Source organism: Hordeum vulgare, chromosome 4H (genome assembly GCF_904849725.1).
Source record: "Hordeum vulgare subsp. vulgare chromosome 4H, MorexV3_pseudomolecules_assembly, whole genome shotgun sequence".
Lineage (NCBI taxonomy): Eukaryota > Viridiplantae > Streptophyta > Magnoliopsida > Poales > Poaceae > Hordeum > Hordeum vulgare.
Window position 1 is genome coordinate 550,525,602 of NC_058521.1, and position 72,089 is coordinate 550,597,690.

General features: G+C 45.7%; 5 protein-coding genes across 5 annotated transcripts; 1 reads left to right on the plus strand and 4 right to left on the minus strand.

The window, feature by feature from the left end:
• Positions 1-1,339: 1,339 nt before the first annotated feature.
• On the minus strand, positions 1,340-2,194 carry LOC123449444 (cytochrome b561 and DOMON domain-containing protein At5g47530-like). Its single transcript, XM_045126676.1, has one exon. It carries the CDS (start codon positions 2,098-2,100, stop codon positions 1,537-1,539), a length of 564 nt encoding a protein of 187 aa, XP_044982611.1. The 5' UTR covers positions 2,101-2,194; the 3' UTR covers positions 1,340-1,536.
• A 14,865-nt stretch (positions 2,195-17,059) lies between these two features.
• On the minus strand, positions 17,060-18,045 carry LOC123449445 (cytochrome b561 and DOMON domain-containing protein At5g47530-like). Its single transcript, XM_045126677.1, has one exon. The coding sequence runs from the start codon at positions 17,847-17,849 to the stop codon at positions 17,274-17,276; it is 576 nt and encodes a 191-aa protein (XP_044982612.1). The 5' UTR covers positions 17,850-18,045; the 3' UTR covers positions 17,060-17,273.
• A 2,414-nt stretch (positions 18,046-20,459) lies between these two features.
• LOC123449447 (chloroplastic import inner membrane translocase subunit TIM22-2) lies at positions 20,460-25,818 on the minus strand. Its single transcript, XM_045126679.1, has 5 exons — positions 25,541-25,818; positions 25,067-25,131; positions 24,900-24,972; positions 24,761-24,814; positions 20,460-20,933 (listed from the first exon to the last, which is right to left on the minus strand). Exons 1-5 carry the CDS (start codon positions 25,707-25,709, stop codon positions 20,695-20,697), a joined length of 600 nt encoding a protein of 199 aa, XP_044982614.1. The 5' UTR covers positions 25,710-25,818; the 3' UTR covers positions 20,460-20,694.
• A 447-nt stretch (positions 25,819-26,265) lies between these two features.
• On the minus strand, positions 26,266-29,758 carry LOC123449446 (N-acetyltransferase 9-like protein). The gene is made up of 6 exons (XM_045126678.1): positions 29,161-29,758; positions 28,947-29,018; positions 27,797-27,884; positions 27,013-27,145; positions 26,882-26,920; positions 26,266-26,787 (listed from the first exon to the last, which is right to left on the minus strand). The coding sequence occupies exons 1-6, from the start codon at positions 29,411-29,413 to the stop codon at positions 26,722-26,724; spliced, it is 651 nt and encodes a 216-aa protein (XP_044982613.1). The 5' UTR covers positions 29,414-29,758; the 3' UTR covers positions 26,266-26,721.
• Positions 29,759-34,409: 4,651 nt separating this feature from the next.
• Positions 34,410-36,237, plus strand: LOC123446937 (cytochrome b561 and DOMON domain-containing protein At2g04850). Its single transcript, XM_045123482.1, has one exon. The coding sequence runs from the start codon at positions 34,669-34,671 to the stop codon at positions 35,887-35,889; it is 1,221 nt and encodes a 406-aa protein (XP_044979417.1). The 5' UTR covers positions 34,410-34,668; the 3' UTR covers positions 35,890-36,237.
• Positions 36,238-72,089: the final 35,852 nt, after the last annotated feature.

Genomic DNA, 72,089 nt, shown 5'->3' on the forward strand with positions numbered 1-72,089 from the left:
AAACAAGATTTATTATTGATAACCCATGTACATAGCATGTAATACATTCATAATATAGTTGATAACCCACGTACAAATACCGTGATTATTTTGATCTGATTTTTTTTAAATATCTTCCAATAATGTTGTGTTAATAAAATGGTCATTAACGCATCGCGGACCTGATAACTTACATACAAACACCCTGATAACTCACGCATCATAAACCTGATAATTTATGTACCTCGGTCCTGATAACTTTGGCTGGCGGCCGGGGGGGGGGGGTGATCAAGTATCCGTCGGTAAATTTTGTGTGAATAGCATGGTAACTCACACATCGAAGACCCGATAACTTATGAACCCCGGTCCTGATACTTTTCGCGAGGGAGGGGTGATGAAATACACCCCTGGTAACTTTTATGTGAATAGCACGATAACTCACACATCGTAGACCTGATAACTAATGTACCCTAGACTTTGTAAATTTGGTGACCGGGGTGGCGTTGGTTGATGAAATATATCCCTGGTAATTTGTTGTGTAAATATCATGATAACTCACACGTCGGAGAGCTGATAACTTATGTACCACAATTCTGGTAACTTTGGCGATGGTGGTGAGGAGTGGGTGTGGGGGGAGTTGTTGGTAAAATATGCCGCGGCAACTATCTGTGTCAATGGCATGATAAATCACACATCGGAAATCTGATAACTTATGTACCACAATCCCGGTAACATTGGCGACGATGGTGATGAGCGGGGAGGGCTGTTGGTGAAATATAACCCCCATCCCCCTGGTAACTTTTGCGAAAAAAAGCATGGTAATTCACACGTCGCAGAACGGATAACTTAGGTACAAAGACCGCTGTAAATTTAGACCCGAATAAAAAGTTGTTGAAACATACCCCGGTGAGTTCTATGCAAATAACACTGTAATATATGCATCACGGACCATCAATTTTCCCCCTCTAGCGCATGCATGCGAAAAAGAATGTTAGAGGAATTATTTTTATGCTTTGATAAATTATGTGTAGTCAACATGATAACTTATCTTAACTTGCATGTCACACACATGGTAAATTTTTGTCTCAAAAAAAGTCGTCAAAACATGCTAAGATGGGATCTGATTTTGAAGATCTCCTCGCGATGAATCTTTTATGTGAAAACAATTGAGCGATGATTTAAGCTACAAAGTATTTTGAAGTTTGAAAATAAAAAGAATATTTTGCCGATATCCTCCTTTTGTCTATTAATGTGCATGCATGTATGACTCGGAATGAACGCCGATATGCTCTTCCTCCATCATAGTCACGATTAATTGAGTGATTAGAATTAGAAAAAATAAAATTAGACGAGTGATTAGTTAGGAAGAAGTGACTAGTCGAGGTGTTCTTCTATTGATATATGAGAAGTGTAATAGCAGGAATCGCGAGAAATATGTCGTGTGATTTATTTATATACATGATGAGGATGACACTAACAAAAAATTACATATAACCCATACGCACCGTGACGGTGCGGCGTGGCGCGGGGACCTCGGCGTCGGCACCGATGGGCGCTCTAGCCGGACAGGAAGTCCAGCCTCATAAGGCTCTGCAAGTTGGGCCCGGACGTCGGGTGCGGCAATATGTCCCCGGCGCCGAGCGGCCCCGCCTGCCACACCGTGTTCTGCTGCGTGGAGTTCCCCGGCAGCGCCACCGTCACGTAGATCGTGTAGGCGCCGGCCGCGTACTCGGCGGCGGGCGGCACCGGCACGTCGAACTGGAGGGTGGTGTTGTCCAGGGCCGGGGCCGTGCTCCTCAGGACGGTGGTGAGCACCGACACGCCGCTGGCGCTCTGGGAGGCGACGAACACGTTGCTGCCCGGCATGCCGGCGCCGCCGGGGTTGATGCCCCAGGCGACCCAGCCGGCGCTGCCCGACGTCGCCCGGAACGCGAGCTCGGCAGTGCCGTTCGCGGCGTGGTACGTCCAGTGCAGGCTGGCGTCGAGCACGGGCAGGGTGTTGCACCGCGCGAACGACCGCCCCGCCGGGAACGTCGCGTTCTCGCAGCCCTGCTGCTGCGCCGTCGCGCCGGCCGCGAGCAGCAGCACGGCGGCGGCCACGATTACGAGGAGTCGCGCCATGGCAGCAGTCTTCGCTCGTGCCGCCTCGTTGCTTGGTTTCGGCTCCGGAGTTGCCAGCGCGACGTGTGGTGGAGGGGTGGAGGCACAGAGAGGATATTTGTAATGTATATACGGGTGGAAAGCTTCAGAGTTGACGGCCAGTTATCCATTTTGCTAAGCATCCCACTTTGACCAGCTCAAAAACATATCACGTCTTGACATTGCGCCAGATGACCACGTAACGAGATCTCGATCCTATGCACGTACGTCGGTTTCGTGGCAGGCTCAGCCGCTCAGGTATGGTCGGCAAATTTCGCAGCCTGCTGTCGCAGTCACCACTAGAAAATCTCTCCAAAGTATGAGCCGCGTGTCCAAAGAATTGGGGGACGAAGATCGGCAGGTACATGCCTCGTTGCGGGGTGAGTGAATTGCAATAAATATTACAATTCAGGCATGTGTTACAGAAAACCACTTAATCATTAATTTGTTGCAAAAATCATCGTACATTCGATTATCCTTTTGCAAAAAACATTGATCACCCTCTTAGATGTGTTTGATCACGTTTCCGACAGATGGGGTCGTTCGTCAGGAGCTGACTTGGCAAAATTTAACACACACACCCCTGCATCCAAAACAAAAATGCAATCAGGCCCATTACCGGGGAGGTGCTCTTCGCGGGCAGCCTCCTCCGCTTCGTAGCCGTCCGCGCTGGGGAGGTCCGCCGCGCCGCATGAGGCCGGGATGGACGGTGTGCGGCGAGCGCAACTGCTACTTACTCTGTTGTGTGGCTAGCGAGGGTCAAAGAAAAGAAGAAAAATCTATCTAGAAGCGCCGCATTCTGAACATTCGGTGCGGCGGGTCATGCATGTATGCATGCAGGATGTCATCGGATTAATTGTAAAAGATCGGAATTCAAAAACTTTTATCTCTTAAACCGTTCATTCGATCGATGATCCGTTTTCGTCGTTGACTTTGTTTCGACGAAATCTTCAAAACTAGATCCCGTGTTGACATGTTTCGACAACTTTTTTTTCCTCGTATTTACCACATTTGTTGCACTTACTTGTCATATTAGTAAGTACTTACTTGTCTGATAAAAGTAACTTAATCACCATTTTCTTGGAAATTACGTATAGATATAACATCTTGACATAATCAAAATGACAAGCACAAACAACTTTTTTTAGGCGATTACGGACAAAAATATGACAACTCAACATATTTTAAACCGGTGATCACAAGAAATCTTTTTTAATCATCGTTTCTAAATATGACAGCTCGGCATAGTTCAACTCACAAGCACACGAAATAGTTTTCTGGTAAAATTGTATGTAAACATGATAAGTTGGCATATTTAAATTGGCAACACACAACCTATGACATCTTTTTATATTATGTATAATAAAAACTGCTACAAAGCTTTGCACAAAACAGCATTAAAAAGTGTTAATCAAGTTAATTTTCTCAGGCAAGTAAGTGGTTAATAATATGGCAAGTCGGTCAAAAAATTGTGGCAAGTATGAATAGAAAATAATAATTGACAGAACATGTCGACATGGGATCTAGTTTCGTAGAACTCGTCGAGAGAAAGTCAATGATGAAAGCGGATCATCGATTGAATTAACGGTTTTGTAGATAAAAACTTTTTGAATTTCAAACATTAATGAAAATCTTTGTTGACTTCATCCCATGCATGCATAGGAGAGAGAGGGGACTAGCCGCATTATGGCAATACTTAGCTTACTTTTTAAGTGATAACAATACTTAGCTTAGTAGTACTAATAGATCATGCCTTTTTTATTTTTCTTTAGCCGCCTTGTGCATGTCAGGGTGGAGTTGCACTGCATGTATACCGCTCCACTACATATGCATGTGATGCGAGCTGGCACATGCATCGACACGGTCCACCAGCGCATGCCATTTTTGCATGAGACAACTAGCTAGTGGCCGCCGCACGGGAGTGCTAATTTACGGCGCCGCTAGGTAGTGCAGTCCAAGAAAAGAAAAATGCTAGTGAGAAAATGGTTGCAAATACTAATCGCCGTACAACTAGAGATGCCCTCGATCTTTTTCCACGTAACCCTAAAACCCTCTGGCGATTAGGGTTTCGCTGGACTCGGACGGCGGCCGCAGTCTCTCGACGACGGTGCACCCTGGGGGTTTCCCTGGGATGGCTTCGGTCCCAAATCCCGGCGGCGCGCAGCATAACTCCGGTCCCTGCTCCCCTCGAGCGGAAAGAGCGAAGCTAGAGGAGGCGCTAGGGAAGATGGCGATTATCGATGAGGAAGCAACACCGCTTGTGATCGACGACACAGAAGATGATAAACCAGCTAAGTGGCTCCTGGCGGGGAGGATTCTGCACAGGAATCTACTACACATCCAAACAATCTCAGGGGCTCTTAAGCCGGCTTGGGGAAACCCTAGAGGTCTGCAGTTTCGATCTATGGGGGAAAGTACCTTTGTGGCTGAGTTTGAGAAACAGAGAGATCGAGATAGAATTTGGGAGGGTTCTCCCTGGCACGTTAGCAGGAACGCTATTGTCTTGGCGGTGTTCGACGACTGCATGCGGCCAGATGAAGTTAAATTTGACAGGCTCAGTTTATGGGCTCGTGTACCAAATCTCCCCTACAACCTACGTAATGATGCATGGGGAAAGCTGATAGCTCAGCAGATTGACAAGGACGCGACTGCTGTCCAATTCGATCATGTGGGGGGCTTCCTGCGAGCAAGGGTCTCAATTGAGGTATGCAAGCCACTCCGGAGGTGTATCTTGATCGATTCAGCAAAAAGGAAGAAGGTAGACATGTATGACATACAATATGAGCATGTTCCCCACTTCTGCTTCTCCTGCGGCCGACTTGGTCATGCAGATATCTACTGCTCTACTACGGGCCCTAGAGACGCCAATGGAGAGCTACCATTTGGGCCCAAGCTTCGGGCTAGTGATGATTGGAAGAAGGTGACTTCGGGTGACAGCTCAAATAAGGAGCACTACTCCGGTGCTAGTAATCAGAGGGAGTCCAAGAACTCTAGCTCGAGCGCGAAAGGTGGTACTGCTGAAGTAAATTCCCCAGTGAAAAACCGCATGAATAATAAGAGGAAGGAGGTACCCAAGCAGGCTTACCGTCGTGTTAATGAATCAAAACTCTTGATCACTGATGGTTCGGAGGCACTGGATGCAACAACAAGTGACCAAGGTATGAAAGGAGATGAGAATGAGGGGGATCCCGAGGCGGCTAAGGAAGGAGAGAGATTTCCAAAGAAGAAAAAGGCAACTCCAACAAACTCGGCAGAGGCTGCGGTGCAGCCCTGCCAGTCCCAATGAGGTGCATAAGCTGGAACTGTCGGGGGCTTGGGAACCTCGAGGCAGTTCAAGAGCTTCGCAGTATTGTGAAGCAGGAAGCTCCCGCCATGCTGTTCTTAATGCAGACCAAAATCAGGGCTAGACGAGTGGAAAACCTACGCTATCAGCTAGGTTTCGCGGTTCTTTTTGCTGTGGATAGTAATGGACTAAGTGGAGGTGTTGGCCTCTTCTGGTCTAAAGACGTCACCGTAGACTTGAGAAGTTTTAGTATCGACCATATTGACGCTATGGTGCGATTAAGTGACCATGACTCAGTTGAATGGAGGTTCACAGGGTTTTACGGAGCACCGAGAGTGGAGAACAAAATTCAGAGCTGGAACCTGCTGCGGTCGTTGTTTGCAATGCCACATACAACATGGTTGAGTATGGGAGACTACAATGAGACTCTCTATGGCGACAAGCACTTTAGCCGGGCACGTCGTCCGGAACGTCAAATGCAGCTCTTCCGAGAGGTTGTTGAGGAGGTCGCATTCCAGGATCTGGGATGGACGGGGGTTCCCTTTACATGGGATAACGGACAGCAGGGCTCTTCCAATGTTAAAGCTCGTTTGGATAGAGCGTTTGCAAACGATTCCTTTCGTCAGCACTACGAGAACATTCAGGTGCGTCATGTTAGTGCCGTGGAGTCTGACCATTGCTTCATTATTACGGATCTTAGTGAGCATGGGAGGAACCGGGGTGCGCGGGGAACTAAACAGTTTCGCTATGAAAAAGTGTGGCAGACTCATATGGAGTATGAGCAACTGGTCAAGGCAACATGGCAAGAGCAACAGCGATCGGATAACCTCCAGGGGATCTGTCACGCCCAAGATGCGACCCTATCCTCAATTTGGCACGAAGGCCTCGTCAGGGATAGAAGCGCATCTCGTCGTGTCGCAAGAATGGATATCGTTACAAGTACATGTACTGAAAAGAATAGATATATAAAGAGTTGGCTTACACTCGCCACAAGCTACATCAGAGTCACATCAGTACATTACATAATCATCAAGAGTAAGAGCAGGGTCCGACTACGGACAAAAACAAACGACAAAAGAAGAACGACGTCCATCCTTGCTATCCTAGGCTGCCGGCCTGGAACCCATCCTAGATCGAAGAAGAAGAAGAAGAAGAAGAAGCAACTCCAAATGAACAAACAACGCGCTCGCGTCACGTAACCTTTACCTGTACCTGCAACTGGTGTTGTAGTAATCTGTGAGCCACAGGGGACTCAGCAATCTCATTTACAAAGGTATCAAGACTAGCAAAGCTTAATGAGTGAGGTATGGTTAAGTGGTGAGGTTGCAGCAGCGGCTAAGCATATATTTGGTGGCTAACTTACGAGTACAAGAAGTAAGAGGGGGAAAATCTACGCATAGCGGACGTGAACTACAGATGATCAAATGAATGATCCTGAACACCTACCTACGTCAGACATAACCCCACCGTGTCCTCGATCGGAGAAGGAACTCACGAAAGAGACAGTCACGGTTACGCACACAGTTGGCATGTTTTAATTAAGTTAACTTCAAGTTATCTAGAACCAGTGTTAAACAAAGCTTCCACGTTGCCACATAACCGCGGGCACGGCTTTCCGAAAGATTTAACCCTGCAGGGGTGCTCCAACTAGTCCATCACAAATTACCACAAGCCGCATAGAAATCCTCAATCACGAAGCTCGCGATCTCGTCGGATTCCCTAGTGGAAAACCTCAACTCTGAGATTACCCAAAGCATCACCGGAATCCCGATGCACAAGATATCTCGTCAAAGGTAAAACTAATCCAGCAAGGCCGCCCGACGTGTCGACGTACCCGATAGGAGCCGCGTATCTCGTTCTCAGGACACGACGGATGGAACTAGCTACAGGTGCCAAACCTCGGGTTTCCCCGTGGTGGCCCCGCAGGCAGACCGTTTGGGACCAACACCATCAGCACTGGCCCCCCCTGTTTATGTAAAATTACTCCTCGGGTAGCGCTAACTCCCTATGCATTTCAATTTAACAGAATTATTATGTTGGACAAATGTAGAACCAAAGTTGGGCCTTGCCAGACCAGCTTTAATCTAAAACGAATTATCAAGGGGGTCCCCATAACAACCCCGATCGTGTTAGGAGCGCTCAATTATGGAACATAACACGGGTAGCCGAAACTAAGGGGGCAAAGGTGGAACAAAACACCAGGCTAGAAAGGCCGAGCCTTCCACCTTTTACCAAGTATATAGGTGCATTAAATTAAATAGCATTTAATATGGTGATATGACAAGGAACACATGCTTTCACATGGAAGCAACTACACCTGCAACTAGCAACGCTATCAACAGGGTTAAGCAAGCAGTAACATAGCCAATCAGTGGTTTGCTAGGTTGAACAGGTTGAAGGTTTCGTGGCATTGTTGAGAGGCTGATATTTAACAGGTGGTAGGCAACGAGACATAAACGATAGAAGCGATAAACTAGCATGACAATGATAGTAATGGTATCTGGGGAAATGATCATCTTGCCTGAGATCCCGCTTGGAAGAAGAATGCCTCCGTGAAGCAGACGAACCGACGTAGTCGAACGGGTCCTCACAATCCGGCACGTTGCGGAACTCTATCAAGACGAAGCAAACCGGAAACACAAATCAACACACGGAATTCACCACACGATGCACAACACATATGATGCATGAGCAGCTGAAAACAAGCAAGACACGGCATGACACTTCACACAATCAAACTCTACACATTAAGTGAAGTCCAATATGCAACGAGTTGCATATTGACGAAACTCCACGTTAATTATTTAGTTCTATCCCGATTAGATACACGGCAATATTAAATGTGATTAAACATGGCAAGAGGTGAAGCGGAAATTAACCTACCTATCTAGACATTTTAAATGAGGTCGGAAATGACATATAGCATCTCCGAGACGACCTCACATGTTAATTTACAATTCTGTCCAGATCTGAACTAATGCATTTAATTAGTTGTTAAACAGCAAAACAAATAGATTCTCGTGATTCTGCGCGTCAATGCAAGCAATCTACACATAGAGAACTTCTCCAACGGAGCTACGGATCAAAAGTTACACGCAACGCAAGATATGATGGCATGAATGCAATATGCGTGCAACGCCGGCTACGAGCACCTCAAATCAAACAAACAGCAAGAGACAAAGAAACTACACGAGATTCTAAGCAAGTTTCATGTACGACACGATCAAATCGGAGCTACGGTTCAACAACTACGAGCAAACCAAGAAATGACTACAATCTGCCAAAATCAGCCATATAGCATATTCTACACCCCACAACTACGGCTACACAACTCCGATATGCCCAAGCAAAGCATGGCACGGAAGAGGGAAAGAAGCACTAGTACAAACAACTAACAACATCTAGCATGGCAGCACAGATCACTAGAGAAAGAAGTCACAAAATGACATCTCACACACTATTTCAGACTTAGTGAAAATTACACCTCATGAAAGTGCAGTTTTCAGCCTGAAGCAATATTCACAGCAGCAAAACCTATAGCTACAGGTCTCCAAATGGCATGAAACTTCACAGCAAGCTAGAGAAACACAAGGGGTACAACTAACTCCATTGGACCAATCTCAAAAGAGCTACAGATCCAAAGATAGAAGCAAGACAAGACAGCAACAAAATATACCAGATTCCAGACTTAGAAATATTTCAGCACGTCTAAAACAGCACTATTTCTAGCAACTTGAGGGCTATCGAAACACACCTAAACATGCATTTCTATTGCAACTAAAAATATCAGGGGCTAAACAAAACATCCAAGATCAACTCCCTAGTTGACAACTAACTCAAACGAGGCACGGAATAAATCCTACGAATTAATCAAAAGGCCAACACGGTAACATATCTCGCGAACTAACTTATCCAAAAGCTAAAACTAACTGCACAGAAAAATCCCATGGATTTTTCTACCCCGGAAACATATAAAATATGTGGGGTTTGCAACACATAATAAAGCCACACATTAATGCGAAATAAACACCTATATACGGGAAAATAAACTACCGGCAAATCCGTACACGCAAAAATACAAATGACTGGTCTAAAATACATGGATAAATAGTCCCTAAAACATATACATTTTATCTAAGGCACTCGAGGAACCCGGTCTTGCACGAAAAATAAATACGAGTCGAAACCTATTAGGACAGCACGCTTATCTAGGCAACCAGCACGCTAAACGACGTCAAATAAATATGCAAGTTTCAAATTCGTATTCTACGCGCGAAACTACCACAAAACCATATATAATACGCGTCGTTCCGACTTACGGATAAAAAGTTACGGGGTTTTTATTAAACGTCTATTTTTCTGAAAACGGATTAAATTCGGATTAAATCCTAAATATCTACTGGGCCGACTCTGTTAACAAGCCTAAACAGAGGGGCATGCGCGTACTAGCTATATGACGCCATGGCGGAGGATAGAGGTAGGGAGTGGGCTCACCAGCGTGGCCGCTTGGGCCGACGGGACTGGCGAGCTGGGCCGGCCGCGGGGCCCACTGGCGGGCGCTGGAGGATGGAGCTGCTGCTCCTGTTGGGCCGAGGGCGAGGCGCGAGCTGGGCCACTGCGGGAGCACCCTGTCCTGGGCCGGCTCGGGCCCAGCAGAGGCAGATCGCGGTCAACGCGGGGTCGAGGAGCGCCCTCCCGTGCCCTCGGAAGCAGCAACGGCGCAGGTCGCCGACGGGAGGCCGAGGGCAACCACGGCGAGCACTGGGACCGGATCCGGGCTCGGGTGGCGGCGCATGGCGGCGGCGGGACCGGCCGGACCTGCAGGACCGAGGCGGCGGCGAGGCAACTCGAGGCAGGGACGAAGGTAGCCAGCACGGGAAGCAGAGGACGGCGCGGCAAGCCCGCAGGGAAGGCGGCGACCAGGGGCTGACGGCGGCGGACGGCGCAGGCGAGGGTGCGGCGGCCGGATCCAGCGAGATCCCGACGGTGGCGGGGCGAGGAACTCCGGTGGGCGAGGCGCAGAGGGCTCCGGCGGCGGCGGGCGGCTGGAGGCGGCTCGGGCTGCTGCTGCGGGCACGGGCGGCGGCGGCCGGATGGGCTCGGCCGGGCCTGATCTGGGCCTGGCGGGGCCGCGAGGCTGGTGGGGAGAGAGGCTGCGGGAGAGAGAGGAGAGGTGGGGCGGCGCGGATCCCAAGGTGGTATTAGGGTTGGTTGCCTAAAATTAAGGAAGGGGCCTATATATAGACAAACGGGGGGCTCGGTTAACCGGAATCGCGCTCCGGATCCAACCACGGGGTCGGATTTGGACAATTTCGAACACGGGTATGGGTACGCGGCCGTGTAGAGGGGATAACCGGAGATGAGAGGGAGAACGGGCGGCGCGGCACGAATTTTAAAACACTGACAGACGTCCGACGGTAGCCCGAATACGGTGCCGCTACGGTCGACCGTTCGGGTACCAGACGGTCTCCGATCGCGACGAAATTCGACAGGCGGCCTAGCTATATCTATTCGCGACCGCGTGCCAAGTTTCACCTCGATCAGAGAAAGTTTTAAATGCACTTTAAAAACAGGGTTTCGACGGTGCCGCGGGCGCGTGCGAGTGCGGTCGGGCTCGGAATGAACAACGACGTTAACCGGCAACTAACAACGGGTGCAAGTTTGAAAACTGGCGGCAACGGAGACACCGATGGCATGCAGATGATGTGCATGATGCGATGGTGATGCAACAAATAAAATAGACACGCGACGAAAACAGAAAGAGAGGGGAATCTTCTGGAACGTCGGCATCGGGTTGTCACAGGATCATGGAGTCGGTGGGAACATTACAGAGAACCCTCGAGCCATGGGGTGCGAAAGAATTTGGTTGTTTGGCCCGGTCTGTCCGTCAGTTACAGCGCAAGCTTGATAAGCTGCGGCGGTCTTCGGTTGGGCGTGGCCCATCTGATGAGGAAAAGGCAACTGCAGCGAAACTCCGGTTGGCTCTGAAGCAGGAAGAAATCTGGATGCGGCAACGATCCAGAGTAAGATGGTTGAAAGAGGGTGACCGCAACACAAAGTATTTCCATGCCCAGGCAAAGCAACGACAACGTATGAATAAGATCTGTGGCCTGGTGCGGGCAGACGGCTCAGTTTGTGCGACCAGTGAGGAGGACCAGACTGAGATACTGTCATTCTACCAAGACCTATATTCCTCTCAAGGTAGGAGTGACATGAGGGAGATCCTTACACACGTTCCTGTAAAGGTTTCACCTCAGATGAATGGACTGCTTGATAAACCCTTCTAAGCACAGGAGATTAGGGATGCGTTGTTCCAGATGACGCCATCGAAAGCCCCGGGTGTAGATGGTTTCACCGCGGGTTTCTTCCAAAACATTGGAATCTGCTGAATGGGTCGGTTACAACGGCGGTGCTTGGCTTCTTGAATGGAGGTGATCTACCTTTGGGCCTCAACGATACATCGATCACCCTTATACCCAAGGTACGACATCCCCAAAAGATCTCCCAGTTCCGTCCTATTTCCCTGTGCTCGGTTCTATATAAGGTGGCCTCCAAGGCGATCACTAACCGGCTTAGGACTTGCATGGATGAGATTGTTAGTGAGGAACAGAGTGCTTTTGTCCCTGGTCGTTTGTTGACTGATAACGTACTTGTGGCCTTCGAGTGTGTCCACGCGATTCGCAGAAGGAAAAAGGGAAATAATCACTCCTGTGCTCTTAAGCTGGATATGATGAAAGCGTACGATCGGGTAGAATGGCATTATTTGGAGGCAATTCTTCTTCGACTGGGATTCAGCTCTTCTTTTGTTCGACTGATAATGAAGTGTGTTACTTCAGTCCGGTTTACTATGAGGATTAATGGGGAGTTACAACCTTTCTTCACCCCAACTCGGGGCTTGCGGCAGGGGGATCCTCTGTCGCCTTTTCTGTTCCTCTTATGTGTTGAAGGATTCTCCTCGCTGCTCAAGAACTACAGCTACATTGACAGAGGAGTCACGGCAAGTTTTCGTGCTCCCTGGGTAAGTCATCTACTATTTGCAGATGATAGTTTGATCTTTATTAATGCTCACTCCCCGAGTGCAGAGAGGCTCACTGCAATACTACGGATATATGGTGAAGCTTCGGGCCAGTGTGTAAATCGTGAGAAAAGTGCAGTATACTTCAGCCCTAATACACCCTCTGAATTGCGCCAGTGCATAAAAGGAGTTCTCGGGGTTTCGGTGAAAGCCTTTAGCGATCGCTATCTCGGCCTCCCAACTGCGGTGGGTCGTATCACTAGTGGATCCTTTGATCACATTGGGGAGCGCTCGAGGAGCAAGATGAGGGGATGGTCTGAGAGGTTGTTTGCTTATGCAGGAAGGGAAACACTTCTGAAATTAGTGATTCAGGCTATTCCCACATTCAGTATGAGTTGTTTCTTGCTCACCAAGAAAGTCTACAAAAGTCTAACTTCCAGCATGGCTAAGTATTGGTGGAGTAGTTCCATTGACAGACGGTCTCTCCACTGGATTTCGTGGAAAGAACTAGCAACGCCAAAATGCAAAGGAGGGATGGGTTTTCGAGACTTCCATGGGTTCAATCTGGCCCTGCTGGGTAAGCATGGTTGGTGCCTGATTACCAACCCTAACTCCTTGTGCGCAAGAGTGTTGAAGGGAAGATACTATCCAGACACCGAGTTCATCCAGGCTTCGGTGCCACACTCGGCATCTGCTACTTGGCGTGCTATTGTGGCGGGAAGAGAGGTGTTGAAACTGGGCCTTATCCATCGTATTAGGGATGGCACTTCTATCAATGTTTGGACGGATAAGTGGATCCCGACTACTGCAACAATGATTCCCACTACTAGACCCCTGGGGCGACCGTTGCCTTTGTTAGCGAGCTCATCGACATTGAAACGGGAACTTGGAGGGTGGATCAGGTGAGGGAAAGTTTTGCTGCGCCGGACGCCGAGGCGATTCTGAATATCCCACTTCGGCGTGGAGGGGGGCTGATTTTATGGCCTGGGCACATGAGAAATCTGGCAACTACACAGTCAAATCAGCATACCGACCTCTAATGACACATAACGAGCATTCTGCTCAAGTGGAAGGGCAGGCTATTGGTAATTCAGTGGATCATCAACGCTTGTGGAAGATGTTATGGTCTCTCAAGGTCGTCCCTAAGGTACGCGTTTTCTGGTGGAGAGTCATGCGTGGGATTCTACCTGACGAAGCTACGTTAAAATATCGCCATATCAGAGAAACAAGTCTATGCAAGCTATGTCACCTTGCTGAGGAAGATTTAGAGCATGCGCTATTGCACTGCTCTAATGCCCGTCGGTATTGGGCCGAGGCGCAAGCGCTGTTGGACGTACAACTCCCAACGCTCCAGTCTGGTTCTTGGCAGAAGGACATTCTCTCTGATCCTTGTCTCTCCCCCAAGGATCGAGCCACGATCATCACTATCATGTGGGCCATTTGGACTTCGCGGAACAAATGGACACACGAGGGCGAGAAGTTTGATTTGGTGCAATCCATAAAGTACATCAGGGAATCACTAGCGGTGTTGGAGATCCCCATTGTGCAAGCGGTGACACTGCCTGGGTATGGCTGGTCGCCACCTGAAGGCAACCAGATCAAGATCAATACCGATGCGGCGGTAGATGTTTTGAACCAACGAAGTGCTGCAGGAGGTGTGGCTCGCTCGAGTTGCTCCTTGTTGGGTGTTTGGGGAAAGCCTCAACTTGGGGTCACCGATCCTCTCATTGCCGAAGTGTTGGCTCTGCAAGAAGGAGTCATCTTCGCAAGTCTTCGGGGCTTTTCCGAAGTTGCTATGGAGACAGATTGCTTGGAGGTTGTTAATCTCTGGCGTGATCGCCGTGATGGTCGTTCTGTCGTGGCCACTATTGTGATAGCCTGGCTTATTAGGGATGATAGACTACTCATATCAATAAGGAATTCCTTCTTTTCTGGGAGCCCATTCGAACAGGACTTCCAGGTTAAGCGTGCTTGGCTTGGAGTAGTTCTAGGATGGGTGACCATCCGGGAAGTTGATCCCGAGTGCGCATGAGTGAGGACAAAGTGCACGGAAAAGACTAGTATTGATATGTGGGGCCAGTCTAGATCCCGCCAGGAGTAACGACCACCGGCGGGTGTGTCCGGGGCGTTACAACTATATTCTCCGAGATCGAAGAGCTTTCTCTTATGTTTTCCTCTTTTGTAATTCAGCATGTATTAAGAGCAGCGAACGGCCCAGCTCACATGTGTGCCAAGCGTGCTTGCGCTAGCGGGGCTACCGAGAGTTGGCTTACTGAAACTCCTAGTTTTCTCGTGACCAGCCTGTTGGCTGATTGCTCAGCGAACACCTTTTCTATACCTAATAATAAAGCGGCTATTGCTTCCGTCGGAAAACCCACCACGATATTTTTATAAAAAAGCCCGTGTAATTTTTGTTATTCAACCCGCGCTCCATCATTTATCTGCAACGCAAAAGAAAAAAACGATTCGCTGCAAAAATTATACCCGTACGCATCGCCTCCTCCCGTCGACCCTGGGCCACCCTGGCCTGTGCCCAGGCCGCCGCCACACCACTCGTCGCCGCGGCCGACCTCAACCGCCACCGCTGCCGATCTCAACCCACCCGCCTCCGCGGCTGTACCTCTCCCCGCGTTGCGGCGCTCGAGCGCATCACGTCGACCCTGGTCCACCTTGGCCTGTGCCCAAGCCGCTGCCACACCACTCGCCGCCGCGGCCGACCTCAACCACCACTGCTGTCGATCTCAACCCACCCGCCTCCGCGGTCATACCTCTGCCTGCTTGCTACCCCCGTTTCGGCGCTCGAGCACAGCTTCTGGATCAAATCAACGTGATAGCTACAACGACTTGGGATGATGCATCCGCTCGATGCAGAACGGCGGTGGCGCGCGGATAAGGCACGACGGAGCGAAGTACTTGGAGGTGGAGGTGGGCCTTCATGGCTCACACGGGGAACTCCGAGGTTATGGCGCGGCAACGGCGACTCCTTATGGCCAGATAGAGGCGCCTAACCCTTGCTCCCCTCAATGTATCCCCTCCTCCGGCAGGAACTCATCATCTGGTGAGATCCCCTCCCCATGCCTCCAACCGTGTGCCAAGCACCGGCACGAAATTTTGTTTTGTGGGAATTTGTTTGCTGATGAATGAATGTATTTAATGTAAGATTGCGTTGTTGTAGAGAGAGAGAATGGAACACCACCTTCAGTTTGTCATCTGATCCCACATTCTCTAGCCCATGAGTGAAATAAGATAACAGTCCATTGATCAATTCAGGTAGCCTCTTTGTTTTGCTTTGATTGTCCCGCTCAATTTCTCATCATGATGGAATTAACAATGGACGGGTTGATTTTCCAACAAAATAGGATAGGACTTACTACATTAGTTAGTTAGCTTATTATTTTAATAAATTAAAATGATTATAAAAATTAAAACCGTGTGATATTTTTTCTTCCGTTGCAACCACGGACCTTTTGCTAGTCTATACCTAATAATAAAGCGGCTATTGCTTCCGTCGGAAAACCCATCATGGCATTTTATAAAAAAACTGTAATTTTTGTTATTCAACCCGCACTCCATCATTTATCTGTAATGCAAAAGGAAAAAACGATTCGCTGCAAAAATTATACCCGTACGCACCGCCTCCTCCCATCGACCCTCGGCCACCCTGGCCTATGCCTAGGCGGCCGCCACACCACTCGCCGTCGCGGCCGACCTCAACCGCCACCGCTGCCGATCTCAACCCACCCGCCTCCGCGGTTGTACCTCTCCCCGCTCACTGCCCCCGTTGCGGCGCTCGAGCGCATCGCGTTGACCCTGGTCCACCCTGGCCTGTGCCCAGGCCGCTGCCACACCACTCGTCGCCGCGGCCGACCTCAACCACCATTGTTGTCGATCTCAACCCAGCCGCCTCCGCGGTCGTACCTCTGCCCGTTTGTTGCCCCTGTTTCGGCGCTCGAGCACAGCTTCTGGATCAAATCAACGCGACAGCTACATCGACTTGGGATGATGCGTCTACTCGATGCAGAACGGCGACGGCGTGCGGATAAGGCGCGGCGGAGCGAAGTACTTGCAGGTGGAGGCGGGCCTCCATGGCTCACACGGGGAACTCCGAGGTTATGGCGCGGCAACGGCGACTCCTTATGGCCAGATAGAGGCGCCTAACCCTTGCTCCCCTCATCGTATCCCCTCCTCCGGCAGGAACTCATCATTTGGTGAGATCCCCTCCCCATGCCTCCAACCGTGTGCCAAGCACCGGCAAGAAATTTTGTTTTGTGAGAATTTTTTTGCTGATGAATGAATGTATTGAATGTAAGATTGCATTGTTGTAGAGAGAGAAAATGGAACACCACCTTCAGTTTGTCATCTGATCCCACATTCTCTACCCCATGGGTGAAATAAGATAACAGTCCATTGATCAATTCACGTAGCCTCTTTGTTTTGCTTTGCTTGTCCCGTTCGATTTCTCATCACGGTGGAATTAACAATGGACGGGTTGATTTCTCAACAAAATAGGATAGGACTGGCTACATTAGTTAGTTAACTTATTATTCTAATAAATCAAAATGATTATAAAAAGATTAAAAGCGTGTGGTATTTTCTTTCTCCCGTTGCAACGCACGGGCCCTTTTGCTAGTATTAATAAAGCTTTGTGAATTCGTCGGAAAAAAAATACTAATCGCCGTAAGCCATGTCCCTAAATCCGGCTGGGAGCGTATAAACAGTGTTTAGCGCACACTTCATTTGATACGACGTCGACGTCTAATAGCAGGAACATGAGGAATAAGCCGTGCGATTTATTTTATACTCCATGATCATGACACTGACAGTATTTGCGTACAAACATATGCCTCGTCGGGCGCTCTAGCCGGACAGGAAGTCCTGCCTCTTAACGCTCTGCAAGTTGGGCCCGGACACCGGGTGCGGCATTATGGCCCCGCCGCTGACCGGCCCCGCCTGCCACACCGTGTTCTGCTGCGTGGAGTTCCCCGGCAGCGCCACCGTCACGTAGATCGTGTAGGCGCCGGCCGCGTACTCGGCGGTGGGCGGCACCGGCACGCCGAACTGGAGGGTGGTGTTGTCCAGGGCCGGGGCCGTGCTCCTCAGGACGGTGGTGAGCACGGAGACGGCGGCGCCGCCGCCGCCGCCCTGCGAGGCGAGGAAGACGTTGCTGCCGGCCATGCCGGCGCCGCCGGGGTTGATGCCCCAGGCGACCCAGCCGGTGGCGCTGGAACGCGCGCGGAACGCGAGCTCGGCGGTGCCGTTCGCGGCGTGGTACGTCCAGTGCAGGCTGGCGTCGAGCACGGGCAGGGTGTTGCACCGCGCGAACGACCGCCCCGCCGGGAACGTCGCGTTCTCGCAGCCCTGCTGCTGCGCCGTCGCGCCGGCCGCGAGCAGCAGCACGGTGGCGGCTACGGTTGCGAGGAGGAGCCGCGCCATGGAGCCTTGCTCGTGCTGCTCAAGACGTTGCTTCGTTTTGGCTCTCCGAGCTGGCCGGAGATGCAACAGCGTGTGGTGGCAGCAAGCGTGAAGGTGGAGGGGGGCTATTTGTAATACGGCCGGCGACGTGAAAGCTGGGATGCTGGAGGTACGTGCCCGGGTGGAAAGCTCCAGAGTTGACGACGGGTTTATCTCTTGCGATCTCGGGCCCCTTTTTTCTTTTCTTTTTCCTGTTCACAAAGTACAATCAAAGTCGCTTACACACACGTGTACACTCATTTCTATAAACGCACTCACGCACATCCTATCTTTATGAGCACTTTCAAGAGACTAAGCCGGCACATCATCTTAAGATTGATGAAGTCGTCACTCGCGCCTTCGTTGTCGACAGGAACGCCTCCTTCCACTGAAAACCCATCGTCAGAAGACCTGAAATAAATTCAGAAAAATGCAAGCATCAACGTCTGTGGTGGACATGAGATACCACAGTCCTCCTAAGAGCATGTCTGGTAGAGCCCTTAAACCCTAAAAAAAACAGATATAACCGTTTTTTACGGGTTGGGCGAAAAAAACGCGTTGACTAGAACCCCTTAACTTTTAAACCCTTAAAAAAATTTAAGGATCGGACCTGCAAACCCTCTTCCAACCTGTAGAAGTGAGGATTGGGGGGCAAAATCTACCTCAACCCTCACTTCGACCCGGCCACGCGCCGGAGGGAAATTTCCCATCCCCAACCTCCTCCCGCACCTCCCCCGAGCCGCCGCCGGCCGCATCTCGGGCCGCCACCGCCGTCCCGCCCCCGCGCCGACCCGGCCGCCTTCGGTCGCATCTCGGGCCGCCGCCGTCGTCCCGCCCCCGAGCTCCTCCACCGCCGCCGACAGCATCTCGGGCCACCGCCGCCGCCCCGCCCCGAGCTCCTCCACCGCCGCCCCCCGAGCTCCTCCACCGCCCTGAGCTCGTCCACACCGTCGGCCTCCTCCATCGTGGGCTCCGGCCGGCCCTGTTTCCTGTATTTTTGTTACAGAACAACACTACATTTTTTGTTTTGTGTTGTGTAGATGGATGTGTTGTCCGATGATTCCGGTTGGTCGTCATCGGACGATTCGGACATTGAGGACTTGCTTCAAGACAATGACATCGAGATGATGGGCCTCCTCGTCGACGTGAAAGAGTTTGAAGACCGCGTGAAGCTGATGGATCAGAGGAGAGGGTCGAAGATGGCGCGAGTCACCATCTACCGGAACCGCTGTCTCGGACATGAACATTTGATGCGAGACTACTTCGCGGAGGTACCGACATACCCACCTCGCCTCTTCCGGAGAAGGTACCGAATGTGTCGTAGTTTGTTTGTAAAAATTGTCACCGATTGTGAGGCTGACTCAGATTACTTCAAGCATCGTAGATACGCCGTCGGTATCATGGGGTTTAGTGCGTACCAGTGGCAGCTCCGGGATGATCAAGTAGAGCACCAGTGGCAGTTGGCTGGACGGCGCCAAGTCCCATGATCTACCTTTGTTTACTTTTCCATGTTCTATTTGATTCAAACAATTATTATAATTTGCTTTAAAACATTGTTGTAATAAATTGAATTAATATTATGTGTTTGAAAATACTATTCGATGTTATTGAGATGATGAAAATTATGATATATCAAATGACAGTTTTAAGGGTTGGGATTGAGGCAAAGACTAGAACCCTCAAATGCAACCCTTATAACAGAATCCCTCAAACCCAACCCTTATAACGGAATCCGTTATAAGGGTTGGGTTTGAGGGTTCTAGCCTTTGCGTTTGTTTTTCAACCCTTAAAAGTGTCAAAAATAACCAATTCTTAACCCTTAAAACTGGTTTTAGATTTAAGGGTTTGAGGACTCTACTAGACATGCTCTAACCATCCAACCACGGGTTGGTTTGCCTATCTCGGGCCCTTGATAGCATCGCAAGCATAACTTCCTCCGCAGTGCCGGTCGTACTTTCCATTTCATCAGATCATAGGGTAAAATTCGGCGACTCTGTATATGAAAACCGACCAAATATCCACTTTGCTAAGCAACCCCGTTCTGACTTTTCGCGGGATGACCGCGATATTTCTACCGTACATTGCATACGTTGGTCCCGTGGCAAATACGAACGGCTGGTGTTTTTTCCGGGAAACACCAACACCAGCCGTGGCCGGTGCGTCTAAAAATCTGGGGAAGTATCCCCTCGTTTCGCCCGACCGTACACGCCGTAGCAACCCATTCGCCCCGCTGTTGCCGCGACCGTCGTTATTTTCCTCGGAATGGATCAATGGAAGCAGCTTCGTGTTCATTGGTCATCGCTGCAACACGCCTTGACGAGAAGGCTTCGTTCATCCACACACAAGATAGGCTGCAGCGTGCCCGTCGTTATCGACGGAAGCAAGCTGAGCGTACACTATCAGTCGCAAATGGCGGTTCAATCAAGCCGCTGCAGGTGCCGGTGCGTACTGTCGCCTAGAAAACAGGCGTTGACCAGTGCATACTCGCTGGGAGCACAAAATAAGTTAAAATACTAACCATCAACTTCACTGAACAACCGCATCGCAGATGTGAAACAGCAAACACACCATGCAACGGTCGCAGAACAGATAAAACCATCAACTCAAATTTCCCACGACATCTTATCTTCCAGGTCAGCAAAATCTATCCTTGACATGTCATCAACAAAGAAAGCCCACGCCACGAAAACGCGGCGCCCAAAAAAAACCCGGCCAAAAAGCAAACAATCTAGGTTTTCGACATTATCCAAAAGCAAAATTTACATTACGCTAGGAGCTAGCTAGGTTTCCTGAGCATATCTCGCCCTCTCCCTCCTAATGATGCTGTCTAGTGCTTCTTAGGATTAACGACCAAGGCCTGGCAGCACGAAGAGAAAGCATCTGACACGTCGAGGATCGGGGGGAGAGTGAAAGGAGGGAGGACGCCGCCCTTGTCGTGCGCAAAGGTTGTCAAGGCATTCCCAGCGAGGGTGTGCGCCATCGCGGTCTGCTGCTTGTTCAACCCCTCCATGATGCACGAGAATGCTGCGAAGGTGGCGCAATTCTGAAGCAGCGCTTGTGGTGTACCTGGATTCAAGCAAACAAGCGTGTAAGAAAATCATGCCACCAAAGCCTCAACAATTTAACAAAATGACAGTGGTTGATATTAATAAACATAGTCGGTTAAAGGTAGCAGCCTGGGGGTAGCAAGTGCAGATATGATCTTGATTAAACAAAATCATGCTTGAAATATCCTTTCAGTGCAAACTTCTTCTTTTGTTAGAACAACTGAAGATTGCTGCCTAGAGCTCCTTAGGCCATGTACAATGCAAGGCGCTTAGGGGAGGTGCTTGTAGAGAAATAAACCAGCGTTTATTTAAGCACCGGTGCTTATTTGTAGAGGGTAGACACTTAATTAGGCGTCTCTCCTATAGAAACAGGCACTGGTGCTTCAGAGAAACCCGGTTTATTTTTCTAAGCACCTACCATTGTACAAGGCCTTGGACACTTGGGGTGTGTTTAGTTGCTGGAACGGACCGGAATGTCACGGGTCCGACCCGTCCCTGGGCCTCGTTCTTGTGTTCAGTTAACAGATGGAACGATCACCACCTCGTTCCCATAAACCGAATATTCGTCCCAGATCCGGAACCGTGTGAGACCTCCAAAACGAGCGGACGACGCGGAACCGGCTCTCTCCTCACACTCCCACTCCTCCTGGCCCGCTGCCTCCCCCTCGCCTCTCTCTCTCTCGCTCGATCTGCGCCGCCCCGCCCCGCCCCGATTCCTTCCCTCGCCGCTGGCGAACTGCTTTTCTTGATCTGCAGCGCTGCTCCACCTCCGGTCCCTGATCTGGCCATCCCGGGCGCATCCCTCGTCTCCCTGTGTAGCACTCCTCGATAGCAACGACGACGCGTTCCTACAGGCAGCGGCTGGATTTTTGGTGGCATTCCTTGGCAGCAGCGTCTTGCGGGGAATCGATTATGCTTGCAACCACGGAGCAACAACCATGGAGTAGCAGCAGCTGAGCCTCGGCAGGAAGTGGCTAGCAGGCAGCGGAGCGAGAGCAGCATCGGCTTGCACAGAGATGAGAGGCAGTATAGGAATTGCTTGGTGCGTATGTTCGATTGCTTCAACATAGAGCTTAATTAGTATATATAGTAGCAGCATCTAATTTCTCATGATTTTTGTTTGATGCGTATGTTGGATTGCTGGGTAATGATTTTTTACCTATATATGTGTCTTGTTAAATACTCCCTCCATTTTTAAATATAAGGTGTATTAGTTTTTCAAAAAGTCAACTGTTGTCTATGTTTGACCAGCATTATAGCAAAATATATAAATATTTACAATACCGAATATATATAATATAAAAATATATTTCAGGGTGAATCTAGTGATAATGATTTCATATTCTAGGTATTGATATTTTTGTCAATAAACTCAAACTTTGACTTTTTTCAAAAATAATACACCTTATAATTAGGAGAGGGGGTAGAAAATAGTGTGAATTTATGTTTGTATATGCTTGAGTGTATTTATAAATTGTTGGCCTTGGAAAAAAAATTCAAATGTTTATCAGTATTTGATTACTCTGTTGCTGAAAATACAAAGAGTAAAATTGTTCATAGTGTTGGTGAAAATCATTCCATTCCCAACTCCCAAACCAAACACACAACAGGACCATTCCATTCCAGCTAAATCTCATAGCCAAACATAGGAATGGAACCGACCTATTCCCGTGGAATGGAAGCATGACATTCCATTCCGCTTCGTTCTTGAACCAAACACACCCTGAATACTACACTTGTTGAAATGGCATGACTGCCATGAGCCAGAAGCACATGCGCCACTGCCAGTAAAGCAACAGAGAGATGCAGTGTGAACAGAGTGGGTATGTGTGATGCATAAGATTGTGTTTAGCACATCACCAACTTAAACTATAATTACCACCACTGATAAACACATGCGCATTGCAGTTTAATTGGAGTGCAAGATGTGAAGTCCTTAACAGTATCTCAAAGAATTCAAGGGCTTGGTCAGTTAAATGGACTCTTTGCATTGTTGCCCAGTGGCTGCAGGACTCCATAACAAGCAAGACAGGCAGTTAGTGTCTTCTACTGTTAAAATTGTAGATGATGCTTCATCTTATCATGCAAACAATAACTCCTGATTTTAGTGAATTACGTACAAGTGATATTGGGCTTATTGTAAATTAATTTACTTGAAATTCTACAATGATAATAAGTAATTCAGTCTTGTATTTCCAGGCCAATTTCAGTGCATGTTTGTACTCAGTTTCTCTAAGTAAGTATGATAACAATATACATCATGAACTGGACACACAGCTAAAATTAAACTTTATCACTCAATGGATAAATTACACAGTTGGATAACAAACTAGAAACCTAATTATAACATGTTCGAAGTGTTGATTACAAGGACCATCCCAGAATCCATGCATAGGAGCTTAGCAATTCATATTTACAGAAATAACATTTTCTGATAATCTAAAGAACAATCTTTTTTATGTATTCCAGCAACAAGAATAACAACAAAGAGTACTTTGTCACCAGAAAGTGAAGACAAAGCCAAAAACTGCTTTCAACTACTACCAAATTTTTTCAGAACATTATGCAATACCACCGAATATCGCATCACAACATCTTCATACTAATACTAAGCAATGGCAATCACAATCTATATCTATATCTATACCTAATAATAAAGCGGCTATTGCTTCCGTCGGAAAACCCACCGCGGCATTTTTATAAAAAAGCCCCTGTAATTTTTGTTATTCAACCTGCGCTCCATCATTTATCTGCAACGTAAAAGGAAAAAACGATTCGCTGCAAAAATTATACCCGTACGCATCGCCTCCTCCCGTCTACCCTGGGCCACCCTGGCCTGTGCCCAGGCCGCCGCCACACCACTCGCCGCCGCGGCCGACCTCAACCGCCACTGCTGCCGATCTCAACCCATCCGCCTCCGCGGCCGTACCTCTCCCCGCTCACTGCCCCTGTTGCTGCGCTCAAGCGCATCGCGTCGACCCTGGTCCACCCTGGCATGTGCCCAGGCCGCTGCCACACCACTCGCCGCCGCGGCCGACCTCAACCACCACTGTTGTCGATCTCAACCCACCCGCCTCCGCGGCCGTACCTCTGCCCGCTTGCTGCACCCTGTTTCGGCGCTCGAGCACAACTTCTGGATCAAATCAACGCGACAGCTACAGTGACTGGGGATGATGCGTCTGCTCGATGCAGAACGGCGGCGGCGCGCGGATAAGGCGCGGCGGAGCGAAGTACTTGCAGGTGGAGGCGGGCCTCCATGGCTCACACGGGGAACTCCGAGGTTATGGCGCGGCAACGGCAACTCCTTATGACCAGATAGAGGCGCCTAACCCTTGCTCCCCTCATCGTATCCCCTCCTCCGGCAGGAACTCATCATCTGGTGAGATCCCCTCCCCATGCCTCCAACCGTGTGCGAAGCACCGGCAAGAAATTTTGTTTTGTGGAGATTTGTTTGCTGATGAATGGATGTATTGAATGTAAGATTGTATTGTTGTAGAGACAGAGAATGGAACACCACCTTCAGTTTGTCATCTGATCCCACATTCTCTACCCCATGAGTGAAATAAGATAACAGTCCATTGATCAATTCACGTAGCCTCATTGTTTTGCTTTGCTTGTCCCGCTCAATTTCTCATCATGGTGGAATTAACAATGGACGGGTTGATTTCTCAACAAAATAGGATAGGACTGACTACATTAGTTAGTTAGCTTATTATTTTAATAAATCAAAATGATTATAAAAAGATTAAAAGTGTGTGGTATTTTTTTCTTCCGTTGCAATGCACGGGCCCTTTTGCTAGTAGTAAGTAAGCGGTGAAAAATGTTGTTAGTTCAATGTGAATGTACCTGGAAAACTCAAAGCAAGACCTGTGCAACAACCAGCAATGCCGGAATTGATAACTGCAAAAGGAACATGTTAGTTCATACTGTGTATCCAACTCCCAAGGTGTTAATAAAAAGGTGACCACTAAAAAGATGCACATACTATCATCTTTCCCACGCAGCTTCCTCAACAAGCACAAAACCAAACTCTGGACACCAGATAGAACCGCAAAACTCTGGTCCAAGAAATTTATACCATCAGCAAGCAGTTTATGAAAATGATAGGGCAATTTCCTAGTTAAGAATATGCACACAAAGGTGGACACAAACTTTGGCAGAAGACCCTGCATTGCCGAGTGAGCCCTTGAAGCCCTTCTTAGTTAGCAAACCTTGTCCTGAAAAAAGAACCCCGAGGTGCAATGTAAGGATTTTATGTGAGGGAATTAAACGGGTGTCACAGGTGTTGTTAGTGACAGCATGTAGAGCACTAGTGCCTCCGTTATGCTAACAGAATAAGTATCTAAATATTTGAAGAGAAAATAAGGATATAAATGAAGATTAAATGAATACAAACAATGGGAGATTATAGTTAACTAAAAGGAATTGTATCAAATGTGCACAATCATATAATCTTAGATTCTAGCAAGAACTGGGTGCAAAACCTAAGGCAACGGAATTTCCTAATAAGAACTGAACACTGATAACAGAAAATTCTCAGACCGCCCGCGACAGAATTAACCAAAGCATCACGGCAGAGGAGAGTAATCCGGAAAAGGATAAGAGGGGGGGTGGGGGGTTGATTACCATATCCAAAGATAGATCCGACGAAGGCGCCGCCGGCGAAGTCCCCGGCGGACCTGAGGACGCATACGGCTGGACCGGCGGCAAGAGGCGGGAGGGATAGGGAGGAGCCCCCCTCGGCGGGGTTGGTCCCCACGTCGCCGTCCGACTCGTTGTCGTTCCTCGCCGCCATGTCCGTCCTCCCTGCAAGTTCCGTTATCGTTTGCCCAGGCCCAGGGTTGGAGACTTGGAGTATAGAGGACGGGACTCCAGCCTCTGGTAGGCGGGTCCCGCTGCCAGTTCCCCCGGGTTGGGTAGCCCGGCCGGCCGGCCGGCTTTACAAGCCCAATCGAACAAACCATATTAAACAAAGCCCAATCAAACAAACCATATTAAATAAGCCCAATCGTAGCGGACGACAGACAAATCGTCCGTTGCAGAGGTGCCCTCTAATCAGTTTTTCCTTTTTTCTCAAAAAAAATATAAATAAGTTTTTCCTTTTGCCTAAAAAATACTATAAATTAGTTTTACTGACTTGTTTCTAGGGGAAATTTTGCGACTCCTTTTAAGTATTTTATTCTTAAACTTTGGAACTTGTTTACCACATTCGCACGCAGAATTTATTTATAGTACATTTAATCATGTACGTTCAAGTTCGTCAAAAAAAAAAGATCATGTACGTTCAACAAAAGAAATTCACCCATGTGGCAATCTGAACTCTGAAGACGCATGAGGCGAGCACTGTGAACTGCCTCAGAACAATGTGTACCGTCTCATTAACGATTCATATACCCGTCTACAGTTCCTGATTACTGTAACTTGTTCCATATGCTGCCATGGTAAATTGTTCTGAACTTGCAACATTTCACCTCAAAACATCAGGCGCCACCTCAACTGCTCAGGAACCCAACACAGGGTTCTTCCTATTATTGCTATATACTCCCTCCGTTCCAAAATAAGTGTCGCTGCTTTACTATAAAATTTGTACTAACTTAATACTAAATTTGCGTCACTTATTTTGGGACAGAGGGAGTATATCTTTATACGCAATTGCCTGAAGCAATTGTAGCCAGATGAAGGCAGTACTCATCAGCATGAGTGTGCCGATACCGCACACAATTAGCCTGTATCAGTTTGGTACTTTGGTGAAGACCAGCCACTGATGCATGTCCACTGCAGCACAACTTGGGACACATAATCAGATGTCACCAGCTTCCTATGGTCAGAGGAGAGCTCAACGGGAGTTCAGCTGCAGGCGCCTCCAATGTCACCTGAGAGATAGGGATAATGAGCTCTAGCAAGGAAAGATGGAGCAGTATGCTAAAAGATGGTATTTGCAGAAGTGGGAGTGTCAAAAATTAGTACCTCCTTAAAAACTGCACTGTGGGAAGCATCCTTGAAGCCCTGAGTTCAGACCACAGAACATACAATTATGATCCAGCAATCAGAAACAAACGAGGAGAAGGGGGGCAAGAACGGCGGGTTCATCTGCTCACCAATTTTCTGAAGAGCTTTAACGATGCAGTATTTGAGTCACTAATTTTTGCTCTGAAAGTGTGAATTCCGTATTTCTCTACTGCAAACGACATCATCATTAAGGTCACTTCTTGACCTAGTCCCTTTCCACGGCTGCAACACGAAGCAATGGAAGTATGGAACCATGAGTAACATAACTGAACACCATCAGTCTATCACAATCTCATTTCAAAACAATCTGCTAAACTCTATATTATGAATGAGTACTGCATCAAGTAATAACAGTAGATGTAAAGCAACTACGAATTACGTTGTGTTTGTTAACAATTTAATCACTTTATAACACTGAGATCATGTCAAGGGCTTTCACAGGAGCATAAGCGTTTGGGGCTTTGGGCAATACAGAGGTTAAAGATTTGCAACACTAAGTTTATATTATCTCTCTGTTGCAGGTACACAAAACGGGCTGCGAGAAAACATAATTCTAGCGGATTATTAAATAGTAGCATATTGGTGAAATTTCCTACGAGTGCAGTTGGTGAAAAAGTATCAGTGTATCACACTACTGATAATTCAAAGGATAATAAGTTGAGTAGTTGCAATTGTAACCAGTTTTTAAGCTAAAACAGATACTCATGACATACACAATTCAATGTGAAGCCCAAATTGGACTATCAAAGCATGTTGGCTGTCAGAATGGACAGAGTATGCATGTAATTTCCCATGAATAAAAAATAATGAAATATAGAACATATATCTAAGTTGATGAGAAGAGGTACTAAACCAACACTTAAAAGATGGTACCTCTTTTGTTCAGCTATCATAATCTCTATCTCCGCAAGTTCCAAATCATCAGGGTCATTCATATAGATGTTGACATCGCCAATCATAGCTGCAACAGATTAGGAAGAGCATTAACACTAGCAGGACCTGGCAAACTGCTAAATATGAAATCAACGCAAATTTAACTAATCACATTCATACATAGATGCTTTCAGTAGGGCACCACTGGATTGTTTGAGGAGACCTTACTTGTGCTAAACCAACCTATTGCTAGGAGATTCTTGTACATTGGTCGGAAGTCTGAAGTTATGAACATATACTAGTAATGAAGGCTGAAGGACAGGCAAGTGAGCTACAGAACCTAGAGGAGGAGAACAGTCCTTGTCTTAACTGTTGTATGCATACAACAATGATCTAGACTTAGATCACTACATCAACATCAGGATCCTCTAAACACTATAGTAGAGATGTGAATTCAAATTTTAACTTGAAGACTTCATTTGCACCCTACAAATACTGGTAGTGAAACGTCTGTAAATTCATTTGAGTAGCTTTCTGTGTCAACTAGAGATATGAAGTTCATATATAACTAACTGACATCAAATAGTACACAGTTTGATGATCATGAAGTCAAATGCGTATTGTTTTCTACCTGAAAAATGTGTATCATCTTTCATCTATATGTTCTAGTAACTCTGGCATATAATTGAAGGACTGAACCGGCATTCCTCCTCCCCTTATCCATTTTCCACCCAGAAGATCTGGGTGCTCTCCACCCCCGCTTGACAGCTGAGGCCTCCTCCTCCCAACACCGTTGCATAAGTCTAACATGCTACTGTTAGCCCATTAGATTGCTCCAATATTTAATTCCCAAACCGTTCCTCCTTTGAGGAACCTCATTGCGTAATGGTCTACACATTCCATCTCATCTGACCACAGAGAAGAATCAAAGGTACAGAAATGGCATGGTTTTGTTTTGGTATTCTAAATATTCGAGTCTCAGTCAATCTACGCTTACACCAGAGCCACAATATCCTCCTCACAACATGTATGCAAAACTGCAACCAGAATCGTACCAGATTCATGTAACCTCTGATTCCCAATTCCTATCATGGACTGAGCTAATCAAGTTAAAACATTACTGAGCAACGTGCAGAAGAGAGTAGCAAACCTTCGGTGTGTGGGTTCCCGACCACGAAGTCTCCCTCGATCAACTCCTTATCCAGCACTATGAAAGTGTGTTCTGCACACACACACACACACACACACACACACACACAAACAAGCATCTCACTGAATCAGTCGCAGCGCGTCAGCTCACCACCAAATCTGGGGCAAACTAGAGGAAGGAGATCGGGGAAGCAGCGAGGGGGAAGGAGCTCAACTGAGAGGGTCGAGGGTCCAGGAGCGATGGACCTCGAACTCCTGGGCGAGGGAGAGCGGCTCCGACGCGGTGGCCTCCAGCAGCGCCGGGTCCTGCATCCACTCGTGGTACCGCGGGACGTGCTCACGCAGGTACGGCACCAGCACCGCGCGCTCCCCCACCGCGTACCAGCTTCCCTTCCGCCCCCTCCCGTCGTCATCTCCGCCCTCGGCCGCAGCCGCCGCGGCCACCGCCGGCTCGGCGGGCGCCTCCATTGCAGCCGCAGGCAGGGTTTCAGCTTCGGCCCACGGTCCACGGAACAGTGGGCCGCCGCGTCAACTTTCTTACACATTAATGACCGATTTATCTGCCTCTAAAAAAATGACCGATTTATCAGCAAGTACGCCACCGTCAAAGGAAAACGTACTAGTACAGTATTTCGTAAGCTCTCTACGATGGTGCTACACTAGAGCAGCGAAACAATTACAAGGCGGAATTCTGAAGCAGTGGAATCTTCACAGCTTCACGCAGACTGCTAAACGAAGGGAACGGTAAACCCCATTGTTAGCTGCTCATGGAGGAAGGGTGATCGGGTGAAAGAAATGATGGAAAGATAGATTGGCCTCGCGAAAACTTGGACTCGGAGGGGTATAAATATAGCCATCACTGCTGGTCTATCTCTAACCTTTTTAGCATATAACGTGAAAGAAGAAGGACGCATACATATAGCTTTTCATCAGCCAAAAAAGACTGTCAATGTGCATTGACATGTCCAGAGCTACTTTACCGCTGCTACAAAATACATTGGGATGCTGGAGGGAACTGATATTCGGAAGCCCCATAGTCCCGCCTTTGGTAATTACGAGGCATCGAGTAAAATGACGATGAGGAAGTAGAAGGTGTCGTTTGACTTTGTTAAGGACGATATGTCTGAGCAGGTAGAGCACTTAGGCTGTTCTACAGAAACATTCTCTTGTTTTTGTTTGTCAGAACTTTATAAGATATTCATTTGTATTAAACATACTCGGATGGTGTCCTATAGAAGAGTGGAGGACATTTCGCAAAGCTTGTGCCGACAACCAATGATGTAGTTTTTGCTGGTTCTTTGTGTTCTCTTGAAAAATAAAATGTGCTTAGTTTATTTATTTTTCATACTTCCTCCACAAATAGGAATTTAGAAGATCCATTTTGTTTCCTACAACTTACTTTAAAACATGCACACAATGGAATTAAGAATCCATTGCTCTCTTCAGATAAGATATCGCTCTATGTATGAAAGCAATGACCGTTATACCAATTACAAACTTAAATGGTGTATGGAAAACAAATAATAATAAAATGTTGTCTTCTTTTCATAAAGGGGTGATCTCTTTATGACTAACAGATGCCTGATTTTCTCTTCTTCAAAAGGTCTTATTTTGTGGCAATTCTGATTCAAATTAAATTACCACATATTTTTACATCGAAGTATGCATTAAATTACCCCATGTATGTGCTAGTAATGCTAGTTAGTAAAGCCATTTTTGTGTTGGATTGGAATCATAGTAATCAGCGAAACCCCATGTCACCTAGAAAAATCACCATCAAAACATTCAAATGCAATATTTTTCTGGATGTGGAAAATTCATACAAACATGATGCTCTCTCTGTTTCGCTTGCACGCATAAGTACTGAATTTTCGGTGCAATGCATTACCCCCTTGTGTTTTGGAGATTGCTGTCAGAAACAGTCATGGACTGATTTGCTTGCTAGTGCACACAGAGAGAATTAGTCCATGAAAATCCGAGAAGAATGATATATTCTGTCTAGAAGTTCGAAGAACTTCATCGAAGATTATCTATGTTGTGGAGAAGAAGAAAGTATATCTCAAGAAAAGATGACACTGAGAAGAATATGTGAATAGATTGATCCCATAAAATGTTGCTGACGCAAAGCAATTTTCATTCGTGTGTCCCAAGTAGAATGACTTTAGCTGAGAAATGTGACGATGAAGTGAAGATGTAGCATTTGTTTTGTTGTTCTTATTTGTCTTATTTAAGTCATAGTACCACCTACTATTAAGAGGGGTATAGGTCATCGAAGCTTAGGTACATTGTGTTGCTTAGTCGAAACCTATGAAGGACTGAGAGAAATCTCTTTGTGCTCTGAATGGTTACTTGACAGCAAGAGACAAAGTTCTTTTGAGATATCCTTAGAACCGAGGATTTGGCTTTACTTGCTCCGCAAGGAAACACTACATCGGGAAGGTCCTAAGATGACACGTGTCTCGCAGACCATTCGGCCAAACTGTATGCGATGATAAATCACAAACGCTAATAAAATAAAGTCGCGTGCAAGAAAATGAAATGTGTGACATACCATCCATTAGGCGTGATAATGGTATGCACACCATGTGTGATAGTGGGCACACACTTAGAGGCAAAATTATGTGTGATATATGTAGTCGTAACGCGCACGGTTGCAATGTTCTAAGTGACTGTGTTTGTTGGAAAACACTTTATAGAAACAAATTGTTTGCGATAGTTAGGACCATCTCACATGTTGCGTAGTGTGAGTACTCATGTATTATGATTTAAAAGTTACTAGTACCGAGAAACTGGAGATGGACTTGTTAGTTTTGTTGATTCTGATTTTGCTGGTGATTTGGATAAGAGAAGATCACTCACATGTTATGTTTTCATCATTGGTGGTTGTGATGTGAGTTGGAGAGCAACTTTGCAGTCTATTGTGGCTTGTTCCACTACTAATGCCGAATATATGGCTATTTCTGAGGCATGCAAAGAAGCTATCTGGTTGAAAGGTTTATACACTGAGCTTTGCGGAGATTCATCTTGCCCTACCATATTTTCTGACAGTTAAAGTGCTATATATCTTACAAAGAATCCAATGTATCATGAGAGAACGAAGCACATTGATGTCAGATTTCACTATGTTCGAGATGTTGTTGCTAAAGGTGATTTGAAGGTATTAAAGATAAGTATTCATAAGAATCCAGCTGATATGATGAAAAAGTCAGTTCCTACCAATAAGTTTGAGCTTTGCTCAAGCTTAATTGGTATTTCGCACTAGTCCTTTGGACTTTGACGCACAAGGTGTTTATGCTGATTTGGATGGAGTTATTCACTTTCTTCGACTACTGGAAGGAATCTGGCTCAAGGTGGAGATTGTTAATTTGTGATCTAAATTCTACTGTATTGGACTAGACGTAGTACAAATGGTGTGGGCTTTTGCGTTGGTACCGACATGTACGAGTACAACTCGTTTACTTGTCCTCCAAGGACTCTCATGTATTGCCCCTCATATATACTTCATGTAGTCGCACCTAAAGACGACCTGTCGTCTCGTGCTTGTAATACTCCATCCTTATAGTGATTGCGCCTTCGTGCGTCCGTGGTTTTCTTCCGCAAGGGTTTGCACGTAAAAATTTGTTTGATCTGTGGTCCACGGAGCAGTGGGACATGGCCTCAACTGATTTACCCTGCCTAAGTCATTCACTCGTCACTTGGTATGCCACTTGGTATGCCAGTTCAAACTGGAGAAGGATTTTGCAATTATCAAAACACGCTACCAATATGCCGCTTTTGCGGATAAGGAAAAAACATCACTTGACGGCGAAATTCTAAGGCAGTGCAAATTTCATGCAAACATGGTGCTCTATCTGTGTTGGTTGCCTGGATAGCTATAGCATGACTACACACATTGTTGGTTGCTCATGCGTATTGGCATGGGAAGGTGAAAGAATTGGATAGATTGGTCTATAAAGTGAGCCATCTTTTAGCCAGTTTAGCGTAGTTAGCAGCAGCAGGAAACTATCACTGTGTTAATATAGGTTCAGAAGAGATTGATGGGAACAAAATGTATTGTGATGTTGGAGGAAACTGATATCGTAGTGTGTACGTTCAGGACTGGTTTCAGAATTTGTGCTGACTTGACGACTGTGGGATGGAGAGTAAGAAGCCAAAGTGAGGAATGCAAGAAAATTATCAGAATAATTGCTTACCTGTGAATATGCATCTGATTGCGTTTATATAAAATAATATTTGTCTTATGTATTGTAACATCTTGATTTCAGCAAGATATTAGGAAAACTGTATGGCTTCATGTTTGAAACCATCAAAACATTCCCTGCTTCCTTCAAATGAGTTTTTGTGTGCAAAATATATATGATACTATATATCAGTTACCACTGTTTATTTTGAGAAAAAGATTGAAGGGGGTCCCTATAGGGTAATAATTAGAAGCCAAAATCCGAGTCCACTAAACTTGAATTTACATGGTGAAATTGCACAATCACTGATTAGGATCAACAACAGCAACAAACAATTCTAACAGTCCATTAACAGCAAGACCCAACTACAGATGATAACAATGATCCAGGTGCCATGAGCCCTCCCTGAACGCATGCTATTCACACGCTGGCACTCCACTAATCCTCCTTACAGATTTTAAGCATATGATAAACTCCCTTGCTTTCGCCCATGCTACTTTTCTCCGATCATGCGCTTTGCCAACAAGAATCACACAACTCTCGTCGGTCGGAGCCGTGCCTTCAAAGCCAATAATGGCAAGCTTAGCCAGGACCATCATCATCATAATCATCATGATCCTAACCGCTAAAGCTCACGCGAAACATTTCCCAGCCGATCGAATCCATGGTAGTATCACATCACCACGCCGGTCGTGGGCGAGCGGCCACCAAATCTTCCACTTAGCATCAATCAGTCTGCTCACTGCTGTGTGAGATCACCTAACCTAGTAAATGTAGCATTAATAGGCTGGTAAATTGCAATTGATATACTATAGCCCATAAGCAAAATGTAAAATTCTTATAACTTACTAGTCTTTTGGCAAACTTATGGATGCGAATTTGGAACTTTTAGGGTATCCTCCGACCCTTCTTCTGTTGTATCGTTTCAATTTTATCCGAGGGGATCCTCCGACCCTTCTTAGTTCAACTAAATAAACTAAATTTCGCCTGCCTAGGCAAACTCTTACTGTGATTTAGCAGTTCGTCAGCTTTGATCCATGTGCTCCTTTCACATTCTTCTTCAGTTGAGCTGGCCCATCCACAGTATGCAAGCATGTGTGTCTGAAACTTCCATTGTGCAGCTCAAATTTTGGTTAACTACTACAGTCGCAGCATGCCTTTTGCACCTACCACCACCACCGATCTAACCCAGGAGGCAAGTGCAAGATGGGGCCAAAGTTGGGCACCACACAGATCACCACAGAATATTTTCAGGCCTGTTTGTGGAGGCTCTCCCTCCCTTGCCTTCGAAGCCAAGAACCCATCATCGAAACGGAACGAAATACACACAACCAACCAAACGGGAGCAGCACACGCGGTTCACAGCCATCATCACATTTCACAATCACCCTCCAAAACGCCCCACTAAAACCCCACTTACGAGCGCAGACAAAACCCAACCCAACGCACGCCACGCACACTCACACTCACACACGCCACCGCGCTCTGTTAGCTCGACACCGCTGCCCAGCTCCACGGGGGCACGATCGATCAACAACGACAATGAGGAGATTCGATGCGCTGCTGATGCTCGTTGTGGTCGTCGTCCTTCCGAGCGGCGGGGCGGCGGCGGCGGGGGCGCCGGGGCGGTGCACGACGTCGACGCCGGTGAAGGCGTACGCCAAGTGCATCGCGCTGCCGACGCAGGGCGCGACGCTGGCGTGGACGTACGACGCGCGCAACGCCACGCTGGACGCGGCCTTCACGGGGTCCTTCATCTCGCCGTCGGGCTGGGTGGCGTGGGGCGTCAACCAGGACGCGCCGGCCATGGCCGGGGCGCGCGTGATCGCCGCCTTCTCCGACCCGTCCACGGGCGCGCTGCTCGCGCTCCCGTTCGTGCTCTCCGCCGACGTCAAGCTCCAGGCCAAGCCCCTGGTGTCCCGCCCGCTCGACATCCCGCTGCTGGCCTCCTCGGCGTCCCTCGTCGCGCCGGCCCGCACCGTCCGCGACGGCGCGACCGTGACCATCGCCGCCACCATCCGGCTCGCCCCGAACCGCACCAGGGTCCACTTCGTGTGGAACCGGGGCCTGTACGTGCAGGGCTACTCCCCGACCATCCACCCCACGGACGCCTCCGACCTGGCGTCGCACGCCACCGTCGACATCCTCACCACGGCGACGGAGTCGTCCCCCATCGCGTCCCCCAGGCTGCAGTGGGCGCACGGCTCCCTGAACGCGCTCTCCTGGGGCCTCCTGCTGCCGGTGGGCGCGGCGCTGGCGCGGTACCTCCGGCCCTGCGCGTCGGCGGGGCCGGCGTGGTTCTACGGGCACGCGGCGGTGCAGGCGACGGGGTACGCGCTGGGGGCGGCCGGGTTCGCGCTGGGGATCGCGATGGGGGCGGCGTCGCCCGGGGTGACGTACAAGCTGCACCGCGGGCTGGGCATCGCGGCGGCGACGGCGGGGAGCCTGCAGACGCTGGCGGTGTTCTTCCGGCCCAAGACGACGAACCGGTACCGCAAGTACTGGAAGTCGTACCACCACCTGGTGGGGTACGGGTGCGTGGTGATCGGGGTGGTGAACGTGTTCCAGGGCTTCGAGGTCATGGGGCTCGGCGCGTCCTACTGGAAGCTCGGCTACTGCATGGCGCTGGCGACGCTCGTCGGCGGCTGCGTGGCGCTGGAGGTGAACGCATGGGTGGTGTTCTGCCGGAGGCAGCACGAGGAGAAGCTCATGCGGCGGGAGGTGGAGGACGTCGTCGTCAAGGACAGGGCCGCCGCCTTCTAGGTTCTAGCTAGCGCGCCGCGCCATGATCGGCGCCGTTGCTTCCCTCTGTTTTACACCGGCACGCAGGGCTTTTTTTTGAGAGAGCGAAGATACATTGAGAATGCAGACACGGCCACGAAGTAATTGAATGGGTGCGGTCACGCGCCACGTTACCGGGGACAGGCAGTGCTTATTGGTTTGTCGGAAGGTGGGCGTGTGAATTCCTTCCCGGGCTGGTGTGTGCCGTTGTACTCCACTGTTTTTCTTCTCCTAGTTCTTGATCTATAGTTCTACTATACGATAGTACATAGAGGAATTCATGTACAAGTTGTTCCACTTTTTCAGTTTCTCAGTATAACTTTGCACCTAGCCGATTCTTGGTAAAGAAACCACGTCATGAATTGTGAAAAAAGGTCTGCTTTTTTTACGAAAGAGGCACCACATCTCTTTTTTTTTTTGGCAGAGCTCTGCGCCGGTGCGCCTGCCGAAACTTTTGGCCGGCTGCGCGCGGGTCATACGATCCATCAACCCCCGCGCGTCTGCATCCTTGGATCTGCATGCAACATCTTTTTCCCCGATGCAGCAAAAATCTGACACGACGCAGCAATTTTTTCAACGCTTGCAACAAAAAACAAAAAATATAGTAAAAAAATATCTACGTGATCGTAGCAAAAAAACGAAGCTGATGTTGCGTGGTAGCAAAAGTCAAACGCCGTTTGTAACAAATATCTACGTAAACGTGTATGCAACTTTTTAGTGAACGGTTGCAGCAAAAAATAATGCAGGTTGTAGCAAAAATTAACACGGTTGTAGCAAAAGTAAAAAACATCGATTGTAACGAAAAATCCGACGAACTGGAGTTGCAACCAAACGTATATGCATCTTTTTTACTGAACATATGTAGAAAATAAAAACGTTTGTAGCAAATATGACGCTGGTTGCAATATTTTAGACAGAAAAATGTTGCATGCCCAGTCAGCGCTCAGCGCGCGAGCCGCGTGCGGCCGGCCGAACGGTTCGACCGGCGCACCGGCCAGAAACGATTCCCTTTTTTTAAGGATAACCTCCGGCCTCTGCATGAGAGCAATGTATGTGGTCCCTTAAATAAGAATGCAAACACAAAGTCTGAAGTTCCGAATAATCTCTAACGAGTAAACATAAACCAAATAATAAAAGTAAAGGATGCCACAACCGGGAAAAATAGGCCAAGTTGCCTAGCCATCTATCCTATTACTGGACCGTCATGGAGACCGGTTATAGATATCCCGTGCTACTGTCTCCCATCGGATAGACCCAGTAACCAAAGGCTTCTTGATTTCCGCATGAGTGAGTAAGGACCACATACGGATGAATGCCGACGCCCTGTGAAGTACCTGCAAAAAATTTATATGTGTTTGTCTGTTTAAAGACCAAGTCATTCCTTCAATTCCATATCGCCCAAAGAAGTGTGCAAACTCCTATGTGAATATGTCTAGCCATAATCAAGTCCACTCCATTGAGCCACGCACCAAACAACGTGTCAATGCTATCAGGCGGTATGATATTACATGCTATGAGGATTGTCTGCCATAAGATTTTCGCTAATGGGCAATGGAGAAAAAGGTGTTTGATTGTCTCCTCATCATCACAAAAGCTACAACGAGTACTCCCCTCCCAATTGCGTCGTGTCAAATTATCCTTAGTGAGAATCACCTTCTTGTGAACAAACCACATGAATACTTTGATTCTTAAAGAAACCTTGATCTTCCAAATATGAATCGACTTGGGGACTACTGTTGTGTCAATAAGGTTCACATGCATGGATTTCATAGAAAAGATGCCCTTATTTGTTAGCTTTCACTGAAGCTTGTCAGACTCATCCGATAGGTGAACATCCATTTGTCTTCTCACTAAGTGGATCCACTCATCCCATCGATGTCCTATCAAATCACGTCTGAATTGAATATTTAGAGAATTTGATTGAAATACTATGGCAACGTACGCATCCTTACGTTGCACAATATTGTAGAGAGACGGATATTGTTTGGCTAGAGGCGTCTCCCCCCCAACAAAGTATCTTTCCAGAATCTCGTAGACCGACCATCTCCAATGATAAATTTAGTTCTATGGAAAAATGATGCTTTCACTTTCATCAAACCTTTCTAGAATGATGAATCATTGGGTCTTGGTGTGAGCTGGGTCAAGCTTTTAGAATGCAAGTACTTATTACGCAAAATTTGTATCCACCTACCTTCAGTCTCTACAGATAGTCTCAATAGCCACTTACTAAGCAGGCATTTGTCCTTAACCTCTAAATTTTCAATTCCAAGACCTCCCTCGTCCTTGGGTCTACATATAATGTCCGATCTAGTAAGTCTGTACTTCTTATTTATTTCATCATTTTGCCAAAAGAAACGAGATCGATAAAAGTCCAATCTTTTGCGTACTCCTACAGGTACCTCAAAGAAGGAGAGAAGGAACATAGGCATACTTGTCATGACCGAGTTAATCAAAATCAGCCTACCGCCATAAGGCTAAAGCTTGACCTTCGAGCAGCTTAGCTTTTTCTCAAAATGATCCTCAATACACTTCCACTCTTTGTTTGAAAGTTTACGATGGTGAATGGGTATGCCTAAATAACTGAACGTAAGCTCCCGAACTCATATCTGAAGAGTTGTTTATAATCATCTTGTTCATCTTTGGCTCTTCCAAAACAGAAAAATTCGATCTTGTGGAAATTAATTTTAACCCCGGCAACTGTTTGAAAAGGCAAAGGATAAGTTTCATGTTTCTTGCTTTTGCTATATCGTGCTCCATAAACAATATAGTATCATCAGCATATTGTAGAATAGACACCCACCATAAACTAGATGTGGTACCAGTCCACCTACCTGACCTTCCTCTTTAGCCCTTCCTATTAGAATTGCTAACATGTCCGCATTTACATTAAATAGGATGGGTGACATAGGGTCTCCCTGCCGGAGCCCTTTGTGCGTTTGGAAAAAATGACCAATGTCATCATTGATTTTAATTCCAACGCTCCCTTTTTGTACAAATGATTTGACATTCCCTCTCCATATGTCATCGAATCCCTTCATACGCGAAGCTTGTTGTAGGAAAGACCATTTAACCTTGTCGTATGCCTTCTCGAAATCCACCCTGAAGATAAACCCGTCTAGTTTACTCGAGTGGATTTCATGTAGGGTTTCGTGAAGGACAAGCACACCCTCAAGTATGTTTCTCCCCGACATGAAGGCTCTTTGACTAGGTTGCACGACAACATGTGCATTCTGTGTCAATCTATTAGTTCCAACCTTTGTGAACATTTTGAAGCTCACATTAAGAAGGCAAATTTATCTGAAGTTTTCAATGTGTACTGCCCCTCCTTCTTTGACAACAACATAACTGTCCCAAAGTTAAGGTGGAAAAGTTGCAGATTGTCATTAAACAAATCCTGAAACATCGCTAGTAAATCACCTTTAATAATGTGCCAACATTTATTATAAAACTTGACCGGGAACCCATCCGGTCCTGGCGCCTTATTATTTTTCATTTGTGAAATTGCCTCAAACACCTCTTTCTTCATAAAGGGTGCGGTTAATATCTCAATCTCGTTTGTCCTGAGGAATATCACCCACCCACTGCTCATTCATGGACAACGTATTGTCCTCAGGAGGTCCAAATAGTTGCTTATAATACTCAGATATGTACACCTTTAGGTTTTCATGCCCAACAACTGTACCATCATCTTGTTCAAGTTGATATATTATTTTCTTTGTGTTTTCCATTGGCAATAAGATGGAAAAATTATGTGTTGTCATCCCCTTGAATGACGTGATGCACTTTCACTCTAACTGCCCACTTCAGTTCTTCTTCTGTGAGGATCTGTTTCAGATTTTGCTCTGCCTCCGCTCTTAATGCCCTCTCATTATCTTCCAAGAGGGCGGATTCGGCTTTTAAATCAAGCTCATTTATAAATTGAGATGACAACCAGTGATACAAAGCTCCCCAATAAAAAATTGCAATTGGGTACTTGGATAATCGACCCAACGCCCCCATAGAAAGGGAGATGAAGCAGGATGAAGTACCACCAGAAAGGAGATGAAGTGTCCCTCGCTGACGATCAAGAAGGAGGAAAATCTGATGCCCTCCATAAGAGACCAACGCAGCGGCGGCGACCCAACACACAAATACAAGCTTTGTGACTCCACACCGACTTTGGATCATGCATCGACACAACAACGAACCAGAGCAAAATATCCCTTTCAAGGTTTAAGTCGCCGCTACACCAGCCTTGATCCATTCCCAAGGGACAGCAGGAACACATCTCCTTCACACATTAACAGATATGTGTCAGGGTTGGTTGTTCTAGGATTTTAAATTTCCATCAAAATGACCCTTGTGCATACGAGCCCCAGGAATACTGTTAGGTAGTGCACAATTCCTTCATACAAATATCCAAGCAATTACATAATTTTGGAGTACAAGACCATCATGGCCTATGGAGTACAACAAAATTGTGGGTGGTCGGGATGCTGCCGACCTTTTTAGTGAGAAAACATGGCAGAATTATCGCGTGTAGTGATGAGGACATCGATACCATAGTTACACCCACGACCCCTGTTACTACATATATTGGGCCAATTACTAGAGCTCGTGCACGCCAATTAAATGCTCAGGTGCATCCATTTCTTGGGAATGATTCTAATGTTCATGAGAATATTATGCTGCCTAAACTAGATACATTTATGTTTATTACTAATGAAGGGACTAGGATGGACAAGAGGGGTGAACACTGGAGCAGGATCAAGCATGAAGATGAAGGCGTGCACAAAGGAAACTAGAACCTCGTTTCTAGTGGAGTTTTCAGCATTTTGAAGCCACATGATGACATGCAAGGACATGGTCGAAATATACAAGATGATCTTCCATGAATTTTCTCCAAAGTTTATTATAGGTTCCGCGTCACCTTATTTTGGGGTTAGGTCCATGTAATTTCGAAATACAATTTAGTAGGATCGTTTTAGAGTTTGTATTATAAGGGAAACAACTTATGAGGTGTTTTCACTCCCATCTTGTTAAGGTTGGACGAAATCCCCTCCTTTCCCCCTATAAATACAACACTTAAGGCATTGTTTAAACTTGGGCTTTGTTTAGATTAAAGTTTGCTGCAGCTGCAACCCATTCTGCAACTAGACCAAGATGTCACATAACCCCACTTTTATCAATAAATCTTTCTTCTTATATTCGTAATATTCAAATTGTAATTTCAGTTTCTTACTTGTTCTTCATTTGCATGCAGGGAACAGATCCTCGTGATCAGGTTGATCATGCTCCGACATGATCAATAACCTCTCAGAGTTGGTTTAGCAATTGCTAAGGCGAAACCTCTTTGCACTGTCGTAGTCGGATCATCAAAATCTATTACACCGAAAAGGATAGTTACCATCTCATCAAAAGATGGTCCACCTTCACCTCTATCAGGTAGTTGGCATGCAACGATCGTCATTAATTAGCTAAATTCCCGATGGGATGGAAATTCGATCGTGTGTATCCTTAACAGAGGGGGAAGGTGGGCCGCACAGGAGGACGAGGAGGGGCTAAAATTTTCCTCCTCCGCAAACGGTTAGCATGGAAAACCCTATTCGGCGCTCCACGCGCCGGTTTAAGGGCAATTTTCCTAACCGGTGCGTGCACCGTGTTAGCAGGCCTGGCCCATTTACCTGTTTTTTCTTCCTCGTGTGAAAGGTAAAAAAGGAAGGCGACGGGGAGTTCGAACTCAGAATCTGTTGGTTTACGTACTAGCGCACTCACCACTATGGCAAATACACCGATGTGAAAAGTCATATTTTTCCCTTTTTTATTTTCTCGAGTTCGCAAGAAGCCCCGATTTTGGGATGCTTGTAGAACTTTCTAAACCGGTTTTATGTGGTTCGTTGGGTAATTTTCCATCTGGTTCTTATTCGTTTTTTCTCTCTATTTTAACGTTTCTTTTTCAAAAATGATGAATTTTTTAAAATTTTGATGAACTATTTATAAAAAACTATGAACTTTTTTACAAATTTGGTGAACTTTTTTTAAGATCGTTGAACTTTTTTTAAGATCAAGGAACTTTTTCAGACATGATGAACTTTTTCGGAATTGATGAGATTTTTTTCAAATTCGAATGGACTTTTTTAAAATTCATGATTTTTTTCATTTTTTGGAAATCGATGAACTTTTTTCATTTTTTAAATTGTACCTTTTTCCTTTTTAAGTGCATAATTGAAAGGAGGGAGCAGAAAAAACCAAACGGATTTTAGCGAACGAATAGTGACGAATAGAGAACGAGCGAAGGATTAGTGGGTGAGGCCTAATAGGGATCCCTAGTGTGCGGCAACTAAGTTATTGGGCGCTGAAGGCCGGCATTTCGTATTTGACTCTAAAAACGTTAGTTAATGTGCATTTTTGTTAACTGATGCCCGTGTCGTTCAAACTGGGCCAACCCATCTAGGCGCTTATGATGTTTTTGTTTTTTTGAAAATTCTATGAACTTATTTGAATATCGATGAACTTTTTTTCAATTTCAAAGAATAATTTTCACAATAAATGAACTTTTTTAAATAAGGATAATTTTTTTTGAAATTTTATGAACATCTTTTTGAAAATGGATGGACTTTTTTAAGATTTATGAACTTTTTTTTAGTTCAATGAACTTTTGTAAAGAATACATGAACTTTTTTTGAACTTTTATGCACTTTTTTTCAAATTTATTGAACTTTCTAAAAAATTACTAAACTTTTTCTAAATTGGATGAAAATTTTTCATTTTAAATGAACTTTTTTTCAAATCCTGAACTTTTTCCATAATTGATGAACCTTTTTTAAAGATATGAACTTTTATCTTCAAATGTGTAAACCTTTTTTATTTTATATTTTTTCGTAATAGAAAATTAAAAAGGAAGAAACTGGACAACTTTTTAATGGACCGACCCATGCTTGCAGCGCTGCACGCGCCGGATCGGTAACGGCTGCCTGTAGCGCTGCATAGGAGCTTCCGTGGAGGCGTCGTATAGGAGCTTGATACGTCTCAAACGTATCTATAATTTTTTATGGTTTCATGCTGTTATCTTATCAACTTTGGATGTTTTATGTACCTTTTATATCTTTTTGGGACTAACTTATTAATTCAGTGCCAAGTGTCAGTTCCTGTTTTTTTTTGTGTTTTTGACTCTTTTCAGATCTGATTTTGGAACGGAATCCAAACGGAATAAAATCTCCGAGATAAATTTTTCAGAACAAAAGAAGATCGGGGGACTTGAGGGCTGATGACCCACAAGTATAGGGGATCAATCGTAGTCCTTTTGATAAGTAAGAGTGTCGAATCCAACGAGGAGGAGAAGGCTGTGATAAACGGTTTTCTGCAAGGTAATAACTGCAAGCACTGAAAGTAGCGGTAACAAGTGATGGTGTAGTGAGGTGAAACATAACAAGCGAAAAGTAACAAGTAACAAGTAGTAGCAACGGTGAAGCAAGTGGCCCAATCCCTTTTGTAGCAAGGGACAAGTCTGAAGAAAGTCTTATAAGTGGAAAGCGCTCCCGAGGACACACAAGAATTTCTGTCATGCTAGTTTCATCATGTTCATATGATTCGTGTTCGTTACTTTGATAGTTTGATATGTGGGTGGACCGGCGCTTGGGTACTGCCCTTACTTGGACAAGCATCCCACTTATGATTAACCCCTCTCGCAAGCATCCGCAACTACGAAAGAAGAATTAAGACAACGTCTAACCATAGCATTAAACTAGTGGATCCAAATCAACCCCTTACGAAGCAACGCATAGACTCGGGCTTAAGCTTCTGTCACTCCAACAACCCATCATCTACTTACTACTCCCCAATGCCTTCCTCTAGGCCCAAATATGGTGAAGTGTTATGTAGTTGACGTTCACATAACACCACTAGAGGAAAAACAACATACATCATATCAAAATACCGAACGAATACCAAACTCACATGACTATTATTAGCATGACTTATCCCATGTCCTCAGGAACAAAAGTGACTACTCATAAAGCATAATCATAATCATGATCAGAGGTGTAATGAATAGCATCAAGGATCTGAACATAAACTCTTCCACCAAGTAATCCAACTAGCATCAACTACAAATAGTAATCAACACCACTAGCAACCTTACAAGTACCAATCGGAGTCATGAGACGGAGATTGGTTACAAGAGATGAACTAGGGATTGGAGAGGAGATGGTGATGATGAAGATGCCTCCCCTCCGACGAGAGGAGTGTTGATGATGACGAAGGCGACAATTTCCCCCTCCGGAAGGGAAGTTTCCCCGGCAGGATCGTCCTGCCAGAGCTCTAGATTGCATCTGCTCAAGTTCCGCCTCGTGGCGGCGGCGAAACCACGAAAAAGCTCCCGAATGATTTTTTCTGAAATAAATCCTTCATATAGCAAAAGAGGGGGGCCAGTGGGCCGCCAGGGTCCCCACAAGCCCTGTTGCCGCGACCAGGGGGGTAGGCTGTGGCAACTAGGCTTGTGGGCCCCTAGTTGCTCCCCTCTGACACTTCTTTCGCCTAGTAATTTTTATAAAATCCAAAAAAAATCCACGTTGATTTTCATGACATTTGGAGTTGCGCGGAATAGAGCACTCAGACTTGCTCCTTTTCCAGTCCAGAATTCGAGCTGCCGGTATTCTCCCTCTTCAAATAAACCTTGCAAAATAAGAGAGAAAAGGCATAAGTAAGGTTCCACAAAGTATAATAACAGTCCAAAAAGCGATAAATATCAACATGAAAGCATGATGCAAAATGGACGTATTAACTCCCCCAAGCTTAGACCTCGCTTGTCCTCAAGCGAAAACCAAGACCCAAAACATGTCCACGTGTTTAGGGATGAAGGTGTTGATAAAACAAAATACGGACATGAGGGCATCATGACCATACATAGAACAGGAACACATCATAGAGATTCTTATGGGAAAGTAACAATTGCTTCACAAAGCAAAGTATGAAACAAAAACCTTATCGAGAAGTGGCCAACAACCGTCCAAAGTCATTGAAGCAATTGCAATTTATCACATTATCAGAAAGAGTCCAATAAGAGCTTGTAAGGCAAATCCACATACTCAATCATCTCTTTTGTTTTCCATCATTGTTACTACTCACGTGGTACTCATGGTATTGAAGTTTCAGTTGGACACAGAGAAAGATAGGGGCTTATAGTTTGCCTCCCAACCATTTACCTCAAGGGTAAAGTCAACAATAATAAAGCATAAGTACTTAGCTCCAAGTTGATATATGAATATAGATCTTTCCCAAGCATATGACGTTCACCAAGAAAAAGGCTAAATAAGGAATTGGTGAAGATCACCATGACTCTTACAAGGGCAAAAAGTAAATGTACAAGATAGGCCCTTCGCAGAGGGAAGCAGAGGTTGTCATGCGCTTTTGATGTTTGGATGCGTGTCCTCTTAGTGCGGAGGAACGTCACTTTATATTGCCTCCTATGATAAAGAACTTTATTATGCAGTCTGTCGCTTTTATGTCTTCCTCATCACAGGTTCGTACAAAGCTTATTTTCCACACACTAATAGAGCATACATATTAGAGAGCAATTTTTATTGCTTGCACCGATGACAACTTACTTGAGGGATCTTATTCCATCCATAGGTAGGTATGGTGGACACTCATGGCAAAACTGGGTTGAAGGTTTATGGATGCACAAGTAGTATCTCTACTTGGTGCGGGATTTTTGGCTAATATGAGGTGGAAGCAATCGTCACATGCTAAGGGATCTCTAATCATATAACATTGTTTGGAACTAAGCAAACACAATTCATTATGTTGTCTTCCTTGTCCAACATCTACTTCTAAGCATGTAATAGTTTGGCTAGTGCTCACAATTATAGAAAGTGCCTAAGATGATATATTTATATGTGAACCTCTCTGTCCTTATTACTTCTTATTAATTGCAACAATGATTGAGGTCTATGTTGGTCTATCTCAACAAGTTTCAATCATCATACTTGTTATAAGTGAAGCTATCACTTTCCATAATATCATCTCATGATCTCTCATGCTATCGTTCTTTTCATACTTTTGATCACGGCACAAAACAAAGCCCTTGACTAAGATACTCTTTATTATATAGCTCGCAAGCTCGAATACATCGGGGGAGAGACAAAAGTAAAAGACTCAATCTAAAACAGTAAAGACTTATTCCACTAAGAGAAGAAATAAAAACTGAAAAGGAAAGGACTAAAACAAAGGTAAAAGCAAAAGATATAAAGGTGATACGATACCAGGGCAACTCCCCCAAGCTTGGCAAAAGCCAAGGGGATTGCCCATACCAATGCTTAGTTGTCTTCCTTTGGTGGTGATGGTGGTGGTGTTGTTGAAGTAGTCTTGAGCTTGTCTAATTTCCACTTGAGCAAAAAGTTCTGCTCCCTCAGATCGTCATTTTCCTCCGCAAGCTTCAACACTCTATGACAAAGTTCCTGCTTACTCTCGTGCAAGAAACGAGAAGGGATAAACAAGGTCTTAGGCTTCTTCCTTTGGTCAGGGAGGCTTGACTTCTTGAACTCCACGTGAGTGCATCCAGGTTGGGGTAAAGGAGCCTCCTCTTCATCGGAACTCGTTTGTTCCTTCCCCTTGGGCTCATAGTCCTCTTCCTCGTCAGTAGTCCAGCCATAAGGCTCCAAGTCCCCATTAATCCTGGAGTTAGCATGATCATCGGCCATATAGATCTCTTCTTCTGAATCTTGAGAAGACATCTTGACCTAAATCTGCGGCAGACAACATGCTCGAAACATCTTGACCTAAAACTGCACGATACGGAGATCAAAACCATCTGGACCAGAAGGAGTGCTCCGCAAGAAAACAGAGTCCGGGAGGCACACGAGCTGCCGACAAGCCCTGTTGCCGCGGCCAGGGGGGAGGCCGCGGCAACCAAGCTTGTGGCCGCCTCCTGCGCTCTCCAGACTGCTTTTTATTTTTCTAATTTTCCATAAATTCCAAAACGGAGAAAAATTCCTATTGGAAAAGTTTCGGAGTCCAATTACTTACTGAGACATATACCTCTTGGTTTTTAGGGTCTCAAACAGGCTGATAAACATCCCTTATGTACTCCTCTGGAGTTATGATATTGATGATATTGGTCTCAACATTTATGGGAGTACCAGAGATATAATGCTTGATTCTTTGCCCATTTACCACTCTAGGAAAATTGCCTTCCGTATTACTGATTTTGATGGCACCGGAATGATATACTTCCTCGACAATGTAGGGACCTTCCCATTAAGAGAGAAGCTTGCCTGCGAAGAATCTCAAACGAGAATTGTATAGTAGGACATAGTGACCTACATTGAACTCTCGTTTTTGTATTCTTTTATCGTGCCATCTCTTAACCTTTTCCTTGAACAACTTGGCATTCTCGTATGCCTGGGCCCTCCATTCATCTAATGAGCTGATATCAAACAATCGCTTCTCACCGGCAAGTTTGAAATCAAAGTTGAGCTCTTTGATTGCCCAATAAGCTTTGTGTTCCAGCTCAAGAGGTAAATGAGAAGCCTTACCGTAAACCATTTTATACGGTGACATGCCCATGGGATTCTTATAAGCAGTCCTATAAGCCCATAGTGCATCGTCAAGTTTGCTAGACCAATTCTTTTGAGATCTATTCACGGTCTTTTGTAAGATCAATTTGATCTCCCTATTACTCAACTCCACTTGACCACTAGACTGAGGATGATAAGGAGATGCAACTCTATGGTTGACATCGTACTTAGCGAGCATCTTGCGGAAAACACCATGAATGAAGTGTGAACCGCCATCAGTCATCAGATATCTAGGGACTCCAAATCTTGGGAAAATGTCTTCTTTAAGCATCTTAATAGAGGTGTGGTGATCAACATTTTTAGTGGGGATAGCTTCTACCCACTTAGTGACGTAGTCCACAGCAAGTAAGATGTGAGTGTATCCATTGGAGCTCGGGAAGGGTCCCATATAATCAAAGCCCTAGACATCAAATGGTTCAATGACCAGTGAATAGTTCATAGGCATTTTCTGACGCTTACTGATGTTCCCTATTCTTTGGCATTCGTCACAAGACAGTACAAACTTACGGGCATCCTTGAAGAGTGTGGGCCAATAGAAATCTGATTGCAATACCTTATGAGTTGTTCTGTCTCCAGCATGGTGTCCTCTGTAAGCCTCGGAATGACACTTCTTCAGGATCTGTCCCTGTTCATGTTCAGGCACACAATGTCTAATAACACCATCTACTCCTTCCTTATAGAGGTGAGGATCATCCCAAAAGTAGTGTCTCAAATCAAAGAAGAATTTCTTCTTTTGCTGGTAGGTGAAACTGGGTGGTATGTATTGGCTACGATATAGTTTGCGTAATCAGCATACCATGGTGCACTATGTGAAGTGCGGATGACATTCAATTGCTCATCAGGAAAGCTGTCATCAATAGGTCGTGGTGTTGGGGAACGTCGCAAGGGAAACAAAAAATTTCCTACGCGCACGAAGACCTATCATGGTGATGTCCATCTACGAGAGGGGATGAGTGATCTACGTACCCTAGTAGATCGTACAGCAGAAGCGTTTAGAGAACGCGGTTGATGTAGTGGAACGTCCTCACGTCCCTCGATCCGCCCCGCGAACAATCCCGCGATCAGTCCCACGATCTAGTACCGAACGGACGGCACCTCCGCGTTCAGCACACGTACAGCTCGACGATGATCTCGGCCTTCTTGATCCAGCAAGAGAGACGGAGAGGTAGAAGAGTTCTCCGGCAGCGTGACGGCGCTCCGGAGGTTGGTGATGATCTTGTCTCAGCAGGGCTCTGCCCGAGCTCCGCAGAAACACGATCTAGAGGAAAAACTATGGAGGTATGTGGTCGGGCAGCCGTGAGAAAGTCGTCTCAAATCAGCCCTAATACCTCAGTATATATAGGAGGGAGGGGGAGGGAAGAGGCAGCCTCAAACCCTCAAGGTTTGGCCGAAATTGGAGGTGGAGGAGTCCTACTCCAATCCTACTTGGAGTAGGATTCCACCTTCCCACTTGAAAACTCTTTCCACCTTGTGTTTTTTCCTTCTCAAACCTTATGGGCCTTAGTGGGAACTTATTCCAGCCCACTAGGGGCTGGTTTATCTCTTCCCATAGCCCATGATACCCCTTGGGGCGTGACACCCCTCCCGATGGTCCCCGGCACCCCTCCCGGCACTCCCGGTACACTACCGATGAGCCCGAAACTTTTCCGGTGACCAAAACAGGACTTCCTATATATCAATCTTTACCTCCGGACCATTCCGGAGCTCCTCGTGACGTCCTGCATCTCATCCGGGACTCCGAACAACATTCGGTAACCAACCATATAACTCAAATACGCATAAAACAACGTCGAACCTTAAGTGTGCAGACCCTGCGGGTTCGAGAACTATGTAGACATGACCCGAGAGACTCCTCGGTCAATATCCAATAGCGGGACCTAGATGCCCATATTGGATCCTACATATTCTACGAAGATCTTATCGTTTGAACCTCAGTGCCAAGGATTCATATAATCCCGTATGTCATTCCCTTTGTCCTTCGGTATGTTACTTGCCCGAGATTCGATCGTCAGTATCCGCATACCTATTTCAATCTCGTTTACCGGCAAGTCTCTTTACTCGTTCCGTAATACAAGATCCCGCAACTTACATTAAGTTACATTGCTTGCAAGGCTTGTGTGTGATGTTGTATTACCGAGTGGGCCCCGAGATACCTCTCCGTCACACGGAGTGACAAATCCCAGTCTCGATCTATACTAACTCAACGAACACCTTCGGAGATACCTGTAGAGCATCTTTATAGTCACCCAGTTACGTTGCAACGTTTGATACACACAAAGCATTCCTCCGGTGTCCGTGAGTTATATGATCTCATGGTCATAGGAACAAATACTTGACACGCAGAAAACAGTAGCAACAAAATGACACGATCAACATGCTACGTCTATTAGTTTGGGTCTAGTCCATCACATGATTCTCCTAATGATGTGATCCCGTTATCAACTGACAACACTTGCCTATGGCCAGGAAACCTTGACCATCTTTGATCAACGAGCTAGTCAACTAGAGGCTTACTAGGGACAGTGTTTTGTCTATGTATCCACACAAGTATTGTGTTTCCAATCAATACAATTATAGCATGGATAATAAACGATTATCATGAACTAAGAAATATAATAATAACTAATTTATTATTGCCTCTAGGGCATATTTCCAACAGTCTCCCACTTGCACTAGAGTCAATAATCTAGTTCACATCACCATGTGATTCCAACGAATCCAACACCCATATAGTTATGGGGTCTGATCACGTCTTGCTCGTGAGAGAGGTTTTAGTCAACGGTTCTGAAACTTTCAGATTCGTGCGTTCTTTACAAATCTTTATGTCATCTTATAGATGCTGCTACTACGCGCTATTCGGAAATGCTCCAAATATCTGCTCTACTATACGAATCCGTTTCACTACTCATAGTTATCCGGATTAGTGTCAAAGCTTGCATTGACGTAACCCTTTACGACAAACTCTTTAACCACCTCCATAATCGAGAAAAATTCCTTAGTCCATTAGTCACTAAGGATAAATTTCGACCGCTGCTAGTGATTCAATCATGGATCACTCTCTGTACCTCTTAACACACTTTGAGTCAAGGCACACTTCAGGTGCGGTACACAGCATGGCATACTTTAGATTCTACGGCTAAGGCATAGAAGACGACCTTCGTCTATTCTCTTTATTCTGCCGTGGTCGGGTTTTGAGTCTTACTCAAATTCACACCTCACAACGCAACCAAGAACTCCTTCTTTGCTGGTCTATTTTGAACTCTTTCAAAAACTTGTCAAGGCATGCATCTTGTTGAAACTTCTATTAAGCGCTTTCGATCAATCTCCATAGATCTTTGATGCTCAACGTTCAAGTAGCGTAATCCAGGTATTCCTTTGAAAACTTCTTTCAAACAACCTTGTATGCTTTACAGAAATTCTACATTACTTCTGATCCACAATATGTCAACCACATATACTTATCAGAAATTCTATAGTGCTCCCACTCACTTCTTTGGAAATACAAGTTTCTCATAAACCTTGTACAAACCCAAAATCTTTGATCATCTCATCAAAGTGTATATTCCAACTCTGAGATGCTTGCACCAGTCCATTGAAGGATCACTGGAGCTTGCATACTTGCTAGTATCTTTAGGATCTACAAAACCTTCTAGTTGTATCACATACAATGTTTGCTCAAGGAAACCGTCGAGAAAACAATGTTTTGACATCCTACGTGCAATATTTCATAAATAATGCATCAACAACTAACATAATTCTAACAGACTTTTAGCATCGCTACGAGTGAGAAAGTCTCATCATAGTCAACTGTTTGATCTTATCGAAAACATCTTTGCGACAAGTCGAGCGTTTCTTAATAGTGACTTATCACCATCATCGTCTGTCTTCTTTTAAAGATCCATTTTACTCAATAGTCCTATGACCATCAAGTAGTTCTACCAAAGTCTACACTTTGTTTTCACACATGGATCCTCTCTCGGATTTCATGGCTTCCAGCCATTTGTCGGAATCTGGGCCCACCATCGCTTTCTCCATAACTCGTAGGTTCACTGTTGCTCAACAACATGACCTCCAAGACAGGGTTACCGTACTACTCTGCAGCAGTACGCGACCTTGTCGACCTACGAGGTTTGTAGTAACTTGATTCGAAGCTCAATGATCATCATCATCAGCTTCCACTTCAATTGGTGTAGGCGCCACATGAACAACTTCCTGCGCCCTGCTATACACTGGTTGAAGTGATGGTTCAACAACCTCATCAAGTTCTACTACCCTCCCACTCAATTCTTTCGAGAGAAACCTTTCCTCGAGAAAGGATCCGTTTCTAGAAACAAACACTTTGCTTTCGAATCTGAGATAGGAGATGTACCCAACTGTTTTGGATATCCTTATGAAGATGCATTTATCCGCTTTGGGTTCGAGCTTATCAGACTGAAACTTCTTCACATAAGTGTCGAAGCCCCAAACTTTCAAGAAACGACAGTTTAGATTTCTCTAAACCTCAGTCTATACTGTGTCATCTCAACGGAAATATGCGGTGCCCTATTTAAAGTGAGTGCGGTTGTCTCTAATGCATAACCCATAAACGATAGTGGTAATTCGATAAGAGACATCATAGTATGCACCATACCAAATAGTGCGTGGCTATGACGTTCAGACACATCATCACACTATGATGTTCCAGGTGGCATGAACTGCGAAACAATTTCCACATTGTCTTAACTGTGTACCAAAACTCGTAACTCAGATATTCATTTCCATGATCATATCGTAGACAGTTTATCCTCTTGTTACGACGAACTTCACTCTGAAACGGAATTGAACTTTTCAACATTTCAGACTTGTGATTCATTAAGTAAATACTCCTGTATCTACTCAAATCGTCAGTGAAGTAAGAACATAATGATATCCACTACGTGCCTCAGCACCCATTGGACTGCATACATCAAAATGTATCACTTCCAACAAGTTACTATCTTATTTCATCTCAATGAAAACAAGGCCTTGCTCATGTGGTATGATTTGCATGTCACTAGTGATTTGAAATGAGGTGAGTACGAAGATCCATCAGCATGGAGCCTCTTCATGCAATTTATACTAACATGACTCAAGCGGCAGAGCCACAAGTAAGTGGTACTATCATCATTAACTCGTATCTTTTGGCACCAATATCATGAACATGTGTAACACTACGATCGAGATTCAATAAACCATTGAAGGTGAATATTCAAGAGAATAGAGTAACCATTATTCTCCTTAAATGAACAATCGTATTGCGATAAACACGATCCAATCATGTTCATGCTTAACGCAAGCACCAAATAACAATTATTTAGGTTTAACACCAATCCCGATGGTAGAGGGAGCATGCGACGTTTGATCATATCAATCTTGGAAACACTTCCAACACGTATTGTCACCTCGCCTTTAGCTAGTCTCCGTTTATGCCGTAGCTTTCATTTCGCGTCACTAATCACTTAGCAACCGAACCGGTATCCAATACCCTCGTGCTACTAGGAGTACTAGTAAAGTACACATCAACATCATGCACATCAAACACTCTTCTTTCGACTTTTGCCAGCCTTCTTATTTACCAAGTATCTTGAGTTGCTCCGCCTCGGTGATTGTTCCCCTCATTATAGAAGCACTTAGTCTTGGGTTTGGGTTCAATCTTGGGTCTCTTCATCAGTGCAGCAACTGTTTTGCCGTTTCACGAAGTATCCCTTCTAGCCCTTGCCTTTCTTGAAACTTAGTGGTTTCACAAACCATCAACTATTGATGCTCCTTCTTGATTTCTACTTTCGCAGTGTCAAACATCGTGAATCGCTCAAGGATCATTGTATGTATCCTTGATATGTTATAGTTCATCACGAAGCTCTCACAGCTTGGTGGCAGTGACTTTGGAGAACTATCACTATCTCATCTGGAAGATTAACTCCCACTTGATTCAAGCGATTGTCGTACTCAGACAATCTGAGCACATGCTCAACGATTGAGCCTTTTCTCCTGTGGTTTGTGGACAAAGAATCTTGTCGGAGGTCTCGTACCTCTTAACAAGGGCACAAGCATGAAATCACAAATTTCATCTCTTTAGAACATCACTTATGTTCCGTGACGTTTTACAACGTTTTCGACGCCTTGCTTCTAAGCCATTAAGTATTTTGCACTGAACTATCGTGTAGTCATCAGCAACGTGTATGTCGGATGTTCATAGCATCCACAGACGACGCTCGAGGTGCAGCACACCGAGTGGTGCATTAAGGACATAAGCCTTCTGCGTAGCAACGAGGACAATCCTCGGTTTTACAGACTCAGTCTGCAAAGTTTGCTACTATCAATTTTCAACTAAATTTTCTCTAGGAACATATAAAAAAGGTAGAGCTATAGCGCAAGCTACATCATAATTCGCAAAGACCATTAGACTATGTTCATGACAATTAGTTCAATTAATCATATTACTTAAGAACTCCCACTCAAAAAGTACATCTCTCTAGTAATTTGAGTGGTACATGATCCAAATCCACTATCTCAAGTCCGATCATCACGTGAGTCGAGAATAGTTTCAGTGGTAAGCATCTCTATGCTAATCATATCAACTATACGATTCATGCTCGACCTTTCGGTCTCATGTGTTCCGAGGCCATGTCTGCACATGCTAGGCTCGTCAAGCTTAACCCGAGTGTTCCGCGTGCGCAACTGTTTTGCACCCGTTGTATGTGAACGTTGAGTCTATCACACCCGATCATCACGTGGTGTCTCTAAACGACGAACTGTCGCAACGGTGTACAGTCGGGGAGAACACAATTTCGTCTTGAAATTTTAGTGAGAGATCACCTCATAATGCTACCGTCGTTCTAAGCAAAATAAGGTGCATAAAAGGATTAACATCACATGCAATTCATAAGTGACATGATATGGCCATCATCATGTGCTTCTTGATCTCCATCACCAAAGCACCGGCACGATCTTCTTGTCACCGGCGTCACACCATGATCTCCATCCTCATGATCTCCATCAACGTGTCGCCATCGGGGTTGTCGTGCTACTCATGCTATTACTACAAAAGCTACATCCTAGCAAAATAGTAAACGCATCTGCAAGCACAAACGTTAGTATAATGACAACCCTATGGCTCCTGCCGGTTGCCGTACCATCGACGTGCAAGTCGATATTTCTATTACAACATGATCATCTCATACATCCAATATATCACATCACATCGTTGGCCATATCACATCACAATCATACCCTGCAAAAACAAGTTAGACGTCCTCTAATTTTGTTGTTGCATGTTTTACGTGGTGACCAAGGGTATCTAGTAGGATCGCATCTTACTTACGCAAACACCACAACGGAGATATATGAGTTGCTATTTAACCTCATCCAAGGACCTCCTCGGTCAAATCCGATTCAACTAAAGTTGAAGAAACCGTCACTTGCCAGTCATCTTTGAGCAAAGGGGGTTGCTCGTAATGATGAAACCAGTCTCTCATAAGCGTACGAGTAATGTCGGTCCAAGCTGCTTCAATCCAACAATACCGCAGAATCAAGAAAAGACTAAGGAGGGCAGCAAAACGCACATCACCGCCCACAAAACCTTTTGTGTTCTACTCGAGAAGACATCTACGCATGAACCTAGCTCATGATGCCACTGTTGGGGAACGTCGCAAGGGAAACAAAAATTTTCCTACGCGCACGAAGACCTATCATGGTGATGTCCATCTACGAGAGGGGATGAGTGATCTACGTACCCTTGTAGATCATACAGCAGAAGCGTTTAGAGAACGCGGTTGATGTAGTGGAACGTCCTCACGTCCCTCGATCCGCCCCGCGAACAATCCCGCGATCAGTCCCACGATCTAGTACCGAACGGACGGCACCTCCGCGTTCAGCACACGTACAGCTCGACGATGATCTCGGCCTTCTTGATCCAGCAAGAGAGATGGAGAGGTAGAAGAGTTCTCCGGCAGCGTGACGGCGCTCCGGAGGTTGGTGATGATCTTGTCTCAGCAGGGCTCCGCCCGAGCTCCGCAGAAACACGATCTAGAGGAAAAACTATGGAGGTATGTGGTCGGGCAGCCGTGAGAAAGTCGTCTCAAATCAGCCCTAATACCTCAGTATATATAGGAGGGAGGGGGAGGGAAGAGGCAGCCTCAAACCCTCAAGGTTTGGCCGAAATTGGAGGTGGAGGAGTCCTACTCCAATCCTACTTGGAGTAGGATTCCACCTTCCCACTTGGAAACTCTTTCCACCTTGTGTTTTTTCCTTCTCAAACCTTATGGGCCTTAGTGGGAACTTATTCCAGCCCACTAGGGGCTGGTTTATCTCTTCCCATAACCCATGATACCCCTTGGGGCGTGACACCCCTCCCGATGGTCCCCGGCACCCCTCCCGGCACTCCCGGTACACTACCGATGAGCCCGAAACTTTTCCGGTGACCAAAACAGGACTTCCTATATATCAATCTTTACCTCCGGACCATTCCGGAGCTCCTCGTGACGTCCTGGATCTCATCCGGGACTCCGAACAACATTCGGTAACCAACCATATAACTCAAATACGCATAAAACAACGTCGAACCTTAAGTGTGCAGACCCTGCGGGTTCGAGAACTATGTAGACATGACCCGAGAGACTCCTCGGTCAATATCCAATAGCGGGACCTGGATGCCCATATTGGATCCTACATATTCTACGAAGATCTTATCGTTTGAACCTCAGTGCCAAGGATTCATATAATCCCGTATGTCATTCCCTTTGTCCTTCGGTATGTTACTTGCCCGAGATTCGATCGTCAGTATCCGCATACCTATTTCAATCTCGTTTACCGGCAAGTCTCTTTACTCGTTCCGTAATACAAGATCCCGCAACTTACATTAAGTTACATTGCTTGCAAGGCTTGTGTGTGATGTTGTATTACCGAGTGGGCCCCGAGATACCTCTCCGTCACACGGAGTGACAAATCCCAGTCTCGATCTATACTAACTCAACGAACACCTTCGGAGATACCTGTAGAGCATCTTTATAGTCACCCAGTTACGTTGCGACGTTTGATACACACAAAGCATTCCTCCGGTGTCCGTGAGTTATATGATCTCATGGTCATAGGAACAAATACTTGACACGCAGAAAACAGTAGCAACAAAATGACACGATCAACATGCTACGTCTATTAGTTTGGGTCTAGTCCATCACATGATTCTCCTAATGATGTGATCCCGTTATCAACTGACAACACTTGCCTATGGCCAGGAAACCTTGACCATCTTTGATCAACGAGCTAGTCAACTAGAGGCTTAATAGGGACAGTGTTTTGTCTATGTATCCACACAAGTATTGTGTTTCCAATCAATACAATTATAGCATGGATAATAAAAGATTATCATGAACTAAGAAATATAATAATAACTAATTTATTATTGCCTCTAGGGCATATTTCCAACACGTGGGTCATCAAGGACATTCTCTAGCCTAGACAAGTTATCTGCTACAGGGTTATCAACACCCTTTCGGTCAACAACATGCAAATCAAATTCCTGTAGCAGAAGAACCCATCTGATTAGCCTAGGCTTAGCGTCCTTCTTCTCCATGAGGTACTTAATAGCAGCATGATCAGAGTGAATAATGACTTTGGAGTCAACTATATAAGATCTGAACTTTTCACATGCAAATACGACTGCTAAAAACTCCTTCTCCGTAGTGGCATAGTTTCTTTGGGCACTGTCTAGAGTTTTACTAGTGTAGTGAATGACATTCAACTTCTTGTCAACTATTTGTCCTAGAACAGCACCAACAACATAATCACTAGCATCGCACATGATTTCAAAGGGCAAGTTCCATTCTGGTGGTTGAACAATAGGTGCGGTTATCAAGGCCTTCTTAAGTATTTCGAAAGCTTCCTCACAATCCTCATCAAAAACAAAAGGAACATCCTTCTGCAAGAGGTTGGTAAGAGGCCTAGAAATCTTAGAAAAGTCTTTAATGAACCTTCTATAGAAACCAGCATGACCTAGGAAACTCCGTATACCTCTGATATCTGTGGGGCAAGGCATTTTCTCAATTGCATCAACCTTAGCCTTATCAACTTCAATGCCTCTCTCAGAGATTTTGTGTCCTAAGATGATGCCTTCATTAACCATGAAGTGGCACTTCTCCCAGTTCAAGACGAGGTTGGTATCTTTGCATCTCTGTAAGACTCGATCAAGGTTGCTGAGGCAATCGTCAAAGGAAGAACCGTAGACGGAGAAATCATCCATGAAAACCTCAACAATATTTTCACAAAAGTCGGAGAATATAGCCATCATACATCTTTGAAAGGTGGCTGGTGCATTGCACAAGCCAAAAGGCATGCGTCTACAAGCGAATGTACCAAAGGGGCATGTGAAGGTGGTTTTCTCTTGATCAGATTGTGCAACAGGTATTTGCGAGAAACCTGAATAACCGTCTAGAAAGGAGAAGTGTGTGTGTTTAGATAGCCTTTCTAGCATCAGGTCAATAAACGGCAAAGGATAATGGTCTTTCCTAGTTGCCGTGTTCAGTTTCCGGAAGTCTATCACCATCCTATAGCCAGTAATAATCCTGTGCGGGATTAGTTCATCCTTATCATTAGGAACGACAGTGATACCTCCCTTCTTAGGTACGCAATGTACTGGACTTACCCAATCACTATGAGCAACAGGATAAATGATTCCTGCTTCAAGAAGCTTTAATATTTATTTTCTCACGACCTCTTTCATCCTAGGATTTAATCTCCTTTGATGATCAGCAACTGGCTTAGAATCAGGATCGGTTTTAATCTTGTGCTGACATAGAGTGGGACTAATACCCTTAAGATCATCAAGAGTATATCCAATAGCCTCACGGTGCTTCCTCAAAGTTTTAATAACTTCTTCTCTTCGTGATTCGAGAGGTGAGCACTAATAATAACAGGATATATCTCCTTCTCATCAAGATAAGCATACTTAAGAGTATATGGTAACTGTTTTAGCTCGAACACAGGATCACCCTTTGGTGGGGGAGGATCCTCAAGCAGTTCAACAGGCAGATTATTCTTGAGAATAGGATATTGTTCTAAAACAATTTTATCTATCTCATCTCTTTCCTCCATATGCATATCATTTTCATGCTCAAGCAGATATTGCTCTAAAGGATCCGTAGGAGGTACGGCAATAGAGGCAAGAGCAATGATTTCATCCCTACCAGACGACTCTTTTTCATGGGGTTGTCTTCCAAACTTGGAGAAGTTAAATTCATGAGACACACCTTCGAAAGTAACAGTGACAGTCTGTTTAATGCAATCAATGTGAGCATTGACAGTGTTGAGAAAGGGTCTACCAAATATGATGGGACAAAAGCTATCTTGTGCAGTACCAAGGACGAGGAAATCAGTAGGATACTTTGTCTTACCACACAGGACTTCTATGTCTCTCACAATTCCTAGAGGGCAAATAGTGTCTCTATCAGCTAGCATAATAGTGACATCAATCGGTTCTAACTCAGCAGGTGCAATCTCATCTTTGATTTTGTTGGGGAACGTCGCAAGGGAAACAAAAATTTTCCTACGCGCACGAAGACCTATCATGGTGATGTCCATCTACGAGAGGGGATGAGTGATCTACGTACCCTTGTAGACCGTACAAAAGAAGCGTTAGAGAACGCGGTTGATGTAGTGGAACGTCCTCACGTCCCTCGATCCGCCCCGCGAACAATCCCGCGATCAGTCCCACGATCTAGTACCGAACGGACGGCACCTCCACGTTCAGCACACGTACAGCTTGACGATGATCTCGGCCTTCTTGATCCAGCAAGAGAGACGGAGAGGTAGAAGAGTTCTCCGGCAGCGTGACGGCGCTCCGGAGGTTGGTGATGACCTTGTCTCAGCAGGGCTCCGCCCGAGCTCCGCAGAAACGCGATCTAGAGGAAAAACCGTGGAGGTATGTGGTCGGGCTGCCGTGGAAAAGTCGTCTCAAATCAGCCCTAAAACCTCCGTATATATAGGTGGGAGGGAGGGGGCCTTGCCTTGGGGTCCAAGGACCCTCAAGGGGGTCGGCCGAGCCAAGGGGGAGGACTCTCCCCCCCAAAACCGAGTTGGACTAGGTTTGGTGGGAGGGAGTCCCCCTCCCTTCCCACCTCCTCCTTTTTTTTCCTTTGATTTCTTATCCTTGGCGCATAGGGCCCTTTTGGGCTGCCCCACCAGCCCACTAAGGGCTGGTGCTCCACCCTTATGGCCTATGGGCTTCCCCGGGGTGGGTTGCCCCCCCCCGGTGAACTCCCGGAACCCATTCGTCATTCCCGGTACATTCCCGGTAACTCCGAAAACCTTCCGGTAATCAAATGAGGTCATCCTATATATCAATCTTCGTTTCCGGACCATTCCGGAAACCCTCGTGACGTCCGTGATCTCATCCGGGACTTCGAACAACATTCGGCAACCAACCATATAACTCAAATACGCATAAAACAACGTCGAACCTTAAGTGTGCAGACCTTGCGGGTTCGAGAACTATGTAGACATGACCCGAGAGACTACTCGGTCAATATGCAATAGCGGGACCTGGATGCCCATATTGGATCCTACATATTCTACGAAGATCTTATCGTTTGAACCTCAGTGCCAAGGATTCGTATAATCCCGTATGTCATTCCCTTTGTCCTTCGGTATGTTACTTGCCCGAGATTCGATCGTCAGTATCCGCATACCTATTTCAATCTCGTTTACCGGCAAGTCTCTTTACTCGTTCCGTAATACAAGATCCCGCAACTTACACTAAGTTACATTGCTTGCAAGGCTTGTGTGTGATGTTGTATTACCGAGTGGGCCCCGAGATACCTCTCCGTCACACGGAGTGACAAATCCCAGTCTTGATCCATACTAACTCAACTAACACCTTCGGAGATACCTGTAGAGCATCTTTATAGTCACCCAGTTACGTTGCGACGTTTGATACACACAAAGCATTCCTCCGGTGTCAGTGAGTTATATGATCTCATGGTCATAGGAATAAATACTTGACACGCAGAAAACAGTAGCAACAAAATGACACGATCAACATGCTACATCTATTAGTTTGGGTCTAATCCATCACGTGATTCTCCCAATGACGTGATCCAGTTATCAAGCAACAACACCTTGTTCATAATCAGAAGACACTGACTATCATTGACTAACTGGCTAGCCAACTAGAGGCATGCTAGGGACGGTGTTTTGTCTATGTATCCACACATGTAAATGAGTCTTCATTCAATACAATTATAGCATGGATAATAAACTATTATCTTGATACAGGAATTATAATAATAACTACATTTATTATTGCCTCTAGGGCATAATTCCAACAGTCTCCCACTTGCACTAGAGTCAATAATCCAGCCCTCACATCACCATGTGAATTACATTGTAATAAATCTAACACCCATACAGTTCTGGTGTCGATCATGTTTTGGCCGTGGAAGAGGTTTAGTCAGCGGGTCTGCTACAGTCAGATCCGTGTGCACTTTGCATATATTCACGTCCTCTTCCTCGACGTAGTCGCGGATGAGGTTGAAGCGTCGTTTGATGTGTCTAGTCTTCTTGTGAAAACGCGGTTCCTTTGCTAAGGCAATGGCACCCGTGTTGTCACAGAACAAGGTTATTGGATCCAGTGCACTTGGCACCACTCCAAGATCCGTCATGAACTGCTTCATCCAGACACCCTCCTTAGTTGCCTCCGAGGCAGCCATGTACTCCGCTTCACATGTAGAATCTGCTACGACGCTTTGCTTGGAACTGCACCAGCTTACTGCACCCCCATTAAGAATAAATACGTATCCGGTTTGCGACTTAGAGTCGTCCGGATCTGTGTTAAAGCTTGCATCGATGTAACCTTTTACGGCGAGCTCTTCGTCACCTCCATACACGAGAAACATCTCCTTAGTCCTTTTCAGGTACTTCAGGATATTCTTGACCGTTGTCCAGTGATCCACTCCTGGATTACTCTGGAACCTACCTGCCATACTTATGGCCAGGCTAACATCCGGTCTAGTGCACAGCATCGCATACATGATAGAACCTATGGCTGAAGCATAGGGGACGGAGCGCATATGCTCTCTATCTTCATCAGTTGCTGGGCACTGAGTCTTACTCAATCTCGTACCTTGTAAAACTGGCAAGAACCCTTTCTTGGATTGTTCCATTTTGAACCTCTTCAAAACTTTATCAAGGTATGTGCTTTGTGAAAGTCCTATCAGGCGTTTTGATCTATCCCTATAGATCTTAATGCCTAGATTGTAAGCAGCTTCTCCTAGGTCCTTCATAGAGAAACTTTTATTCAAGTAACCTTTTATGCTCTCCAAAAGCTCTACGTTGTTTCCAATCAGTAATATGTCATCCACATATAATATTAGAAACGCCACAGAGCTCCCACTCACTTTCTTGTAAATACAAGATTCTCCAACCACTTGTATAAACCCAAATGCTTTGATCACCTCATCAAAGCGTTTGTTCCAACTCCGAGATGCTTGCACCAGTCCATAAATGGATCGCTGGAGCTTGCACACCTTGTCAGCATTTTTAGGATCGACAAAACCTTCGGGTTGCATCATATACAACTCTTCCTTAAGGAAACCGTTAAGGAACACCGTTTTGACATCCATCTGCCAGATTTCATAATCGAAAAATGCAGCTATTGCTAACATGATTCTGACGGACTTAAGCATCGCTACGGGTGAGAAAGTCTCATCGTAGTCAACTCCTGGAACTTGTGAAAAACCCTTTGCCACAAGTCGAGCTTTATAAACGGTCACATTACCGTCAGCGTCCGTCTTCTTCTTAAAGATCCATTTGTTCTAAATAGCCTTGCGGCCCTCAGGTAGTATCTCCAAAGTCCACACTTTGTTCTCATAAATGGATCCTATCTCGGATTTCATGGCTTCTAGCCATTTGTTGGAATCTGGGCCCACCATTGCTTCTTCATAATTTGCAGGTTCATTGTTGTCTAACAACATGATTGATAAGACGGGATTACCGTACCACTCTGGAGCAGCGCGTGATCTCGTCGACCTGCGTGGTTCAACAGAAACTTGAACTGGAGTTTCATGATCATCATCATTAACTTCCTCCTCAACCGGCGTCGCAACGACAGAGGTTTCCCCTTGCCCTGCGCCACTATCCAGAGGGATGAGAGGTTCGACAACCTCGTCAAGTTCTATCTTCCTCCCACTCAATTCTCTCGAGAGAAACTCCTTCTCGAGAAAAGCTCCGTTTTTAGCAACAAACACTTTGCCCTCGGATTTGAGATAGAAGGTGTACCCAACTGTCTCTTTTGGGTAACCTATGAAGACGCACTTTTCCGCTTTGGGTTCCAGCTTTTCAGGCTGAAGCTTTTTGACATAAGCATCACATCCCCAAACTTTAAGAAACGACAACTTTGGCCTTTTGCCGTACCACAGTTCGTATGGTGTCGTCTCAACGGATTTTGATGGTGCCCTATTTAAAGTGAATGCAGCTGTTTCTAATGCATAACCCCAAAATGATAACGGCAAATCAGTAAGAGACATCATAGATCGCACCATCTCTAACAAAGTACGATTACGACGTTCGGACACACCATTACGCTGTGGTGTTCCAGGCGGTGTTAACTGCGAAACAATTCCACATTGTCTTAAGTGAGCACCAAACTCGAAACTCAGATATTCACCCCCACGATCAGACCGTAGGAACTTGATCTTCTTGTTACGATGATTTTCCACTGCATTCTGAAATTGCTTGAACCTTTCAAATGTTTCAGACTTGTGCTTCATCAAGTAGACATAACCATATCTACTTAAATCGTCAGTGAAGGTGAGAAAATAACGATATCCGCCGCGTGCCTCTACGCTCATTGGACCACACACATCGGTATGTATGATTTCCAACAAGTCACTTGCACGCTCCATTGTTCCGGAGAACGGAGTCTTAGTCATCTTGCCCATGAGGCATGGTTCGCACGTGTCAAGTGAATCAAAGTCAAGTGACTCCAAAAGTCCATCAGCATGGAGTTTCTTCATGCGCTTTACACCAATATGACCTAAACGGCAGTGCCACAAAAATATGGCGCTATCATTGTTTACTCTAACTCTTTTGGTCTCAATGTTATGTATATGCGTATCGCTATCAAGATTCAATATGAACAATCCTCTCACATTCGGTGCATGACCATAAAAGATGTTACTCATAGAAATAGAACAACCATTATTCTCAGACTTAAAAGAGTAACCGTCTCGCAATAAACAAGATCCAGATATAATGTTCATGCTCAACGCAGGCACTAAATAACAATGATTTAAGTTCATCACTAATCCCGATGGTAGCTGAAGTGACACTGTGCCGACGGCGATTGCATCAACCTTGGAACCATTTCCTACGCGCATCGTCACTTCATCTTTCGCCAGCCTTCGTCTATTCCGCAGTTCTTGTTTCGAGTTGCAAATGTGAGCAACAGAACCGGTATCGAATACCCTGGCACTACTACGAGAGCCGGTTAAGTACACATCAATAACATGTATATCAAATATACCTGATTTTTCTTTGCCCGCCTTCTTATCTGCCAGATACTTGGGGCAATTGCGCTTCCAGTGACCCATACCCTTGCAATAGAAGCACTCTGTTTCAGGCTTAGGTCCAGCCTTGGGTTTCTTCGGCGGATTGGCAACAGGCTTGCCGATCTTCTTCGAATTGCCCTTCTTGCCTTTGCCGTTTCTCTTGAAACTAGTGGTCTTGCTCACCATCAACACTTGATGCTCTTTACGGAGTTCAGACTCTGCGACTTTCAGCATCGCAAACAACTCGCCGGGAGACTTGTTCATCCCTTGCATGTTGTAGTTCAACACAAAGCCTTTATAGCTTGGTGGCAGTGATTGAAGGATTCTGTCAGTGATAGCTTCTTGCGGGAGTTCAATCCCCAGTTCAGCTAGACGGTTTCAGTACCCAGACATTTTGAGCACATGTTCACTGACAGACGAGTTTTCCTCCATCTTGCAAGCATAGAATTTATCGGAGGTCTCATACCTCTCGATCCGGGCGTTCTTCTGAAAGATAAACTCCAACTCCTGGAACATCTCAAATGCTCCATGGCGCTCAAAGCGACGTTGAAGTCCCGGTTCTAAGCCATACAAGACTGCACATTGAACTATTGAGTAGTCCTCCTTACGTGCTAACCAAGCGTTCTTAACATCCTGATCAGCCGTAGCGGGTGGTTCATCTCCTAGCGCAGCATTAAGGACATAATCCTTCTTCCCAGCTTGTAAGATTAGCTTAAGATTACGAGCCCAGTCTACAAAGTTGCTTCCATCATCTTTCAACTTAGCTTTCTCTAGGAACGTATTAAAATTCAGGATGACAGTCGCGTGAGCCATGATCTACAACACAAATATATTCAAAGTGGACTTAGACTATGTTCAAGATAATTAGAGTTCAACTTAATCAAATTATATGCTAAACTCCCACTCAAAAAGTACATCTCTCTAGTCATTTGAGTGGTTCATGATCCACTTACACTATCCCAAGTCCGATCATCACGTGAGTTGAGTATAGTTTCAGTGGTAAGCATCCCTATGCTAATCATATCAACTATATGATTCATGATCGACCTTTCGGTCTCATCTGTTCCGAGGCCATGTCTGCACATGCTAGGCTCGTCAAGCTTAATCCGAGTGTTCCGCGTGCGCAACTGTTTTGCACCCGTTGTATGTGAACGTTGAGTCTATCACACCCGATCATCACGTGGTGTCTCGAAACGACGAACTGTAGCAACGGTGCACAGTCGGGGAGAACACAATTTCGTCTTGAAATTTTAGTGAGAGATCACCTCATAATGCTACCGTCGTTCTAAGCAAAATAAGGTGCATAAAAGGATTACCATCACATGCAATTCATAAGTGACATGATATGACCATCATCACGTGCTTCTTGATCTCCATCACCAAAGCACCGGCACGATCTTCTTGTCACCGGCGCCACACCATGATCATCCATCAACGTGTTGCCATCGGGGTTGTCGTGCTACTTATGCTATTACTACTAAAGCTACATCCTAGCAAAATAGTAAACGCATCTGCAAGCACAAACGTTACTATAAAGACAACCCTATGGCTCCTGCCGGTTGCCGTACCATCGACGTGCAAGTCGATATTTCTATTACAACATGATCATCTCATACATCCAATATATCACATCACATCGTTGGCCATATCACATCACAATCATACCCTGCAAAAACAAGTTAGACGTCCTCTAATTTTGTTGTTGCATGTTTTACGTGGTGACCAAGGGTATCTAGTAGGATCGCATCTTACTTACGCAAACACCACAACGGAGATATATGAGTTGCTATTTAACCTCATCCAAGGACCTCCTCGGTCAAATCCGATTCAACTAAAGTTGGAGAAACCGTCACTTGCCAGTCATCTTTGAGCAAAGGGGGTTACTCGTAACGATGAAACCAGTCTCTCGTAAGCGTACGAGTAATGTCGGTCCAAGCCGCTTCAATCCAACAATACCGCGGAATCAAGAAAAGACTAAGGAGGGCAGCAAAACGCACATCACCGCCCACAAAAACTTTTGTGTTCTACTCGAGAAGACATCTACGCATGAACCTAGCTCATGATGCCACTGTTGGGGAACGTCGCAAGGGAAACAAAAATTTTCCTACGCGCACGAAGACCTATCATGGTGATGTCCATCTACGAGAGGGGATGAGTGATCTACGTACCCTTGTAGACCGTACAGAAGAAGCGTTAGAGAACGCGGTTGATGTAGTGGAACGTCCTCACGTCCCTCGATCCGCCCCGCGAACAATTCCGCGATCAGTCCCACGATCTAGTACCGAACGGACGGCACCTCCACGTTCAGCACACGTACAGCTTGACGATGATCTCGGCCTTCTTGATCCAGCAAGAGAGGCGGAGAGGTAGAAGAGTTCTCCGGCAGCGTGACGGCGCTCCGGAGGTTGGTGATGACCTTGTCTCAGCAGGGCTCCGCCCGAGCTCCGCAGAAACGCGATCTAGAGGAAAAACCGTGGAGGTATGTGGTCGGGCTGCCGTGGAAAAGTCGTCTCAAATCAGCCCTAAAACCTCCGTATATATAGGTGGGAGGGAGGGGCCTTGCCTTGGGGTCCAAGGACCCTCAAGGGGGTCGGCCGAGCCAAGGGGGAGGACTCTCCCCCCCCAAAACCGAGTTGGACTAGGTTTGGTGGGAGGGAGTCCCCCTCCCTTCCCACCTCCTCCTTTTTTTTCCTTTGATTTCTTATCCTTGGCGCATAGGGCCCTTTTGGGCTGCCCCACCAGCCCACTAAGGGATGGTGCTCCACCCTTATGGCCTATGGGCTTCCCCGGGGTGGGTTGCCCCCCCCGGTGAACTCCCGGAACCCATTCGTCATTCCCGGTACATTCCCGGTAACTCCGAAAACCTTCCAGTAATCAAATGAGGTCATCCTATATATCAATCTTCGTTTCCGGACCATTCCGGAAACCCTCGTGACGTCCGTGATCTCATCCGGGACTCCGAACAACATTCGGTAACCAACCATATAACTCAAATACGCATAAAACAACGTCGAACCTTAAGTGTGCAGACCCTGCGGGTTCGAGAACTATGTAGACATGACCCGAGAGACTACTCGGTCAATATCCAATAGCGGGACCTGGATGCCCATATTGGATCCTACATATTCTACGAAGATCTTATCGTTTGAACCTCAGTGCCAAGGATTCGTATAATCCCGTATGTCATTCCCTTTGTCCTTCGGTATGTTACTTGCCCGAGATTCGATCGTCAGTATCCGCATACCTATTTCAATCTCGTTTACCGGCAAGTCTCTTTACTCGTTCCGTAATACAAGATCCCGTAACTTACACTAAGTTACATTGCTTGCAAGGCTTGTGTGTGATGTTGTATTACCGAGTGGGCCCCGAGATACCTCTCCGTCACACGGAGTGACAAATCCCAGTCTTGATCCATACTAACTCAACTAACACCTTCTGAGATACCTGTAGAGCATCTTTATAGTCACCCAGTTACGTTGCGACGTTTGATACACACAAAGCATTCCTCCGGTGTCAGTGAGTTATATGATCTCATGGTCATAGGAATAAATACTTGACACGCAGAAAACAGTAGCAACAAAATGACACGATCAACATGCTACGTCTATTAGTTTGGGTCTAATCCATCACGTGATTCTCCCAATGACGTGATCCAGTTATCAAGCAACAACACCTTGTTCATAATCAGAAGACACTGACTATCATTGACTAACTGGCTAGCCAACTAGAGGCATGCTAGGGACGGTGTTTGGTCTATGTATCCACACATGTAAATGAGTCTTCATTCAATACAATTATAGCATGGATAATAAACTATTATCTTGATACATGAATTATAATAATAACTACATTTATTATTGCCTCTAGGGCATAATTCCAACAGATTTCATCATATAGGGAACGGTGTATTGCACTAACACTAGCACCCATATCACATAAACCGTGGTAACAGTGATCTGCTATCTTGACAGAAACAACGGGCAGGCCAACTACATGTCCGTAGTTGTCTTTCGCGTGAGGTTTAGCAATTCTAGTGGAGTCCTCACAGAATTTGATAACATGCCCGTCTATGTCTTCGGCTAAGAGATCTTTGATAATAGCAACACTAGGTTAAAGTCTAATTTCCTCACGGGGTGCAAGTGGTCTAATGTAACCCCTACGTATCACAGTTGGAGCTTTAGAATAATCCTTTATCCTAGCAGGGTAAGGTGGTTTCTCAGCGTAGGCACAAGGAACAACAAGATCACTAAAAGCAATGACTTTCTCCTCAACTAGATTGGTTTTGGCTATGTTGCTTTCTACAGGAGGATGATATTTAAACCACTTCTCTTTGGGAAGATTAACATGAGCACCAAAAGATTCACATAGAGAAGCTATTATCTCAGAGTCAAGTCCATACTTAGCGCTAAAATCTCTAGAAGTGTTTGTCTCAACAAAAGATTTAACGCAATCAAACTGGAAATTCATACTTGGCTCCTTACCTTCTTCCAGCTCCCAATCTTCAGAGTTACGTTTGATTATTTCCAATAAATTCCACTTGTGGTCAATATCCTTCTTCATAAAAGAACCAGTACAAGAAGTGTCAAGCATGGTACGATCTTCATGAGAAAGCCGAGCATAAAAGTTTTGAGTGATAATTTCTCTCGAGAGCTCATGATTGGGGTATGAATATAGCATTGATTTAAGCCTCCCCCAAGCTTGAGCTATGCTTTCCCTGTCACGAGGCCAAAAGTTATAAATATAATTCCGATCACGATGTACTAAATGCATAGGATAGAACTTTTGATGAAATTCCAATTTCAACCGATTGTAGTCCCATGATCCAGTATCATCACATAGCCTATACCATGTCAACGCCTTATCCTTCAAAGATAAAGGAAAGACTTTCTTATTTACCTCATCCTCGGGCAAACCTGCAAGCTTAAATAAACCACAAACTTCATCTACATAGATTAGATGCAAGTCTGGATGTGAAGATCCATCTCCTGTAAAAGGATTAGCCAGCAGTTTCTCAAGCATACCCGAAGGGATTTCATAAGAGATATTTTCAGTAGGTACCTCAGGTTGAGGAACAACTCCTCGTGCTTCCGTTCGTGGTGAAGATACCCCGAACAAACTCCTCAAAGGAACAGTTTCCATAGTGACAAGTGACAATGAATTTCAGCACAATATATAAATGTTTCCTTACCAAATTCCACTTACCAAAGGCGCTTCCTCCCCGGCAACGGCGCATGAAAAGAGTCTTGATGACCCACAAGTATAGGGGATCAATCGTAGTCCTTTCGATAAGTAAGAGCGTTGAACTCAACGAGGAGGAGAAGGCTCTGATAAAAGGTTTTCAGCAAGGTAATAACTGCAAGCACTGAAAGTAGCGGTAACAGGTGATGGTGTAGTGAAGTGAAACGTAGCAAGCGAAAAGTAACAAGTAACAAGTAGTAGCAACGGTGCAGCAAGTGGCCCAATCCCTTTTGTAGCAAGGGACAAGCCTGAACAAAGTCTTATAAGAGGAAAAGCGCTCCCGAGGACACACGGGAATTTCTGTCATGCTAGTTTCATCATGTTCATATGATTCACGTTCGTTACTTTGATAGTTTGATATGTGGGTGGACCGGCGCTTGGGTACTGCCCTTACTTGGACAAGCATCCCACTTATGATTAACCCCTCTCGCAAGCATCCGCAAATACAAAAGAAGAATTAAGACAACGTCTAACCATAGCATTAAACTAGTGGATCCAAATCAGCCCCTTACGAAGCAACGCATAGACTGGGGTTTAAGCTTCTGTTACTCCAGCAACCCATCATCTACTTACTACTCCCCAATGCCTTCCTCTAGGCCCAAATATGGTGAAGTGTTATGTAGTCGACGTTCACATAACACCACTAGAGGAAAATCAACATACAACATATCAAAATACCGAGCAAATACCAAACTCACATGACTATTATTAGCATGACTTATCCCATGTCCCCAGGAACAAAAGTAACTACTCACAAAGCATAATCATAATCATGATCAGAGGTGTAATGAATAACTTCAAGGATCTGAACATAAACTCTTCCACCAAGTAATCCAACTAGCATCAACTACAAATAGTAATCAACACTACTAGCAACCTTACAAGTACCAATCGGAGTCGCGAGATGGAGATTGGTTACAAGAGATGAACTAGGGATTGGAGAGGAACTGGTGCCGATGAAGATGTTGATGAAGATGCATCCCCTCCGACGAGAGGAGTGTTGGTGATGACGAAGGCGACGATTTCCCCCTCCGGGAGGGAAGTTTCCCCGGCAGGATCGTCCTGCCGGAGCTCTAGATTGGATCTGCTCAAGTTCCGCCTCGTGGCGGCGGCGAAACCACGAAAACGCTCCCGAATGAATTTTTTTTTCTGGAACGAAACCCTTCATATAGCAAAAGAGGCGGGCCAGTGGGCCGCCAGGGTGCCCACAAGCCCTGTTGCCACGGCCAGGGGATAGGCTGCGGCAACCAGGCTTGTGCCCCCCTGGTTGCTCCCCTCTGACACTTCTTTCGCCCAGTATTTTTTATAAAATCCAAAAAAAATCCACGTTGATTTTCAGGACATTTGGAGTTGCGCGGAATAGAGCACTCAGACTTGCTCCTTTTCCAGTCCAGAATTCCAGCTGTCGGTATTCTCCCTCTTCAAATAAACCTTGCAAAATAAGAGATAAAGGCATAATTAAGGTTCCACAAAGTATAATAACAGTCCAAAAAGCGATAAATATCAACATGAAAGCATGATGCAAAATGGACGTATCAAGGGCCAAGGCAGGAGAGCTACAGGGGGCCCACAAGCCATGTAGCCGCCACCAGGGGGGCCGGTGGCTACCAGGCTTGTGGCCTCCCTGGCGCTCCCCTGCCCTATCTCTTTCACCTATATATTCCCTAAAATCCAGAAAAAAATGAGGTCATCCACGAAAACACTTTTTCGCCGCCGCAAGCTTTCGTTTCCGCGATATCTCATTTGGAGACCCTTCCCGGTGCCGTGCCGGAGGGGACTTTGGAGTTGGAGGGCTTCTACATCAACATCAACGCCTCTCCAATGACTCGTGAGTAGTCCACTTCAGACCTACGGGTCCGTAGTTAGTAGCTAGATGGCTTCTTCTCTCTCTTGGATCTTCAATACAAAGTTCTCCATGATCTTCTTGGAGATCTATCCGATGTAATCCTCTTTGGCGGTGTGTTTGTCGAGATACGATGAATTGTGGATTTGTGATCAGATTATCTATGATATATATTTGAGTCTTTGCTCATTTCTTATATGCATGATTTGATATCCTTTTAAGTCTCTCCGAGTCTTGTGTTTTGTTTGGCCAACTAGATCTATGATTCTTGTAATGGGAGAAGTGCTTGGTTTTGGGTTCATACCGTGTGGTGACCTTTCCCAGTGACAGAAGGGGCAGCAAGGCACACATCGTGTTGTTGCCATCAAGGGTAATAAGATGGGCTTTTATCGTAGATATGAGATTGTCCATCTACATCATGTCATCTTGCTTAAGGCGTTACTCTGTTCTTATGAACTTAATACACTAGATGCATGCTGGATAGCGGTCGACGTGTGGAGTAATAGTAGTAGATGCACAAAGTATCGGTCTACTTGTTTTGGACGTGATGCCTATAGATATAATCATTACCATAGATGATGTCACGACTTTGCGCGGTTCTATCAATTGCTTGACAGTAATTCGTTCACCCACCGTCTACTTGCTTTCATGAGAGAAGTCACTAGTGAACACTACGGCCCCCGGGTCTATTCACAACTATCGTTTCCACTTTCGCTTTTACTTTGCTTTGTTTATTTTTTGCTTTCAGTTCTCACTTTGCAAACAATCTATAAGGGATTGACAACCCCTTCATAGCGTTGGGTGCAAGCTCTTTGTGTTTGTGGAGGTACTTGTGACTCGACACGATTCTCCCACTGGATCGATACCTTGGTTCTCAAACTGAGGGAAATACTTACCGCCGCTGTGCTACATCACCCTTTCCTCTTCAAGGGAACATCAACGCAAGGCTCCAAGGCCGCGGGGAAATACTTTGCATATTTGCCAAGGAAG

Coding starts and splice junctions, on each gene's coding strand:
- LOC123449444 (XM_045126676.1), bottom strand. CDS start 2,100: ATGGCGCGACTCCTCGTAATCGTGGCCGCCGCCGTGCTGCTGCTCGCG.
- LOC123449445 (XM_045126677.1), bottom strand. CDS start 17,849: ATGGCGCGGCTCCTCCTCGCAACCGTAGCCGCCACCGTGCTGCTGCTC.
- LOC123449447 (XM_045126679.1), bottom strand. CDS start 25,709: ATGGCGGCGAGGAACGACAACGAGTCGGACGGCGACGTGGGGACCAAC. Junction 24,973..25,066: donor ATGCAGGGTCTTCTGCCAAA/GTTTGTGTCCAC, acceptor TTCTTGGACCAG/AGTTTTGCGGTTCTATCTGG. Junction 24,815..24,899: donor GCTGCGTGGGAAAGATGATA/GTATGTGCATCT, acceptor TTCCTTTTGCAG/TTATCAATTCCGGCATTGCT.
- LOC123449446 (XM_045126678.1), bottom strand. CDS start 29,413: ATGGAGGCGCCCGCCGAGCCGGCGGTGGCCGCGGCGGCTGCGGCCGAG. Junction 29,019..29,160: donor CTGGACCCTCGACCCTCTCA/GTTGAGCTCCTT, acceptor GTGTGTGTGCAG/AACACACTTTCATAGTGCTG. Junction 27,146..27,796: donor ATGATAGCTGAACAAAAGAG/GTACCATCTTTT, acceptor TTCGTGTTGCAG/CCGTGGAAAGGGACTAGGTC.
- LOC123446937 (XM_045123482.1), top strand. CDS start 34,669: ATGAGGAGATTCGATGCGCTGCTGATGCTCGTTGTGGTCGTCGTCCTT.